Genomic DNA, 72,089 nt, shown 5'->3' with positions numbered 1-72,089 from the left:
CCAATTTCCTCATGTACTCCTCTTTGCTGCCTCTTTTTCCCTGAAACCTTTCTCTCTCCACCTCCTTTCCACACCCCAAGTCCTGCTCTCCTCTGTGCGGCTTCACAGCACTTCGCCCCTTCAGCCTCATCCCTTGCAGCTTTCTCATGACTGGGGAGAAATTCAAGGTGAATGAAATTTTTAAGAAACCTGCTTGAAATCTGTATTTCCTAAGAATTCTCTTGTTCACATTGCAATACTCATCTCCATTTCCATCCTCTATTGCAACCTGCTTAGTACCTGTTGCGATATCATTTACCTGATTTCCTTTTCAGTTATTGGTGGGAGAGAAGGCAGAGAAGGAAAAAAAAAAATCACTTTGTGAAGTGCTCTGCCAATTTACCATGCCGTAAAAGAGATATGCCATAGTTATTACTAAAGTCTAATTATGTAAATGACATAACTTAATAATGATTATTAAATCCCAGCAAGTTTTGTTTCTTTTCCTTATTGTTGATGGTTGTCCTTGATAGCAAATGTCACGGTGCATATCACGAAATTAATTTTTGTGGAGACTTCGCATCATTATAGGGGCGAGGAGGCCTTGCAGGCGAAGGCACGGGCTGCTCAGCAGACCTGTTATCTTTGCAAGAACAAATGTTGTCCACAAGGATAGCAGAGAGGGAAGAGAAAACTCACACAGCAGCAAATATTTAATTAAAAGAGCTGCTTGGGCTGACTAGTTGTGGCAGCAGCTGCTTAAACAGAGATCTGTCCTTTAAATAACTTCAGCTAAATAAAGGGAGAAAAAAAGAGTGAAGGGAAAGCTCAAAGGGCATGTGCTGTAATTGCAGAAGTCGTTTTCATTTTTGCATTGCAATGTCTTTAGTAGCCGTTAGCTACTCCTCTGCCTGTTTGGAAAATCAGGATGCTTCAAGCTCTGGGAGCTTTACATGGTTGCCAAAAAGTAGGGAGGGGAGTGTCATGGAAGTCAATACATCACCTGCCAGCTCCTGTTACCTGTATTTTAGGTGTACAAGGTCTACTGAGGAAGGCTCCCATTGGCTTTTCTGCCAAGTAGAATAAAACAGAATTTGGTAGGTACAAGGTTAGTTCTTTTCTAGTATTCAGTGGCTAAATTATAGATAAGCGTGTGGCTCCCCATTGCAGCAGGTTTGGCCTTGTGCCCTCATGCCAGAGCGCTGCCCCGGCTGTGGGCAGTTTTCTGCATTTATTATCAGACTCTCTGTGAGTTCCCTTTGCGCCTTATTGAGCTGTCACGCTGTGACATGGACCTCTAAAGGATTCATGCTATTCATTGAACATGAAATATTATTTATAATAATATAGTCACATTTTTCAGGTAATACCTAAGAGCATCCATCAGGCTTCCAGATGCAGTTCGGCTATATAATAAATGATGTTGTTCACCCCAAGGGGATGAATCTAATGGACACACCAATTGGGTTGGACAAGCAAGAAGAGCGTGGGGTGTCTGTGCATTTGTATGTGTTGGGGAGAGCTGTTTGAAATGCTGAAATCCATAAGGAGTGAAGCTGTGCAGCCAGTCTTACCTGTGCTCTGGGGACCTTTGTAGGCTCACAGCTGGCTGCAGGAAAGCATGAAGAAGCAGAAGTTAAGTTGGAGATATTTGAGAGTAAAGTGTATGACAGGTATTGTGCAGTTCTTGTCTTTTTCATAACTGACTCCTCTCTGTGGTTTTCTTAGCCATTTTCTGGTTAGTCTTTCTAAGGTGCATTATCAGTTATGTGAGATAATGATTAGAGGGCAATAAAGTGGATCTGTCCATGTGATGCGATACAAATGAGATGAAAAACAGTATGACCAACAGTATTTATGATTTCTCCATTTTTTCTTTTTTTTTTTTTTTAAGAAAAAGGTAGAACAACACCTGATGTTATAGAAGCTCTGTATGAAGTGTATAATACAGTTTTCACGTGTGTGACATGGAGAGTGCTTTTTCCCAATGTGCATGTAATTGATTAGTACAATACATCTGCAGATGCGCTGGCGAGCAAAAGTCACACTTGTTCTGAAGAACATCGTGTTATGGGCAGAATGGGTAATGAAGACCGTGGTTCTGCGTATTCAACATTCAACATTAAGATTCTCCTTACAGTTTTATGTAACTTTAACAGATTTTATACATTCAAGCAAAAGTTTTCCACTCCTGATATATGTTTGTTGTACTTCTAATTTAATTTTATTTACTTTAATTTCCAGCAAGGTGGACTTCAGTTTTTTCCAAAACTGGGATAGGGGAAAATATGGTGTGTTTGTGCTCAGTGTTCATACAATCACATCACGGGGAACCGGCAGCAGCTCCACCTTTTGGAACAAAGAGTTAAGATTTGGTGGTGTAGTTCAGGTGCATGTGTTTCACTGCTGCCATGGAAAGCAAACCACCCAAAGTAAAGAGAAATGAAACATAATGATGTAATTACACTTGTGTAGTTAGTAGACACTACCTCCAGGTTTTTTCTAAACCTACTTGTCTGGTCTTGAGAGATACTTTACTGAACTCCCATCGGCTAGCTGAGGGAGAATGGACTTAGTTTTGCCCAATTTCCTTCAACACATTTTTCTCCAGGTACTTAGTAAATAGGTGAGTAATCTTACATTTTTTAAGGCTTTTAGACTGTTTGCATAGTGTGTTTTACTACGTGTGTTGCTTCCTCATTGTTCTCTGCACAGGCACCTAGTTGGAGTCAAATTGCATCTCTAAAGATCAACTGTCCTTTAAAATATACCATGTGCATATGTAATCTGTCTAATGAAATAACTTCTGTGTGACCACCTGAAAATAATGCAGTCACAGACAGCTGCTTTTCTGCATCTTGCTGGTAGTGAAAGGGATGATGAGCGTAGATCCAGGGGAGAGAGAAATAGAATTACGAAGTCTTTTCCCTTTCTTTCACAGCTACAGTAGATATATTCAATATATTGTCAGCTAACTGTCTTCAGTGTAGATTGATGTTTTGATTCAGTGCCCTGAAAAAAGGCATTAATGGAGAGAAGCAACTATTGCAGCTAAAAATCATTTGGGTCTGGAGCGTTTTGAATGACGCTTTTCCCTTACAATGGTAAAACTACATAAGTGAGAGCAGAAAACTGCTGCTCATGCTCAGAAATAATCTTCACCTTATCAACAACTCAGTTCCCCTGAAAGCCTTGGTACAAAACATTTCCATTAACACAAGCTATTGAAATAAAATGGTGACCAGATAAATTGTAGCATTATGCTACTTAAAAGAATGTTTCAGGTACTTCCAGTAAGATTATAAACTCTTTCCTCCCTGGAGATCCAGCCAAAAACTTGTCCCCTCAGTTTCTCTCATGCCTCTGCTGGGATTGTAACAGCTCCTAAGGAATACAGGTGAGACAAGAGTCTCCCACATATATATGGGCTGGGTTTTTGCATGTGTGTTTTCCTTCAAGCTTATTGGGTTTTTTTTAGCTGTAAAATTGTTCATGGAAAAAGGAAATTACTGTGGATTTCAGCATCCAGTGTAAACACAAGAAGAGTAGGAAATGCAGAATCAGGATGAAATATCTCTTCCTCTTTTATGCTATCATGTTTGCTCGAGTGCTTAGACTTCCTAATGCATAAACTGGGCCAAATCCTGCGCTTATTGCCCTAAGTAAATGCCTCCTGTACTTCTTCCTTGGTAGACTGCAAATCCCACTGGTAAGTGTGGATCCTGCTGTAAAAGCTAACCAAGGTACCCAAACCGAGAGGAGGTGCTCCCTGTCCAGGCAGGGCGTGCCAGGATTTCAGAATTTGTCCTGCAGTGATGTGGGTGGTGTTTAACTTGTATCCTTAAACACTTTCATGCAATGTCTGTGGTTAAATCATTACATTTAACTTGATTTTTTTTTTTCTTAATATTTTTTTAAGGTAATCCCTTGAATCTCTAGTAATGTGGAAAATGTTGGAAGCTCAATGGCCTTGACTTATCGGGAAAAGCAAGCAGTGTGAGGTCCTCCATGAAGCTAGAAAAGCTAATCTCCTTTATTACACAGAAGGAGGAAAAATCAGAGCAAGGCAGAAAGTACACGAGACTGCTTGCCGTGAAACTCTTCATTGTCATGAGTCGCTGACTGCAATTTAAATTAGAAATGCACAGTGTCCCAATGACTTTCACTGTCTTGTTGTGCTATTGTGCTGAGATACAAGAATAACATTGATATAGAAGGAGATTTGCTTTGGTTTTGATGTTAGTTTTGCTTTGGTTTTAAGGTTTTGTGTGTGAAGCCTGCCAGGATTTTCCTCTCGGGATCTTGGGAACACGCTGAGCCTCCCCCGAGTCCGTGAGGCAGAGAAGTGCTGTGAGCGCACATCTTGCATGGCACAGGTGAAGCAGTGGGCTCAGATTTAGGATTTTTGATATTTGACAGTATTTGCTGGTGTTGTACGTTGGGATGCATCAGGAAAAAATGATCCCTAATGGGTCAAGAGGGAATAATAGCTGTTTTCTGCTGTTTATAGAAGTAATTCATTTGCAATTAAATACTTTTTTTTTCTTTCCCCTGTTCGTATTGTCACCTTGCTACTAGCACAGGGAACTCTCAAGTAAACACAAACCCATGCTGTGAAAATCACTAATGCAAAGTGGAAGCCTCACCGCTCTGCAGTGGTTTCTGTTGTTGTCAGATGATTTTCCTGGCACAGGGATTGCTCCCGCACCGCGAGCATGCCACGCTCTCAAATGAAGCCCATTAGGTGCTGGGTGCTGTAGATTTTTGCCCTCCTTTACTACCTGCTAGAGTGCAGAATTTCTCCTGTGGCAGACTTTCAAGGAGCCCGTACCTATGCGTTGGGGAGGGATAGATGCTGTTTTCACCAAGCTTTATGCTGAATGAGCAATCTCATTAGACTCCAGGCCTGCAAGGAGCTCTGCCTGGCAGATCCCCTGCCCGCATTTCCAATTCAATAGGGCTCTGCCTGGCTTTGTGGCTGCTGAACCATGTGCTGCGGAGTGGGAGCTGGAATGGCTAAAAGTAACCGTGGCAGGAGCTGGGTTTCAAGAGAGGTTTTCAAGGCAAGGCAGGATTTCTCCTAGGAGGTGTTGCTTTACTAGACCGCATTTGTTTGTTGTTATTAACACGAGAAAGCTCATGGTTCTGCTATTATTTTGCGCTTTGAAAGAGGGAGAATGAGCGTATGAGAGAAGAAAGCGCCTTTGCCACAAATTCGTTTTGAAATTCAGAAGAATTTGCATTGCCTCCATTGGAGGAGGCTGTCATTAGCAGTCTCATCTGAAAACAAACAGCAACCTGCTTTTATTTCCTTTGTGCTTGGCTGACATGCCGTCATTTCCAGTTATCCAGCCCAGTTGCTACTGTACTTTGTTTTATGCTTCATGCTTGACCTATGAGCTGAAATGCTAATCGCTGATGAAAATTTCAATTAACATAAAACTAGTTTTAGCAGGAAATGTGGTAAGCTCATTTAGGAGGTATAGAATCTCAAGGAAATATATAACTGTAAAAGCCTCAGACAATAGTTTAATTTTTAACCAGCTGGTGTGCTTTCAGATGTATCTGCAAAGCTCAGATCTGTGCTGTTTTGTTACCAGCAAGGGGAAGTGATTGTCATTGTGTATTTGTAGGTCTGTGAAAAAGCCATGCTCACAACATTCCTCTAATACAGTGTTATCTCCTTGTGCTGGAATAATTTCTCTGATTTCATTGGTTAACAAAAAATGAATGAATGTATGGCTATACCTTTAAGAAAAGGAGATACAACAGATACACATGGCAGGGATTAGACCGCTCTTACATGTGTAGATGTGCATATATATAAAGCCAGGAACCTTATTTTATGGACACTTGTACAAGTGTTATGCAAAGTACACTTTATAATGTAATGAAGAAATATAATCTAAATTTTCATTGTGGTATTTTTAAGTCAACTTTAGATACCTTAGAAACTTGCTAATTAAATAATTGTAGATTTCTCAGAAGTCTGCAAAATATTTACACACGAAATTTATGCTGCAGGATCGGATACATACAGCTCAAGTACACTGTCTTAAATCCAGATTTTCCCCTGAAAGAGAGGTTGGTGCCACAGTAGAAGAGAAAGCAGGCTAGAAGATGAATGTGAAGATATGGACTGGTTCCCACTTAAGGAAAGACTAAGTTTGTGTCAACAAACCTAAACTCATCTGTTAAAGGAGCTGCTGTAGTGGCCCAGTGCTCCCGTTGCTCAGAGTTGCTGCCCAGTTGACCCAGTCCGAAAATGAACTGGAGAAAAAACGATTTTACACGCAGTGAGGATGGCCAGAGAAGAAACATCTGAGACCAAACTGGCCAGCTAAGTTACCCCACCGCACGCACACGCTCTGGTTAAGCTGGTGCTCTGGGAGGGTTCAGTCCGGCAATGGGACTGCAAAGGGGGGATACAGGGAATTCCACGATCAGAAGTGATGCAGAGGAGGGGACCCGCAGAGAGTCGGGGAGAGCCGGTGAGACTATTAAGCAGCAAGTTTAACACCGTACTTATTGAGGGACTCGTTTTCTCAGGTGGTGGAGGTCAAAGTATATCATCAATTAAGAAAAAAGGAAAAGGTACTTAAATCTGTGGAAGAAAGGCCCCTTGGTGGCTATTATGGACAAAAGGTTAGATGCAGCATCTGGCTCAGAAAGTCCCCAAGCAGCTATAGGAGGTGGGGAGGATGTATTTACCGGGAGAGGATCCTCCTGCACTCCCTCTGCTGCTTACCTGCGCCTGCCCCGTCGGGAGGGCTGAGCCAGAGCCACTTCGCTGTGACCTGGTGTCCCGCTCGTCATTAAACACTGTTGTTCTCTTTAAATCAATACAGATGCTTGTATTTATTCACATATTTAAGAACATCCATAACAGTGGAATCTGGCTGCAGGGTATTCAGGTTTATGTGCTCCTAATGGTAGAAATAACCACATCAGTGGTTATCTCAATTTACTTGTAAGTGCCGTGTCAATAACGGTATAACTGAAGTTTAATGACGTATTCATCATAAACAATGTACCGTTCACAGTTAACATTTATTTCTTTGGTTACGAAAAAGCTAAACCAAGTATTGATTTCCACACTGGATTTTCTGTTGAGTCTCTATTACAAGTGCTGCTCAGAGGCATTTTGAGCTCACAGCAGAGCTGATCTGATGGGGCTGGCAAACCTGGTCCCCTGACCATCTTTGCAGGGCTGCTACTTTTTGAGTAGGTTTCCATTATGAATATCCACAGCTTCAAATGTGAACTTTGTTTTTGGCAGTTGTGTGATTTGTATGAAGTCAGTGGTTTTGTCAAACGTTCCAGGTCTTAAGCTTGCTCGCGCAAATTTTCACAGGAAGCAAATACAAAAAGTGGGGAATTCTATTTAAGATTGCTTGATTTAAAGTTTACAAACGATCCTCTGCTGGGCTAAATCAAATCCAGTTAAAGTTAGATGGGTTGAGCAGATAGACTAAAATGGGTACTGACTAATTATTTATTAAGCTTAAATATCATGTGTGTGGCATTCGTAACAATGTGTTGCCAGAAACATTGCTTAGTTCTGCCCTGTTTTTAAAAAACAAACTCTGAATTGAAAGGAGCCAGCCAATGGAGTGTGTTGGAAGGTGTAAGCAAAAAAAAAAACCCTCAAAAAAAAAAAAGTATTCAGATAATCTAGTTTGTATGACTCATATTGGTGAAATGACAATAGGGAATCCATTTATTTTTTCAGGAAAACCTGAAGACCTCACATCCTTTGGCAGCAAGCACCTCCAGATCCTACAAAGGTGGCTCACATCAGCAAATGTCAGCAGGGAGCTACCGACAAGCAGATCATTTGTACTGATTAGAAACCACGTTTCTTTAGTTTTCAGTCATTGTGTGTGTGTAAAAGACATGCAAAGCTTTAAGAAATATGGTGCTTGTACTCTGTGATTTAGTAGTACAGTGCTTCAGCTACTAAATGTATGAAACAAATTAAATCAAATCTGTCAGGTGCTGTACCATTATATGGGCAGAGTGATGACCAAGAGAAATCATTAACCATTTATAGCTAGCTTTTAAATGATTTGAGAGCATAGGATGTGATCTACTGAGACTTAAGGGGAATTGCATTTTAGAATTTTGTTGGGAACAGCTGGGAGTAGATAGGGAGTATTTGCAAAGATGGATAGCTGGTGCCGGCTGCCTTCTCCCAGGGCTGGGCACTTGGAAGGGAAGATGCTGGTACACCTCTTCAGCTTCCACTCAGCTCAGGGTGGATCTCAGACAGAAACAGCATAAATTGAGTTTCCACACAGTTTGCACAAACATCAAAGTGAGATGTCGGTCACAGCCGGGCGATGGCAGACCGCCGGCTCGGGGACTGGCACCAGCCATCACCGCGCTGTGTCTGCCTGGCTGGGGAGATGCCCTGCCCAGCCGGTGTCTGACTTCTCTTCCAGAAAACCAGGACTTGACAAGCTGGTCTCCCCAAATCCCTACTTATTTCTTAAAACCTTGTCCCAGGGAAATTAATTCTGATACTTACACTGTTTATCAAATTGAATGTTTTACTGCTGCTTGTGCTACAGTAAAACATTTCACAGCCTTGCGTACGTATTTCTTTATTATTTATATTCATTCTATCACATTTTTAGAGGGTTTTTTTGTGATTTGAGAAACTGGAAGCCTGACGGATTACAAAATTGGGAAGGCATAACAGTTACAATCGCATTTGAAACACATAAATTCTGTGAAATAATGTTGAAGTTTAACTGCACTGAAAACTTTTACTTTACATGTGCTGTCCAATAATGTTTCTAAAGTCCTTGGCAAGATAAATAATGCATAGACTTCTCTCACTAAACCTCCTGAGAGTGGAATTGCATCTAAAAAAAACCTTCATGCTGATGTGCTACAGTCTATTTGGAAATATTTTACCAAGGAAGGAAGAACGTCTTTCTGATTTGGATGATTATTTTAATCACCTCTAGCATATGCATCATGGGCTGCTTTTCTGAGAATTGGCAACATCCAAAAATAGGTGGTTGGGATAGAGTCAAGTGAAGGTTATTCTCTCCCTGGTACTAACACTGGGATGACAAAAAGCTTTTAGGGGAAAAGCTATGTATAACATTGACACCTGAAGTAAAACGATGGGTCCTTATGAATATTCCTTCTCATCTTTTCCAAACACATGAGTGACTCTGCATGTTGGGGGACATTCAGGGAAAAAAAAAAAAAAAAAAGAACTATAGCTGCATAAACTACAGCTGTTGCTATACCATTACATTTAAGGTTTCACTAGCATAAATCTCAACCTTTCTTAGCTAATTAGTGAAGTAGGGACGTATTCCTACCCGTAGCATGGAAAAGCGCAGAGGTGATTAATCCTGCGTGCCCCCCCAGGGCTCAGCCTGTACCCCAGGGGACCGTGGCCCCTCTTCTGGGAGCTGCTGGGGGACCAGTTTGCCCCACGCTGAACACACTTCCTTGCCTCGTGAGTTTTTTGTCACCTATTCGCTAGGGAGAAATGGGTATGGAGGCTCACTGGGGCAGAGATGAACACTTTCGGAATAGAAGCCCTCATCATTTTAGGTGTCACCTGCAGTGGCCCCTCAACCAGGGCGTGCAGCTTGGAGCAGCTCGGATGGAAACAGGCAGGTGGAGCATCCTCGCTGCCCTCCACTCTCAAATTCCTCAGCACCCGAGGTCGCTCCCTCTGATCCTCGATCGAGCCTCACCTTCTCCAGGTTTCACACAACCAGCCTCCCCAAAGAGGTCTTCAAAGGTGGTAGGGCTTCGGGAACCTTCCCTTCCGAGGGGTACGTGGGTGGGAGCTGCCTCCCCAGCCGATGGGTCTGGGCTGACCTCAGGCTCTGCAGGGCTGGAGGCAGAGGTGTCGGTTCTGGAGCATCGGTTCTGGAGCATCAGTGCTCACCGGGCTGAATCCTGACCGCGCCATCAGGACGCGGGCAGACGTGATGTGTTTCACGGCGCAACTGGCAGCCGGGGGTAAAACCCAGCTGTCGCCCTTGGCTGAGCAGGGACTGCTGGTGTTTTGGGATGGAGGACGTTTTGGCTGTGGATGGGATTTTTTTTTTTCTTCTTCTGTGATCGTAATCGAGAAAGAGTGAGAGTACTTCATTAAGCTCCTGTGCTATATAGTCACTTAACTTGCAACTTATGGTGTAATTAAATAACCAAATTTTTATTTCTCATACCAGGAGGCAATTTTTTTTTCCAGAGTTTTGTTCAATTATTATGTAACTGGGGCCACCCTGAAGGCTGTAATTTCTAATTACCAATGGCTTTTATTTAACAATCTTGTAACGTATATGTCACTGAGAAATTAAATCTGATTCTAGCTAATGAAAAGGTCAGCTCAGAAATGTACCAGTATTAAGCTATGGGAATCCAGTACTTACAGGAATATTTGTGCTGTACAGGACTTATACTGGGACTAAATCTTACATATTTTAAGAGGGAACCAAATAGCTGAGATTGATGCCATATTTAGTATTGCAATATAATTTCTCTTGGAAGCAGTAGACCAGTAATCTGGGAATTTTGGCTGTCATTGTGCTACTATTTATGAGCAATTTTAATGTCATAATTACATGTAGGGAAAATTGTTCACTAGGTTTATGAGATAAATGGAAATTTAAATTTTTTGTCCTTGTTTAGTTGTCCAATATTTTTATTACATGCTTCTGGAAGCAACGGTATACAAAAAAAGAATCTGGAACTGGGTTGCTCCTTGAAAGTACTGATATTTTGAAAGATTTGCTCACTGTAAGTTAAAGGCAGCTCATTAAACAAACAAATGAGCTGTCCTTAGAGCAATCAGTATTTACTATTAACTGAACAGCACAGTAAATAATGAATTGCAGGTAAGGAACTACAGATAAGTATTTGCAGTGAATTCAAATTACTTGACTTAAGCCTGAGGCGGAGAAAAGAGAACATTAAGATAGAAATGGAAGGGGAGGAGGGGGAAAAGGAAAAAGGAAGAGGAAGGATCATAAATGTAACATTTGTTGTAGCATCCATGTTCATTCATTGTGCCGAGGAAAGGTTTTCTTCGGTAATCTTTTGCCCCCCTCCCTGGTGCAAGGGACACTGCAGCCGATTCCGTGTGAGAACAAAGAGGGATGTGGAATTCCTGGGAAAAAGCAGGGGTCCACAGCAAGCTCTGGGCCCGATCCATCACACTGGCTCGGGGAGCAGGGCTGATGTTTTTACCAAGGTCAAGGTTTTGCCAGTTGCTCTCTGGCACTGACTAGACCCCAGAAGAGCGTTGTGTTTTGGCACCAGCGAGACCGAAACCTGCCCCTGGCTGCCAAGTGCTTGCGCAGCTACCTCATTTATTTCTCCAAATTACTTAAGCAGCTAAATTGTTCATTTGCGAGGAACTGGCACAAGACGAGAAATTTGGGGTTGGAGTTTAATCATCACAGCAGTGAAAGATCACGCTGCCTGAAGTTTGGGTACGCAGCTGCGTTTAAGACCGGGATGGATGGGGTGTCCCGAGGCAGTCTGATATTGCTCATTTAGGAAGGGGCTTCGGGTTGTTTGGGTGCTGGAGATGAGCAGGAAGGTCGGTGATTTAATCAGGGACTCTGCAGTTTCAGCTGAGCTGGGGGCCTGAGGCTTGGTCGGACAGCCAAACGTGTGACAGCCATACTAAACACCTAACGCCCAGCAGCCCTGTCTATACATCACCTTAAATAAGGTTAATCGCTTGACGCAGGTCTCCTTGCGGGGAAGACGTATGTCTCACCTGTCCGTCTGCTGAGGACCATCACTGTCCAGAACAGGGCACAGAGGAGCGACTGGTTAAGTGGGGCATACTGGGGAAGATGTGCATGAAGTGTTAGCCTTCCATAATAACTGCTGTCACAGCCAGCGTAACGCCTCCGCTGCTCTATTAGGGGTGATATATATAACGTACAAACAGGAGGCTTATCTTGCTGGATAGTTATCACTAGGTAAATACCTCTGCAAAGATACTGTTGCTTAATTCGTGTCACCCTGGGACTGTACCTTGTGGAAACAGCCACAGAGTAAAACAGCAGAGGTTAAATGCAGCTGCAGGGAGGTTTCCAAGTGGCCTTTGGAAGTAGCCGGTTGCTGTGCTCGAGTCCAGCACCGTCGGTCCCCAAGTGCTCGCTGCTTCCAAATGCTGGTGCTGTCGGCCCCCTGCATTAGTATTCAACACAGGGAAAAAGAGCAAGGCGCTAGACAGACCGACTAATTACAGCAGCCTGCAGAGGCAAGTCCTGCTGTACCACATGATAAAGGATATCTTTCTTATTTAGTACATTTCTTCTTTGCTCTCTGTCACTTTATTAAAAAAAAAAAGAAAAAAGAAAGTGTGAGCTAATAGGTTTGGTTAAGGAATCAAGCTGTTTCCCTGTTTTTTCTTGAATTTAATCTGAATCTATGCAATGCTTTGTAACATTCGTACAAAAAGAAACTTCCTGCTCCTCAGCCTGCAACCCTAGCAAGCTCCACACCTCCCATAATCTTAGCTCCCCTTCCTCCGGTTGGCATCCTGACACGGGCTGCTCTGGTCCCCAGAGCTGTCAGCAGATGCGGGGGGAGAAGAGGGCTTCGCTACCACTAATGTACCATCTGCAAGCGGCAACACCGGTCAGATTTTTATGAGCCTAAATTGCAATTGTGTGGCTAGAGGGTTTGCTGTCAGAGCATCTATTTTACCGTCGATGACACAGATAGATCTGGAACTGAGCGTCTGCCAGGACCAGGTAAGGCAGGGTGGGAGAGCCCGATCCTGCAGTGACAGAAGTTGTGCAGCCGTCAGGTAGCTGCTGGCTGGGGCTCGTGTGTACCCCCCCCAGGCTGTGATACTGCCCAGATTTTATTGGACTGAGGTTTGGAAAGGTCTGTTGCTCACAAATCAGAGCTGGGAGAAATCAAACTGAGGGAAATATCGACTGCCGCAAAACCGAACTTACTGGTGTTGCCTGATTCTGCCTGATTTGCCCCCAAACACAACCTGGGGGCTCAGCCAGCAGGTCCCCATCCCCGCCGGTGCCCTTCTGTGCTGTCCCCCTCTGCGAAGCGAGGCACTAAGCAGATTAGTCAGCTTCTTCCATCAGCGAACACTCGGTGCCTAAGATACTTATAAGACATCTGGTTTTTAGCCTCATTTCTAAACAAATGAGGCTTATGTGATTATAGTGTCTGTCTCTTGTCCCCTCGTTGGCCAGTTTCAATCTTCACCCAGGGATTTTGGTCTCAAAGATGTTAACTTCCAGGAAGTTTTCATGAACTGGTGACCGAGTGAACAGAAATTATCCTCCTAATGCCTCTGGAGAAAGGGCCACAGCACAACCTGTTGCTCATCTCCGAGAGCTGATGCGAGAGGGAGCACGCCGGGTAAAAGGGAAATCTCTGCTTTATGCCTGTGTTTTGTAGAGGTCCAGCAAACCAACCACCGGGAGCAAACCATCCTGGACCGGAGCGGGCTGGCTGCGTGGCTCAGCGCTGTCTCTGCTCCAGCTGCAGCCAGCTGTGCTGGGCAAGGGCGAGCATCCCCAACGCGCTGCCCAGGTCCCACCTCCTGCCTGCCCCCACATGCCAAAAGCTCTCGGTGACCCCGGGATTGCTTTTCTGATCCGTGGATTAACCGGGTGGTGTGTGCAAAGATACGAGAGCTGTGCGAGAGCCAGGCTTAGTCTGGAAATACGAAATACGTTGCCGTGGTCGTACAGCTCTGCTTGTGAACTCAGTGCCTTGAATCGGAGCTCGCTGTGCTGTGTGGGGCTGGGCTGCCGGCGGGTTGGTCCTTACCTCCAGAATAGTGGCCTTGCCTTGAAAATTGCTCTTGCAAAATTATCTTGACAGCTGAGGTCTAAATTCTCTTGAGACCGATGTCCCGTAAGTGCTACGTGTGAGAAGATGCACAGGTACAAAACATCTTACACCAGTGAATATTGCGCTGAGATATTGTGAATGATGCTGAGGACTGAAATCCTCCTTACACCCACATTTGTAGAATTGGCTCTCCTTTACACCTCTGTGAATTACACTTAAATGCTCATTAGAGCTGAATATGTCTCCTTTTGGCAGCCGCCTGACATTTTTGCCTTGTAACGCAGAACCTAAGGATGTATAATGGATTGTGTAAAACCTACGCGTAGCAGTTCTGGGATTATGGAGGAAAAGCAAGGGTTTCATGTTCTGGTCCTTATTAATGAACTCAGCTAGACTGTGTCCTTTTTTAAACATAAACGAAAGATAAAAGACATATGAGATTTATGAAGAAGGTCATTAGTGTACCAAATTTCTCTCATTAGATTTGTTACATTACTTTCCAACTTGCACAACTCTCATTAGAAAAATTTATGAACTGGAATGATTACAAGTATACCACATTTTAAACCATCCTTACTTTTAATTGCAAAACAAAAAATAATTATACTTCTGTGCTTTAATGAATTTGTTCTTTTGTGCATGTATTTTTATGCTAGAAATTTAACAGAGGACCTTCCTGAAGCCAGGGGGTGGGGGAAGAGGAGAGGAAATTGTGGCGCTTAGTGCAATTTGCAATTCAGCTGCAAATCCTGAAGCATTGCTTTAATTTAGTAACCTTGTTAGAACCAAGTTAATATTGCAAGCTAATATGGCTGTTTCTTCTCCTCGCAGGACTTTCAATTTCACGTCCTTACATCTGATTTGAAGTGACAGTGAGAGGAAGCATAAGGTGTCTCTCGTTCTGTTTGGACTCCTTGTTTACAGAAGAGTGATGGAGATGCTATTAAGCACAAAAGGGATCACCATATGCCTGTTTTTCTTTGTATTAAGTTTGGCAGCAGCTATTGAAATACCGTTATCAGGTGAGTTGTAGCTATTTACTGAACACTTTGGTGTTTTGTTTTGGTATCCCTTTTTTTTTTTACCTTTCCCCAAAGAAAAAAAAACCTAAATCCTGCTTTTCAGTTGTTCCATTTTGGATTTAATTCTGCCAGAACATGGCCTTTGGGAAATTCAGATGTGATAAAAATGTAAGCTACTTTGTTTGGACCTGTTTAAATGGAGCAGTAAACTTGTCTAATAACATATATCTGGTGTTTGTGATCCAACACGCCGCTTAGCTGTAAGGGTTTGGTTTTGTCCTTCACATAAATTCCTCATTTTGGCTCTGAATCTCCCTGAAGCTTGTTTGATGTGCATATACCCTCACTTACTTGTCTTGCAACCTGCCATTTCAGCCTGAGAAAGGAGCAGGTGTATGTCTCAGGGCATACATTAGTCCCCGGAGAAGTATTTGCTACGCCTCGCATACGGCCCTGGGGAGCACCTCCTTTCTCCCTCTCTGGCTGTGATGCATTCAAACTGCCTGTTTTACACGGTCGGTGGGGTTTCAGGACACGTGTAAAATATGGGATGAGGCTCATAGGGGACAATCCAATGAAAGCCAGTGGACCCCACTGCCTGGAGTACAGCCCAGACCTCCCAAGCTTGGCGTTTTTCGAACATAAATGGACCAGGAGAACTGCAAACTACAGTTTGTGGGGTTTTGGGGGGAGCGGAGGTGAACCAGCAAAGCAAAACTCAACAATATTGTTTTTTATGAATTATGGTGGGGGAAAATAAATAAACAAACTTAAGGAGAAAGAAATGTAGGCCGTTTGCAGGGGTTTGGGTGCTGTAGCCTCAGAGTAGGACACGGGCCAGTTTCAGGGCATCGTGTGGACCTGCCGTGAGCTGTTGGCACTCTGGAGTCTGCCAACAGCCCCGGCTGCAAAGGAGAAGGCAATCAAACAGGTTTATAGGATATTTTTCTAAAGCTATCCAAACTTGTTTAACAGCGTTTGGAAGCAGAAGGTTATTTTGGAGGAAGGTACCGCAGTGGCTCCTTGTGTTTAAATAAAGCAAAAGTGGAGCTGTGACCATAAAGTGCAGGACAAACTGCCTGGGCATCCATTGCTTTTACGTACCTACACGGGGGAACCATCTAGCTCTTAATTTGCTTTAATGAAGCATTTTATATTTTAATAAAAAGGAATTATGTCTGATCAGTGAAGCCGGTGGGCTTGGAAGTGTTCGGATTTGAGAGCACACAATATGGCAAGACACCACATTTTACTCCAGCTTTGAGCTTCCTGGACTTAAAAGAGAAACCCAAAAGCATGTTAATTTTCTTCCTGGCTGTTTATAACAATGTGATGATCCTATTATCCCCAGCTCCGCTGTGGGGAGCATTCTCCCTCGTGCGGCTCTGTTATACAGGCACTCACAACAGTTTAATTCCCTTAGAAAAAAAAAAAAAAGTTAGTAAAACATCATTGTGTGACTGTGTGACTGGTAACGGCTCTTCCCCTGCTGTACCCTGGAGGGGGTATTAAGTCATCTTTGCAGTCCATGGATTTTCTGGCAATTTTATCCAGGATGGTGATAGCAGTTTGCTACTTCGTGTGTGTGTGTGCCTGCCTCTGGATTAAAAAGCTAGTTATTGACTTCAGCGCTGAAAAAATTTACCAGTCCACACAACATTGCTTTGACTTTAGTTTTAGCATGGCCCCAGCTCTCCTTTGCCCTGGGTGGGTTGGTCATACATGGAAGCGTGCGCGGGTGATGCCCGAGAGCGGCTGGCCAAACGCAGTCCGTGCTGTCCAGCCTTCCTCCGCCTGCTGAGGCAATCACAGGGTTCGGTTTGGGGAGCAGAGAGTATTGGCAATGCCAGGAGGATGGTGATGATCACCCTTTTTTTAAGGCAAGCCTCACTTTTTGCAGGACTAAGGCAATCGTGACATTGTCCCTTTTGAAGAAAAGCCCTAAGCAGAGCACGGTTTTGCTCAAATGGTGTTTTAACCCAGCACCTCTTTGTGTTCAGTTGCGCAGCTTCCAACAATCACGGAGCAATCTCACGCCCAGGTTGCCTACCCTTTTGATGAGGACTTTACAATTAAATGTGAAGCAAGAGGAAACCCACAGCCCACGTGAGTACTGCTTTCACCGGGAGAAGCAAACAGAGATTGAGTTTGCTTTTAGCCTTTGCCAAACATTGTTCTGGTTTTGAGGAGGGGAGGAATAACTGAAGTACAGCAACCTGCTCGTCATCGTAAGGCGAGGTTGAGGTTTGGGTTTCCCTTTAGGCCATTCAGCTTTTGTTGCTCCATCACTTCAACTCACTCTGTGAATAGATATCAACATGCCTTTTTCTTGTTGGGAGTCGTTTCATTTCTCCAGCATGTGCTAAGTTCACCCCACGATTCAAAAGAGCTTGTCTGGGCTGTGCTGCAAAAGATAGGAGGTGTGTAATGGTAATCAAAGGGTCCCAGCTGTCCTTCTGCCTTTTCCACAGCAACCCTAAAAATACCAAGCACATTAAACCATGTATTCAGAGATCACATTTGCATTTTATCAGATACCTTGTCTGTACCTAACATCATCATGGCTGTGGTGATGTTACAAATATACACATAAGGAGTTATTCAAATAAATATCCAAAGATAAGCTTTATCTATTTTACACCAGTGTAAAAAGGAAAAAGATTTTTAATGAAAATGTGATTAACAAAAACGTAATAATAACAGAGTAAAAGCTCCTCCTGAGACTTTCGCCACTGCATGGTCCATGGGCTAAATTAATAGCTGGTTTGCATGTAATTTTTACTCTCTAATCCTTCCCTTCTTTCTCTGCAACACAATTTAAACTTGCTTTGAGAATTGTTATTTTATATCAAGATGATTTGATCATTTTTAATTGAGCTCTGAATGGAGATATGTAGCATGATAACAAATTTCCTTTTTTTCACTGTTTGTCAGTGGATCAATGAAAAGTTTTCTGGTATATTTAAATGTATGTGATAGTCTTGGTTAGGCGGTAGGAACCCATATTCCCCTCCATACTGTAGCAAGGCAGTTTTGCCAATACTAGTGAAGTGCCAAAACATACATTTCTGTTGACGTTGATTTACTCTCTTAAAACGTTGCAAAATATTGATAAAGGTACGTCTTCCACGAAACACATGTTATACTGTAATTTCCAACTGTCTCTGATTTTGAATCAGTTTAGCCCAATTTCAATCCATCTGAGACTTCCAGATACATAAACTATGGCCAATACATCAGCATACATCAAAATCACACCACAGTAACATCAAAACTACAAGTAATTCTATGTCAAGAATCAACTCAGTCATCTCAGTTTCTCCTGGGTTCAGCCATGGTATCTTCTGTAGATGGTGAGAACAGCTCCTGTCAATCCTTGCCAGTCAAAAGTCCCAACTCTCCTACAGACACAGCTTTTTTGCAAACCTCTAGTTCCTTTCACTGTGTGGCTCTTGCTTTCACAGATCGTCTCTCCCATTTATTGTCCTTGCCTTAGGCTTCGTATTCTTATGTCATGTCACAGTCAGTTATCCAAAAGTAAAGTGTTCGACAGGAGAGACATGCCCAATAGCTAACACAAGTTACAGTAGCACAGTGGTCATTTTACCATTCAAGTCCTCCTCTTACATGAAGTTTTTCCTTTTATTTTAATAGTACGCTATTGGACCCATATTTACCACTGGTTTTGTACCATAGCGCGCTCTGGTCTGTCGCCTGTCCTTTGTAACACTTGCATTATTTTTCAGCTTTAATTGGACTAAGGATGGAAAACCATTCGATTTATTATCTGACCCAAGGATAGTTCCATCTAACAACTCTGGAACGTTTGTGATTCAAAACCGTGGAATCATCACCAATTTTCAAGGGAAATATCGTTGCTTTGCATCCAATGTGCTGGGAACTGCCATGTCAGAAGAAATTGAGCTAATTGTTCCAAGTAAGGGCTTTTACTTTGCTTTTTGTTTGTTGTTTTGGTTTGTTTTTTTAAGATGAAAAGTGCATTTCCTCAAACTAAATGGGAAAGAACTAGTTACTAAGCTGGAGTATGGTACAATATGCACTGTTTGTTATTCAGTGAATATTGGAAGGAAAACCTCTGTGTGCTCCCTGGAATGATCTTATTTCATTCCTGGTTTTGAGGACAGAAACCAAATCTGAATGCAGGATTTCAGACAATACCACTGGACTATCAACTCCTTACAGGTTTCCCAGTGCTGATACTGACACTTCTTTGCAACTTGAATTAATACAAATGCAATTGGGTAGACTTTGTATATGTTTTCCCAGATATAATCATTTGGAAAACATTTATTATTTACTTTTGCTTTGTGAGTCTCGTCTGCCCCACATTGCATAAAAACTGTAAACTTTTTAATAGCCATCTCAGGAGAGCTGGATGTTCAATGTCAGAAAATTATTATTTGCTTTGACTTGACTATTTAAATGCTTTATAAAGCACTTGCTTTGCCTTTGCCATAAACCCCATAAGAATTCTTTTCTGATTTGTATTTGCTTAGAGCCACTTTTTGTTCTTGTGATGCTTCCACTTCTAATACTTTTCTCTTTCTGTAAAGAAGAAAGCATAAATATTGATGAGAGCTGTAGTCTGATAAATTCTCTACCTAATCGGGGCTGAGACAATTTGTTTGTGAGCTGATGCCGGCACATCATGAAAATACAGAAATTAAAATATTTGGAGAGATAAAACAAATAGCAGAAAAAATGGCAGAGTAGCTATCTTAACTGCAGTACAGTTATTGAAAGATATTAGCTGTTCATGAAAGAGAGAAATAATGGCATAGATCATGAAATAGTGTTAGAAAGACATTAAAAGTTAATAAGGTAGTGGGCAATAAAGGAATAGGAAGTCATTGTCAGAGAAAACAAAATTGGTTTGAGTCAAGTCACTTTGGGGAAGTGTTGTAAAAGACAATTTGTGAGTTTGGGGAAACTCCTGAGTTAAATTTGGAGTGATCTCTCTAATACTGGAGAAATTTATTTATAAAGAATTAGGAACTATGTGACGCCTTTGCTTTCCAAACTTTTCTTGGAAAGCAAATACTGTTAAGAGTCATAAGATTGTAATATTTTAGCTTGGCAACCGTGACTGAGTGCCCAGAAATTGGGAGGACAATATGGTCTCCATCTCAGAGCAAGGAACATGAAATCAGAAGCTGGGGGAAGGATGGGAGGAATAACAGTTTATTACTGCAAAGTAGCAACCGACGTAAATATTTGAAAGCTGAAGGGAAAGTGATCCAATCAACTGTGAGTTCATTAGTCTGATGTCAGTAGCATTCAGGGTTTGGTAGAAATACTTAGGGGGAGAATATGCAAGACTTGGAACTGAATGGAAAATGAGCTCAAAAATATAGTAGTCAAAATTACTGATCCTAGAAACTTGTCCCTCTGTCAGTAGCACCAAGGGAGGGCAGAGGAGGAAAGGGGTGATTTTAAGGGCCAGGTTTATAGAAGTGGGATGAAATTTACTGTTACAAAGCTCAAGGTCCTGATTAGGACAACCTTGATACAACCAGCTTTGTACCAATACATTTAAGCACTTGTAGTTTGGAAGTAACATAGGAAGATGAACACACAATTGGTCCTACATTCAGGATTGAAATATATGAAATTAGAAGAGGAAAAATTGAAGCAGAACCTTCCTAGTGGGAGTACGAAGGACAAGAAACTTCACTGGCTCTGCAATGGAGCAGGGTGAGAACATGAAGCAGATTGTACGATGTAGTTGAGTGGCATCAACAAAGAAGAGAATCAGCAGTGCAGTAGAATTCTTTTTCAGACGAGTTCCTGCATTTCCAAGTTCCTACAATATTTTGTTATCAAGCGATCTGAAAGCGCTCTGCACACGTGGAATCGGTGTGTCTACCTGTCTACAAAAACTACTTCTAGCAGGTCAATGCAGAGGAAATGGGCTTTGAGAAACGTGCATAACCATTTTTCTTGTGCCTTTTTCATAGGAAATAATCCTGAGAAGCATTCTAGGCATAGCCGGGGGTGGGAAAGTCATGGCACTGTGGCCGCGTTGAAAATAAGACACATTGCAGGGGCTGGGAGAGTTCCTGGGAGAGGTCTGCTAAGGATGCCATGTAAATGTATTTTTATGAGTGCTCCTCATGAAAGACATGATTTATTTTCCTTCCAGCCAGTTTTATGGATTTTTTTCCTTTGGAAATTTATTTCACGTTGCATCGTACTGCATAGTATTCCCTAATGCAGTAGCTTGGTGTTTGGTGAGGAATTACTGAGATTACATGTATTGCTATATGGTTTAGTCTCTACCAACTTGCAGTTGCTTTAGGGGAATAGCATCCCTGAGTAGAGGAGAACTGCACAAAGTTTGAGGACAGTAAATTGAAGTTTATTGAACTAATGATGTAAGTTGGCTCCACAGGTAGGACAGTGCAGCTGACGTCAGCTGGAGTTTCAGGCAGGAACAGGAGAGTGATGCAGTTACTCAGAGCTTTAGGCAGGACATAATTATTCACTTCGGAGTCTGGCCAGGGCAGTGGGGTTAATACGACTTCTCTTAAGCAAAGTGTCTCAGACTCATTAATTTTCAGAGGAGTTCAAGACCTCAGTGTCATGTTTCAGTGAAGGTATGTCACCTCCAGCAGCAGAATATTCTGATACTCCATTGCTACTGAGCTAAAAAAGATGCTTAAAAATGGAAAACAAGAACAAGTTGATGTCTGTATCTGGGATTACTGAATCTGTACTCAGAGCAGATAATTTTTGCTTTTAATGAAAAGTTGTCTATACTAGCTTGAGTAAATGTGAAATATACTGGGGGGGTAGTTAGCAACAAATTAACTGAGAAGTTACAAACATGGTTGTTATCAAACGTGAGAGGAATTTTAGTGCTAATACATGCAAAGTCCTAAATCCAGAAAATAAATAAATGGTACAGATAATGTATTAGAGGGATTTACCCGACTCCCACACCTTTTAATGCACATTTACTTTTATTCATACTCTTCTGCCATCTGTTCTTTCATTTAATGGTGCAATGTAGATGCGGCAAATTAAATCAGGATTCAGAGAGTAACAGAAGACACCTTTGATTTTCTAAAGTGCTGGATAGTCTACAACTGTGCTCAAGTGAAAGAGAGCTGCTGGTGCACAGATCTGCTGTAAATTAGGCAAATCACTGACACAGAAGAGTTTGGGATAAATTACCTCTATTCACCCACAAGTTCTGAAGGAGAGACTGGTACATGTGAGATCACTACATGCATTCATGATAATGATGCAGAGGTGGCAGTGCTTTGCCAGCTGTATTCAAGTATAATGTAAGCTACTTGGCAAGTCACTATGCCAATGAAGTGAAGAAAAGCCCAGCAAGTCAGACGAGGCCAGTTTTTTTCATAAATTACATTTACACTGCAGAAGTAGAATACTGGGTCTGTAAGGTTGCTGCTGAAAAGAAGAACAAAAGACTGTTTACTCACAGTAGTCATTCCAGGAAAGCAATAGAAATGTCAGCAGAAGTAATCATTAAATCTCACCTACATAATGAAAATACCACACCTCCCCTATATATGATGACATTAAGGAGAGTGGGGAAGAATGGGGTCTGAAGATCTCTATATGTTTGCATTGTTTACAAAGTCCAGATTGTCACAAGATACATGCAGCATGAAAATGAATTTAAATGGTGAGAACACAGACTTCAGCTACCCTCCTCCTGTATTTAGGGAATCTGTTGCCTGAACTACTGAGTAGGCCCAATGCCAGAGGAAGGAGAAGAACAGTTTAAACTTCTTTAATTAACTGTAGTGTAAAAGACTCTTCATGGTAGACTGCATTAAGATTTATGCTGAGTATTTCTAAAGCCTCTGCTCCAAAAGACCAAAGATCTGAGGATGGAAACATAGCCGAAACATAAAGTTGTCCAGTGGCAGGCTATGCTATGCCAATGATGTTAGTTCTAGAATTCCCAAAGAAAGCAAAACTTGTGTTAATATTCAAAAAAACAGATGTGAATATTGTGAAATCATTAAAAGATATTGAGCTGATACTAAAATAGGAGGTCTCAGTAACACGCTTCGTGAAGGTGTTCAGTATAGCCTTTTTGGAAGAGAAAACCAAAGAGAGTAACACACTGAGACTTTGCAGTAGATGGGAATAAATTGTAAACATCTTGGCTCCTAAACCAGTGTCTGATACCTTTGACAAACTTTCTGGCCACCTAAATCATTGGGATCACTGATTGTTGCCAGCAACCATCGTTTTGGAAAGGGCAATAGAGAGAGATTTACACAGAAAAAAAGACCGTCACTGATTCCATCGTAAAAGCTTCTTTGAGAGCTAGTGGACTGACAGCCATGGTCTTCCTGTGGAAAGCCAGACCTTCCTAACTTTTTCAATTTAATGCAGCAATTAAAAAAATCCATAAATAAGCAGGATCATATCTCATAAACAATTCAAAGGCTGCAATGAAAATGACAGATTTAACTACTGCTTATACTACTACATGGATCAGAATATCAATTGATGCACCGAGATGAGTACTGGAAGCTGCCCAAGCTGTATTCAGTACAACTTGTGCAATCGGTGACTGTAAGTCATGTTTAAGATTCTTTGATGTGTTGGGCTATTCACCGCACAAGATATAGATCTGTATAACAAATCACTCAGCTACTAATTAAAGTGTCTGAGAAGCTGGGAATTTCCAGGATATAGAAATTTCTTGACTATTTCCACTTTCCCTCACTCTTACATCCTTCAAGGATTTATTTGCATGGGAGAACTTCAGAATAGCCATGACAGGTCAGGCTAGAGCATCCATCTAGCCCAGGACACATCTCCAGCAGCATCCACAGGGAAGGTTATAAAAACAGACCTGTATAGTGATGTTTTCCTTCAAGAGTTTCCAAAATATTTGCTAATTGCTGATTTACCGTAATAAGTTGATTCCCATTTTACATCAGATACTGGTACAAACCAGACACAGAGGTCTCAAGGACTTCTACGGTTACCTGGAAAACCCCTTCTCCTTCAGTTCAATTTCTCAACACTTTACCCAGAAACCTGTAAAATATCAGATTGAATGGTCTCCATTCTCATATAAACTGGTATAAATTGCCATACTCGATACGGTTACAGTTGTGTGAAGTCACTGTAGTCAGCAGTAGGACAAAAACTACGCTGTAGGATGAATAGGTACCCAAGTAAATCTGAAGCAATCCTGCTGGGGGCTGAAGAACCCCAGCTCCAGTTGCTATATTTCTGTACCTATACTGCTAAACTCAAATTTAGATTTTATATTGCATTGTATTGGTCTGCCTCCTGTTTGCTTTTTGTTGAGATACTGCATTTTCTGATAGATAAGAAGCAGAAGGGAGTGACCCAGCCTCCTTTCTGAAATTTCTCTCAGCCAACCTAATTTGCCAGTGGTATTTCAGCCTAATCTCAAGTACAGTTCAGTCGTTAAACTTTCAGTCACCCCAGGGATTAAACAGAGCCTGGTTCTTTGCACAAATGACTCTGGGCACTGATAATCTTCCATTTCCATGGTTTACACACTGTCAAAGCACTGTAATTCTGGTTTTTGGGAGCTGTACAGCATTCACAGTACAGCCTTGTCAGGAAATAATACTTGGGCAGCGAAGCCTTTCCCAAGACTGTTTTGAGAGCTTTATATGTCACGGTGGGCTTTTAGAAGATGTTTCCATAACAGAAGCCAGGTGTGCAGTTTTTCATCTTCCCTATGGCTGTTTCATCCATGCCACTTGATTGCTTGTGTCGTGAGAGCCATCCTGCTGGCACTTCAGCAAGCCTTTCTCAGAGTCATTAAATAATGTTCTCCCCTGTGTTATGGATATGTGAGAGGTAGCACTTGGAGCTATGCTGGATTCTCTGTCCCCTCTCATTATATCTGTGTGTGGGGAATTGCATGAAAGATTGACATGACAGTTTTAATGGTATCGCTGCAAAGAGATCAATTGGATGTGAATTTTACAGGGTCCATGTGCTGCATTGATAACTCCATACAGTATTAAACACTTTCATGACACAATTAATCTTGTATGATACTTTCGAGCTTAATTCAGCTGTGATAGTTTCTGTGATCAGCTACAAATCAGTAGTGATTGATTCTGGAATATCCACTAATTAAAACAGAGGAACACTGCAAAAAAAAAAAAATATTGCCTACATATACGTACTGAAGACAAATGTGCGAGAGCCGAAATCTAATGTGATCTTAGCTTCTTAGTTTTAATAAATCTCCTCAAGCAGAATTCAGAAGCACTTATTTTTCTAGTCTTTGAGACCGGTGGGACCCCAGCAAGAAAATATGCTTGTCAGAAGGTTTGGCTTGGAATTTCTCATGGAAATTGAGTTTTCCTCTCTTGCAAAACCCTTCAAGGGTTCAAAACACTCGATGTTATTCATTGAGGGGAAAAACAAAGTTTTCCAATGTTTTGCACTATGAACAAAGTGAAACAAAACAGCATGGAAGAACCCAGAAGCCCCGACCACCTGCGGTTCAAGGACTTATTCAAGGTGGAGGACATTTGGGTTCAAATTGCCGCTTCCCCCAGTGAAGTGCAGAGGCAGACATCTGGGCCGCGCATTGGAGATGAACGTCTGCGCTGTCAGCTAATGACACCGAGACCATGATTTTTCACTGTCTCCTAGTGGGACTTATATTTTTGTATAATTCTGTAATTATTGGCTACAGAAATTGACTGAGAAGACCAGTGGTTATGGCACCCAACTGGGATATTGGAGACCCAGATTTAGTTGTGCCAAATGAGGCAAAAAATGGGTTTGAACAAGAGTTTCCAATGTCCTAGATGAGTGATTACACTATTAGTCTCTTTGCTGGTCTCTTTGGTTTAATCGGAAATCCCTTCTCCTTCACCTGATCGAGCTTTCTTAAAGTTTTGTTGAGAGTGATGTGCTTTTAGGAAGTAAGCTTTAGATCCAGAAATTGGCTTTTTACAGATATATTTTTCCAGGGCTTGAAGACTATAGGTTATTGAGCGCACTGGATTTGAATATACAGTTCCCTTTATTATCTGAAATTTCACCTACAGAGTGGGTAATGCTCATTAGCTCTGTTTTGCCTCTCCTAAGAACTCGTAACATATTAATAATCCTCCTGGAGATAAAATCTATGCACAATCTGCATTCAGGCAGTATCAGCATTACAGTGATTGCTTCTTTTTATCTTTACTAATCCTACAATGTATAAAGTCTCCTCAGAGTCCTGGCCCTGCATTTCTTACCCTCCTCCTTCGGTTTGACACCTGCAATGTGACACTGCAGATATCCTGCGGAGCCGCTGGACCACTGACGTTTCAAATTGTTTATTCGCTATCAGAGTTCCCTGTCCTGACTTGAACACCAGGATGGCAATATTTGCTGTGCCAGTTCGACTCTGCACAGCCAGGATGCTTTCATCCATTTGCTGTTTAATTGCTGTTAATTTTGCTGTTTAATGCAGTTGCCTGAACTGAAACTTTTGCTAGTTTGAACTTGCCTGAAACGAAAGCAGAAGACAACGTCCTCCCTGAAACCGTCTTAGCTAAATTCGTTTAAGGAGTGGTTACATTTTGCAGACTAATTTCTTTGCAATAATCTCTGAGCTGCAGCCTCCCAGTGCCTGGTTTGGTGTGGGCTCTGGCCCAGCTCAGCTTCCCTTCTTCTTGGATGCACTCCGGTTGCATTTTGGGCTGCTGAGACTGCCCAGGTTGCCCAGGTTTGCCAAGCGTGGTTCAGGCTTTGAACAGTCTGCTGGCATCAGTGCTGATGCTCTGGGTGATTAGAAAAGTCCTTGATCCATTATTTATTTAACCTATTTTTATTCCGCAATAGCGCAACCCCATGTATTCTTTTGTGCAAAGCCTGTCTCTGCATCCTGAAAGAGAAGCTTGCTGAGAAAGCCTGCAGGTCTGCACAGAAGAGTTTTTACACCTGAGGGGATGAGGAGGCAATATTATCTTTAAACCAGACTTCTGCTTCATCTGATTCTGGAGATGGATAAGAATTGGGACAACTCCAGGCACAAGGTGGAATAGCTGCCTGATGTCTGTCCTCACGTGCATTGACTTGCAGTGGCTTCTTGGGAACCACTTTTTAGCCAAGACTTCCCAGAACATACTGCACTCCCAGACTGGTTTCCGATCCCCCAGGAGCAGCCTGGGACCTGTCAGTGCACAGTCCTCTATGCCAACCTTAGCCTCAGGCTTTGGTTCTGTCTGACTTTGAGTTGTCCCTTCCAGACAGTACAAACAAAGGAGCTATAGAAAGTGTTTGAAAATAAATGCATTAAAATGACGCCTGGGCAAAGCTCATGGACATCACAGACAAGTGTTAGACACCACCATTCAGTTGACTGGCTTTCAATACTATGGTCTGTGCACTTTGTGAATGGAGAATGCTAGCAGAGATTTCTTACTCTTAGTAAAATGCATCGTTACTCTGTAGCACTTTGTAAATAATAGTAGTAACTAAAGGCAGAGAATGCAAAGGATGATGTTAAGGTAAATATTTTATTAAGAACTCTATTAAGGGGGATGTAAAGGGCAAAATTTCAAAAGATAACAATGTAAGAGAAACTTCTTTGCTTTTGTACAGGTGTACCAAAATTCCCAAAAGAAAAAATTGAGCCTCTTGATGTGGAGCATGGTGATTCTGTGATTTTGCACTGTAACCCCCCAAAAGGCATCCCACCTTTGCATATCTATTGGATGAATATTGGTAAGTAAACAATTTGTACACAATTCATATCAGGAGACTCAAAACATTTGTCTTCCAGAGCAGTTTCATTACAGATTCATAATAGATGGGAATGGTAATTGTGCAAGTGCTTAGGAAAAAAGATATGGATATTGAAAAACAAAGTTGAGGAATGGAGAATGGAGATATGTTTTTACATAACACAAAGTGAAATTGTAGAGTGCATTGACACAACATATTATTAAATATGAGGTATCAGAAAGCTTACATTTCAGTAAAGGAGTCTACCAGTAATGAGGCCTACTACTTTTGCAGTAGAGAGGGTAGAATATGTCAATATATTATTTCTATCATTACTGTTTTCCTCTTTTCATAAACTAATGGTTGAGTTATGATATTAAGGAAAAACTAAATCTGTCAGGTATGTACAATTAGTTCCTTGTGGGTTTCTGTCACATTGTTCTTCAGCATTTGTGTTCTGCAAGAATTTCTGGCTCTTGGGAGGCAAAGTAACTCGGATTGCCTCCATGACATGAAGGGTTTGTTTCTGATGCTGACCAAGTACTTGCAGAGACAGCGTGCCAGATTAAACCTCTGATCTTATAAGGCAGCCTCTCTACTCCTGACATACGTATTTAGCACAGCCCTGCATTTGGTTGGATCAGCAATGAGACAGTACAGCAACCTTAGTTCGTACTAACACTCCCCTGCAGTAATCTGTAGTTACAGAAGAGCAAAGTGCTTGGGGGACTGGCAGTGGGGGGCAGCTGTAAACGGTGACCTCCATATCATCATTACAGGCCTTTGCACCAGGGAGAGGTGCTGGAAATTTCCTTGCACCTGAGCAGGAACTTTGTACTGAGTATTTTTTTATTATCAATTATTCATTATCAATTAGTTTTAAATATATTATAATTTATATTTAAAATGCATTACTATATTTAAAATATTTATAATCAATTGTATGTTGAATATTGATAAATGACCCATTGGTTATGCTGGGTCTTCTGCCTCTTTTGCGTCGAAGTTGCATTCTGTATCTGGAAGCAAACATATGACAGGAGAGCATTAGTAGTCATATTGGTGAAACAGCTCAGTATCATTACCATATCATAATTATTTTTTCTTGCTAGATTTGCAGCACATTCCGCAAGATGAAAGGGTCTCCATGAGCCTTAAGGGAGATCTCTACTTTGCAAATGTGGAAGAAAATGACAGTCGAAGTGATTATTGTTGCTTTGCCGCATTTCCAAGACTGAGGACAATTGTACAGAAAATGCCAATGACACTGAAGGTTTCCCGTTGTAAGTCTGTGGATGAGTAGTTTCTTGTTTTCTGTTGGTTTTACTTTTTTAAACTCCCCAGGCATCAGCGAATGCAGGTGTGCGCCCTGTGTCTCTGATGCGATTCTCTCTGAAGAAAATCCATGTTACTGTGCTTATTCCTGCATTATTAACCTTACTCTAAGGGCTAAATTCAACCGATAAAAGCTTTTTGCAGCTGTTCGCCCCCAAAAGTGCCCCGTTTTTTCCTCCTGTTCTTCCCCCAGTGAAGGCCAGTGATGCATTAGGGAAATCTGCTTCTCCAGTGGGTCACCGATGGATGGGACTTCACTGGCTCTTGAGGATTTTATGTGGCCGCCTCCCCCCTGGGTGCTGGCCTGCTTTGGTCCGGGTGCAGCAAAGTGGTTGGGAAGGACGATGCTTTCCAGGTCTTTGCAGGCTGCCTTGAGCATCAATAGTGCCACATGAGGCATTTTCCGTTTCCTTAATGAAATGTTGCATAGGGTACATCGCATTTTTATTCTTTCTTTATTATAACATCTCTGTATTCCTGTAGGCTCCGAGGGTCTTATACAAAAAGATGGTTTCAGGTACTGCCCCTGCCCCTGAGTCGCACCGGGATATGTGGGATTTGCCGGCCCATCATCAGACATGTGCATTTGTTCGGTGTACACCTACCTGCTGCCCTATCAAACTGCTAATTCAAGCTGCGTAAAGCCACTGGATATATGGGGTGTACAACTATAAGTGTTAGAAACACAGGAAAAGAATACAAATACCCAAGCCAGAAAAAAAAAAAGCAGCCTTTTAGGGCACGCTCTTAGCTGCATTAAATCAGCAAAGCCCAAGAAAAGCCGGTGGAACTAAGGCAGCTTATACCAGCTGGAGACCCATCCCACTTTGCCTGAATCTCTTGTGGCTGTAATATTTTCTGGTATCACTTGTACCACTTGCTGAGGCTGCCTGTGCCCTTAATATCAGTCTTCTGTTTCACTAATACTTCTGACCTTTTGGGCTTATGCAGCCCAGAAAGCCAAGGAGATTTTTCTTCATGAATGAAAGCCTAATATTTAATATATGATTTTGAGAGTTTTCTTGTTGGGATAAAAAGATAAAGGATTAATAGTGGCTTTGTATATCTTAATACTTGCTTAAACCATATCTTGGGATAATAATTGTGAGAAAAATATCAAAATGAAATGTTGCTCTCCGTAGCTTTTCTAATGGGTCCTTTCCCACACACGTGAACACACAGATTACAGAAAAATGAGATGGGGTTTGACTGTGGGGCTGCTGATAGCCCTGGCAGTTGCCCAGCAAAACACTTCAGCACGTGCACCTTGCTGTCAAAGCCACGAGACCGGGTGCAGGCAAAAAAGGGAGGCATATACTTAAAGGGTTTTGTAAACTCAGCTTGAGACTGCCCACTCCACTCTGTGCCCAGTCCCTGTTGAGGCACAGTATTAAAAAAAATACATAGAAAACAAGGTAAGCAATAAGAAAAAAGAGACTGGATAAATTTTACAAAATTTCTTTATAGTGGATACTTAGGTGTTAGTGATTATTTTTATTCTACTAGGTAGCTAGGATGAAATGATGACCCATAAAGTACATTGCAGAATAATACATATCTTCGAAGAATTTTCTTTGTATTTTCAGATATTTGTTGTTCATCTGTTGTTTTGCTTTACATTTTTCTTTGTTTCATTCTTTTATGGCAGAAATTGGGGGGGTATGTTTTTGTTTTGGTTGATTTATTGTTTCTTTTGATTCTATATCAACTATGCATGTTTGTGTTTGGTTGTCATTTTTATTTATTTCAGTTAAGCATGCTAATGACTCAGGCTCACCTAACGCTGCGGTTACTAAGGGTGAGTTGAATGCATCTGTTATTTAGCCTTTAAACTGAGAATCTACCAGCTGAGATGAAATGGGAGCTGCTGCTCAGGAAAAAAGAAAAAAAAAATTAAAAAACCACAAAAGCCTTTTTATTGCAGTGGGATGGATTTAAGTGGTCCATAGAGTACAATTTGCTCATCTTGTACTTTTTGACAGAAATCTGAAGGGTTTTTAACAAAGAGATAGTTTTCGTACTTGAGAAAAGAACATTCACGTTTCATAATGTGATGTAAGTAAGGAGGCTGACGTCCTGGGTTTCTTGTGTTATCAGTTCAGAGCAGGAGCCAGAGCTGGATTCTCCGGATCTTCCTCTGGCAGTTAAGAAGATGCTGGCGTTAGGTACCCACTGTTTAAACCCGTGAATTCAAGTCTAAAGGGTCACCCTGGGGCTGCATTACACGAGGGTGAGCTTAAGGTGTGGATTTAGAGAGCTTTAGGTGCTCTGTGTTACCTGTCCCCAGCTAAGAGCCGTACCTGGTGGGAGGTGGGAGGTGGTTCTCTTTGGCCGTCTATTGCCCTGTCTGATACTCACCACAGGTAAGCACTGCAACGAAGCTCTTCTTATCCTCGCTTTGTGTTCCCCTCTTTGTGGAGCAGTATCCTGAAAATATTCTGCTGAGGTTTATGCAGGCAATGTGGGTAAGTCAGAAGGCAGGCAGTAGCTGTTCTTGCAATTGTCCACCCAGTTAATTTTGTTTAAAATACGTAAAGATGAGAGTCTTGGGTTTTGGATGTAGCTCTTGACACTGATTTATTTGGTTAAATTGCTTTTGAGAGTCTCTGTTTTTTGAAATGCCCAACGTGAAACTCCTGAAAGACCTTGTTTTGCTGGACGAGCACTGAGGTTTTTGAAAAGGGTTTCTCCTCGAGCGTTTGGGACTGGATAACTCAAAGCACTGATCAGTCCTCAAGCCTTGGCCTACGGAGGCTAAGCCTTGTAAGCAGAACAAGCAGGGCTTGTACAGAGTGACAGACACTCAAAACCTGATTTTTCCCTCAGAGAGATGTCTGAACTCCTGTCACCGGTTGGGAAGGGGGACCGTCTGCCTTTGGCAGCAGGACGTGGAGGGCAGATGGAAAATGAGCAAGCGTATCCAGAGGCACCAAAGTGTTTTGCTGCAGCTCTGAGCACTTGTGACACAGATTTGTAGAGATACAAAGCAAGAGGAGGAAAAAAAATCAGAAAATGGTTCAGAGAGATACATGTAGTCTTTTACCAAATCATCCGTAACTGACTATTTTTGAAGAACTAGTACCATTTGGGGACTTATTCATTACTGTGCTAATTGTTATTATAGTGATAACTGGATAGCCATTTAACTGTATGCATATTTCATCATGAAACCATTGTTTGGCAGGCTGGAACAAATGGTCCGTTGAAATCAAATGCAGGTCAATCTTGTTTTATTATTTTAACAGTCTTCCTTACAAATTGTATCTCCATTACTGTAGATTTAATAATTGTTGCAAGAAGGACGATTCTGTAGGATATTCAAGTCAGGAAAGATGGGTTTTCATTTGAGATTTAAAAGATGATGGAGTCAATGCAGAAGAAAGGTGCTAAGAAAGATGGTGTAGACCCGAAGATCGGCAATTGAGAAGACGAGTGGACCAAGACTGGCTGAGGTGTATGAAAGAAAGGGCCAGGGCTTGGAAAGCAGGACATGAAACTGTAGGAAAAGGGGCTTCACTAGTGCTGCTGCCTGTTGTTATTACTGTAGCGTCTTCTGACTGTTATCAGGAGAAATAGGAGAGTCCTGGATTAGTCTCAAACCATATAAAGAAGATTTACAAATGACGTCCAAAACCTTCTGACAGAAGTAATGTTTGTGGCATTATTGAAGGATAAGCCAAGGCTCTAAGATTTCATATCTAACTTTTATTTTATTTTATTTTTTAGCAAATTTTATCAAGGAAAGAAAACCCAAACTGCTGATCCCTCCTGAATCTGCTGGCAGTAGCTCATCAGTCACTGTCATCAAGGGAGGTGTCCTGCTACTCGAATGTATTGCTGAAGGGCTGTGAGTAATGCACAATACTGCACAAACTTAATCACCTTTTGAAATAGAATTGAGCAAAGAAAAAGCTATATTAAGAATTATACAACTACAAATGAAAATACCTACTTGCCTATACAGTTTTAAATTGAACCTCTATGTTGAGTTTTTCTGAAGTATGCATACTCCTTGTAAAGCAGCACAGAGCTAGCATGCAACATTCATGTATTTGGTATTGCTATAGCTTATGAACAAGTAATTAAAATGATATCATGGTAAGTATTGATTTTTTTTAAATGTTATATTAAAAAAACCCTATTATGGAACTTTTTTTCAGTAGTACTACTTTTGAGATGTTGAGAAACTAAATAACATCGGAATTCAGCTTCTGTGGTTTGGCTCACAACCTATAATGTTTCTATTCTAGTTTTGCCAATTCAGTTTTGGTTCAATGCTCAAAAACTATTCAGCATTTTTCCAGGTGTCAAATCACAGGTCACAGGCGACAGAATGTTGAGAAACAAAGTCCACAACTATGTAAAAATACAGTGAACTGGAGTCAGCTGTATTGGTTTGATCCTGCTAAAACTAACAGTAATGGGCTAACTTCAGATTTAGTTCCAGTCCCATGTTTTCTGCTTGGGCCCATTCCCATGCATGCCTCTGGTGCTTTGTGCTGCACAGATATCTCAAGCTTGTTATTGCTATCAGCATTTATGTTAGAGCACTACTTATGCTCTAGTTGTAGATCTGGCTGCACTAAGCATGGCAGAGTATCTCAATGAGGAGTTGTTCGCTGTAAAAGTATAGGAAAGGGTTAAAGTAGATGGTATGTGATGGGAAAGCAGGACAATTTTGTTCCTTATTGTAAATAACACAGGACAAAATAGGGGTAAGTAAGGAAAGGGAATGGCTAAATAAATGTTAAGTGCAGTCCTCACAAAGAAGCTGTGAATACCCCTCTCAGACCTTGTTCTGCTGCAGTAACTCAGACAGACATAAGCTCCGCTTTGCCCTCAGTCCGCTTTTCCAATGTTTACTGTGTGCTCGTAGATGCAATAATTTGCCCCAGAAGAGGTGCCACCAGAGAAAAAGGTAAAGCGAAAATCTCTCCAACCGCTAAACCCACAACGAAAGCACAGTCGCTTCTGGTTTGTTTGTGATAGAGCTTTTTGTTGAATGGAGGCTTAAATCATCGTCTTCTCGTGCGGTATGCAGGTCTGTGAACGCAGACTGTGGTTAGCAGATAGGTAATTCATATTAAAGGCTGTGCAATTATATTCCCTCCATAAAATTCCAAAATCAGGATCTTTATCTGCCTGAACAAACATGTTTAGGGTATTTTGTTTTTCCATGTGGGCTTGAAAGGGCATTGCTCATTTAAGCTGGCAAGATTATGCCTCTGCAGTTGGTTGCCATTTCTGAGAGAAGGTGAATTACTTGTCTCTATTGGATTCACTCCAAGTATCTGCAGTGAGTTTTAGTTCCCTGTTGCAACACTTCCTTGTCTAGTTCACTACCCATCAAGCTAATTTGCAGGCCCACAAACCTTCACAAGTCCACAGCTATGAGTTTGTAGTGTTTTCAAGGTACTTAATAAGCAAATCACCTTGGAAATACAGAAATCTGAATTTTCATGTGCAAGAATTAATATCACGTAGAAGAAGAGAAAGCCAGAAAAGGCTTTCTGTTTATCTGGAAAAAAGTAAAGAAATGAAATATTTTCCAGGAAACTTTTTTTGAAATTATTTTTCAAATAAAACCTTCTTTTTATTTTTCCCCCAAAGGAAGACAAAGTACTTCTTTGTCTCATCACCAAACAAATATTTTTTAATTGAAAGCCTTCAAAAATGCAACATTTAGACCAAATTAAACGATATTTTTATTTGCTAAAATTCCCATTTTCAGCAGGAAAATGATCAGCTTTGCCTATATCTCTGCCAATCCATCCCACCAAATGTCCACAAACCACAGAAGTGGGTAGACTCAGCCAGATTTCAAGTAACTAAGATCAGGGGCAGCCAACTGCAAAATAAGGAAATAAGTACATTTGCAATCTGTCATTTTTGAAGACTTGTATTCTGAGTAATGACAGTGTCAGGAGGGCATTGCCTCAATACAACACCAAGGCAAAGCAGAGCCTGACTTTGGTACAGGACAAGGACTCTGGCAGGAAATAACAGGATATTTGCACGGTCGTGCTCACTGCTCGTGGAAAACCGTAATTTCTTGGTACCTGGGGCTTTAAGTAGCTTGTGCCCGGGCATTTTGCCACAATAACAGATGGACACAAGAGTAATCAGATATGACACTGTGTATGTACGTTGTGTACGGTGTCGGGGTCGCGAAGCCCAGCTGGGAATGTGCAGACAACAGTCTGTCCTGGATTTCTGTGTCGCTGCCATTTACTTTCTAAAAACGTAAAGAGCATTTTCAGCCATCTCCAATGGTTGGCCACCTTTCTAACCAGGCAGGGCACCGAGTGAAGTCACTGTAATGAAGTCTTTACCTCCTTGTCTGTCCTCAAGTGCCCTTTTTTAGTAGGACGAAATGAGCTCCGCTCCCTCTCCCGCAGCCCATGCCAATACGTGTGCAAGGAATGCAGCCTCATGCCGTGACCTGGTGTTGGCTGTGAAGAACCTATTCTTAGGGGCCCTTCAAATTAAGAAGCAGTATGGACTAGTTGTACTCTATAGTATAACTCTTAGTATAGCCCCAGTGTTTTAAAAGGGCTCAAAAGACTCTGAAAACTTCACCTTGCAAACCGTATGCATGGAGTCCAGCAGCTCTGCACACACGAAGCATTGCAGCATTCAATTAGTACTCAACTCAAAATCTTTCTTTTTTTTCTTTGCTCTTAGCCCAACTCCTCACCTAAGCTGGGTCAAGGTCACTGGAAACTTACCCAAGGATGAACCAGAAACAGAAAATTTTGGGAAGATATTGAAGATAGACCAAGTGACTGCAGCCGATGAAGGAACGTACCAGTGCACGGCAAGCAACCCCATGGGGAGAGCGAAGCACGAGTTCCACGTTCACGTGGAAGGTGCTGAGTACACTTTACTAAGCTTATTGATTTTGAACAGAGAGGTGGTCAGAGGGAAGTGAATAAGGACCTCTGCTAATGTCACTCAGTGTAATGCATAAATTCAACCAAGTCTATCAGTTTATGCTAGCCAAGGACCCGCCTTACAGTTTTGGGAAGCTTGCAGAAAGTAGCACCTTTTTAAAAAAAAAAAAAAAAAAAAAAATATATATATATATAATGCATTTTTTTTCCTGAACCATGAAGGCTCTACAAAGTGATGAACAGGAGTACAAATACGTGAGCAGATCCAACACTCTAAAGATGCTAGTCAAGCAGAGATATTGATGAAATGTCTTGTATTAATCTGAATGTCAGACCAAAAGATCTAATTATTCTACTTGCTCTTAAAGAATGTGAAAAAGGCTATGCTGGGCCAGATCAGAGGTACATTTAGCTCAATTTCCTTTCTTTGGCTTCCACCAAAAGTGAGTGCCTAGGGAGGATGGAAAAATGCAGTGACCAAACATGGTACCACCCCTCTCTTCCCCTCCTTCACGTGCTCCCTTGCTGTCATTTCTATACAGGGATGACCTGAGCTAAGAGTGGTTTCCATATCCCCTAAAAAAAAAATCATAAAAACTTAGGAAACAAAGTAAAAAAAAAGACTTTCTACTAATTTTTAACAGTTAAAAAAAATAGAAATATGACCCTTTTTGTCATCCCATTGAGTATCCAAGGCCCGTTCTTACCCTAGCCTGAGTGCTTGGAAGGGTGACCAATATATTAGCAGCAATTAATAAATAGTCTTAAGGCTTACACACATGCATATCATACTCTGTGCATAGGGTGGTGCATCCCTGTGCATGAGCATATACACAGGTCTGGGGGCTGAACTGGGTGAGTGCTGGCTGCTGGCACTGGGCTAGCAAAACGGAGAACCTGGTATGTTTGTGCATCTGTTTGGTCGTCATTTATTTATGTTGCTGCTAGAAGAAGGCAGATTAATGAAGCCAGCCAAGAGACCTCCATAACAGGCATCTTGCAGAGTGCAGATAGAAGTGCACGGCGCCTGCTCTCCCTCCATCCTCCTTTCTCCCTTCTTCTACTCCCCAAACCCTGAAGGCGTGAGCCCTTCACGTGAGGCAGGTGCAGATGCTCTTTTCCAGGAGCAAAGCAGAGCTCCAATGAGACTTAACAGACAAGCGAGCCCTGCAGAAGTATCACTGCCACTGCAACTCTTTCAGCAGTGCTGCCCATAAATAGCTACAAAATGAGAATCCTGAAGCACAGCTGAAAACGTTTTCTCTTTACTGAAGAAAAATGCTCCAGCCTCTGCTCTGCAGAGTTAAAAAAAATAAAAAAACCCCACAGACAGTATTAAACTGTCGGGGTCTGCCAACGGCTTCATTTTAATCTGTGCTTCTTCTCACTCCGTGGTCACGAGGAGTCCTGACGGGAGGAAAGGCACTTTCAGCTACCTGCTCTGTATTTACTCGTCAGCTGAGGAAAAGCCTTTTCTCCCAGTATGTGATGAATCATTCCCATTCACTTGACACAACCTTGTGTCTTACAGTCTCCTTTCCTGGAAGTGTAGCAGAGAGGGATACCAGGACATGGCAAGTTTTCAGCTGCGATGGAGGGGAAGTGCTGACTCCTAGAAATCATTCCAGATGGTTTGGAGCATCTCTGCTGTAGCTGAATATTTTAACAATCTGGCTATGATTTTCTCGGCTGTAAAAATTGAAACCTTCAAAGAAATTGCAGGAGCTGCAAAAACCAAAATACCAGGGAAATAACATTAATTAAGCAGTTCAGAATATTGACCACCTTCTCCTCCAGTCTCTAGAGGGAAAGAAGCTTTCAGGCAAATTGTTGTTCCTGCTTATTAACAAAAAAGTACTTAAAAAAAAAAAGAAAAGAAGGAAATAATCTCACTCTAGCCATTGCAATGTAAAAAATGCTTTTGCAATTGCTATTAAGTTCATTTTCCATATGTGTAACTAATGTTGGCTGCTGTCACTAGCAGCAATTCCTCCTATTAGGAGTCATCTCATATGCAGGGTATCAAGGTAAAATTGAGCCCAAACACTGTTGTCTTCCAGAGTTTCTAACCAGAAAATGTCACTACCATTAATCAGAGATGGGCACGTTCATCATTCTTGCAGCAACTCTTGTGTGCACACTCAAGGGCAGGTCTTGAGTTGGTGGAAGTGAGCATTAATTTCAGCTGGTTTCAGGGAAGTTATGCTGACGTAGGGCTTCCTCACACCTGACAGGCTCTTCTCAAAGGATGCATGCAGGGAGAAGAGAATTAAACATGGAAGAAAAATTATCATCTCAGTTATTAATCGCCAACCCTTCTCAGTCTAGTGCTGGTGTGTAAATCAGGATTTTGCTATCATTTCTGCACTATGTCACATGTTCTGTTCTTCTTTCCAGTATTTGAGGATCTCAGACAAATACCCCAGCCTTCTAAATAACAGTCTTTAATTAATGATATTTGCATGCAGCCCACTTACTAATCCTACAGGAGTCTGAGGGCAAAGATTCAGGCAATTATTACCAAGCATATGAAAATATTCAGCTAGCAAATTGCTTGACTGTTTGAGCATTTTAATCTCTTTTTGTAAGTAAAGATGTAGCCTGAAACTTTGGAACAGGCACAAAACTCCCACTGTTGTTCTTAGAATGAGAGAGAATTATTAAAAAAAAACAACAAAACAAACCAAAGAAAGCCCACAAATTGTCTTGACTTCAAATGTTTGTTTATTTGGTTATTGTATATAATCTGCCAAGCTCAATATAAAATGTACATATAACCTCAAAATCTTGTCACTATCACAGTGCCTGATCTAGTGGTACCTTGATCTTGACTGAAGCTCTTAGGCTGTGTTTAATAGAAATAATTATTACAATATAATGATTAATTATAGTAATGATATAATAGCTAAGGGCCTTTGCAGTTATGTCTCGTAATACTTTCATTACTCAGCTAAGGAAAAATAAAATAGATGAAACTAATGTGAGGCAGAACCATGGCTGGTTGTTTTAATCAGGCTCAAACTGTAGTTCTGTGCTTCACTGGAAAACTGCTTCAACAGGGATGCAGACCCCAAGGTGGTAACTGCATCTGAAGCTGCAGACGATACCCCCAAAGTGGGATGGATTGCCAGCCCTTGGGAAGACGTGAGGAGAATTTGCAATGATCTTGACAAATTGGGAAAATGGTCTGGAATGAAAAGGATGAGCTTCAGTAAGCACAAATGCAAAGCAATTCTGATCAGGCAGCGCTAATTGGCTTCATAAGCACAGGATGGAAAATGTCTGCTTAGACTAGTCTGGAGGATATACTGGATCGCAAGCTGAACACAACCTGGAAATATTAGTCTTGCAGAAAAACCAAAAATCATCCTGGAAAGTATAAAGAAAAGTGTTGTTGAAAGAGAGACTACTGAGAACTGATAAGGCCTCAGGTAGTGCAACCAAGTTTTACATCAAGCACTTCATCAAGGCTGGAGCTGACTCAAAACAGTTCAGGAGACAGCAGCAAGGGTAGTCACAGAGCTCAAAAACATGCATTTGAGAAAAAAAATGATAGATATGTTTAATTTAGGAAAGAATGAATCTGAGGAACGCATAGCAGCCTTTAGATGCACCAAAGTTTCTTCACAAATTGTTCTCCTTGTTCCTTGGGGACAATGCAAGATACGATAGACTTAAGTTGCAGCAAGGCAGAAGTTGGTTAGACATTAAAGATTTGTTCTAGTTTTAAACAGCACAGGAAGCTGTGAAGGTTTGGATCCCTTGGGGGTGGTTTAGGTGTGGATGGTCTTGCTTTGCTGCAGAAGGATGGACTAGATGCCCATTTTAGATCCCTTCTATTTTTGGACCTGTCATTGTGTGTCTTTTTATACATATAAATCTCTTGATCAGGAGCCCCACATTTATAACTTTTACCAAGAAGAATATATTATGCAGTGAAATATTTGCCATACCATATTGCTTATGCAGATTAACTATTTGACTGTCCAACCACTAGTTTTTGTAGTTGCTAAAAAATACATGTATATTTTGTTATTCTTATACTTTGTATACTTATGAGTAGAATAACATATCTGCCACACAAAAAAGAGGTTCTTCAGCCTTTCTGTGAAATTACATTTCATACTTGACAAAACCTCATTGCCTATGGCTTCGTAGCTGCATCGCTTTCTTGGGGCAACCACAGCAATCCCCATGCTGAGAAAGGAAAGCTGTGGCATAATATATCTGCAGCTCGCTTCCAGAGTGTATGCACAGATGAAAATAGGAAAGGATCCATCAGGTGGTTTGTATTCAGTCTGTGCTTGGTGTCTCACCTCCTCCAAAACAAGGAAATACCCTGTCTCAAGCACCCTGTTTGTGGCAGACCTAGTGGGGAAAAAAAAGTTCATCAGAGCTGTTACAAACCTTTACACCTCCATGCCTTTGACCTGTCTTTTCCTGGTGAAAGCATAATGTATATGAGAGAGAGAGAAGGATAAACAACTGCAAAACCAAAATGTTCTGCTGCTTGCAGAGGTTTTTTCCTAGAGCCAGATACAAGGACGTGTAACAAGTGTGGTCACGTCACACGTTGCATTATGGGAGGGCAACCAGTGTTGCATGAGGAAGGTGGTAGAAGAAATCTGCTGTGTGAAGGAAATGCAAAGATGTTATAATTTCAGATAAGCTTTGGTGTCTTGTATTTTACTTCAGTCTTTAGCTGTTGCTTAACAGTGTCTCTTCATGGGTGCTCTACTGTGGAAATGGTGGACTCTGTGTAGAAGCTCTTGTGTATCACACTTCAGGGGTGTTTTTTTAATATATCTGTGTGAATATGAGCAATGACGCTTTGTTTTTAGTGTATCACACTGATAACATCTGGAGATGTATTACCAGGCAACAGCTCTGTTAATCTTCAAAGCGCTTTATAAGCATTAACTAATGAATCCTCATGTTTCCCATACATTAGCTCATCTTTTTCAAATAGGGAAAGCGGCCCAGTGACCTGCCCAGCACATGCAGAAGAGGTAATATCAGGTCTGGAATTAAAATTTGGAAGTTTGTTGCTTCTCAGGGAGAGATAATGATGAATTCAAGGCTCTATTTTGGGTTGAGGCTGCCCACTGAAGGGTAGGCAGGCTCAGGGATCTGCATTCAGTCTGTAGAGAACAAAGCATTCATCAGATTAATGCTTCTCCCTCCACCCCCTCAGTTCCCCTCCCTCCCTTATGGTTGTGTTTTTCCAACGAGGTTTGGGTACCTGATGCTCAGGGGCTGGTCTGCAGAGAAAGAAACATATAGTAAGATGCAAAAAAAAAAAAAGATAATTCAAAAGCAGAAATCAAAGAAGGAGCAGGAAGCAGCTCAGATAAAACTGCTGGTAACAGATTTAGCAACCTGTCTACTTCAGAAGGAAGCTCTTGTGCTCTCAACAGCAGAGATCAAAATAAGCATCGCACCTCGGGACATAGGGCAGAGCAGCTCCCCAGAGCTACCCTAGTTTAGCTGGCAATGCTGGGACAGAGGAGAGCCCAGGGAATGCAGCAGCACACTGCTGCTCCTCTACCACCACCCTGTGGGCAACCTTTCTGGACCACTCCTCAGGATGGTGCTTCTCTCATCCCCAGTGGGGAACGGTTCATCATTCCTAAATACCTTACGGACAAGCCTCTCGTCTGAATACATGGTGGAAAACCAGCATCTCGAAGACCACCATGCATTTCCCCAGTCCACGTAGGGGAGCAGAAGGAGGTGCCGCATCCTGTTGCAGAGCTCCGCACCGCTGAGCTCTGCTCCTGGGTGGGTGGGTGGAAGCCTCTTGCTTGTGCCTCGTGTGGGGGATTTGAGCTGGATGGATATCTGCACCTTGTCTGAGTTGCTGAAATAGTCTCACTTCATTTCACAGACCACAATCTCATGTCTGAGGGTCCTTGGGAAAACGCTGACCCGTTCAGGTTTACCTCCTTCCCCAGCCTCTCACCTCCCATTTGCATTTGTTTTCCACTTGGATAAACACTGCCCGTTTCCTACACTCTCTCCCTGACACTCACATTTCACAGGGTCTGAAGGACAGAAATTGATGTGTGCTGATGCCAATTTTACCTTTTGTAACATCGGTTTGCAAGAAATGCAATACAGCTGCGCATTAGGCTGCTAGGAGCTGCCTGGGAACTGTTGGCAGCGTTTGCCATCTCCTGGAGGACCAGAGCAATAGCAGAGTTAGACTTATCTCTCTGTGGCACCTGATACCCGCTATGTTCTCTCTTTACAGAGCCTCCTCGGTGGATAAAGGAGCCCGAAGGTGGAGTTTACAGCGTAGGAACAAACCTGGTGCTGCTGTGCGAAGCTATTGGCAACCCAGAGCCAACCATCCAGTGGAAACTTAATGGGATGCCCATCGATAGTAAGTGCGAGGTCCAGCGTCCTCCTTTAGGCGGTGGCCGGGTGGGATGCGCCTGCGTTGTGTCCAGTTAGAGGGGACGCGCAAATCCTAATGCACTGAATGACGTCTGGTTTGACATCTATTTAGATGTGAATTAATATTTATTTACTTAATAAAGCTAATTTTCCAAATGTTTGAATGTGATCTTGAAAAGAGTAGGCGTGAAAGCTGTAGGGTGTTGGAGTGGTGCTACCCATGGGTTACTGCCTCTGCCTCACCCTGTAACACTCCCATCTTTTGGGGATCTGGCATAGCTCATGTTCACTGAGGGCTCTTGGTCTTTCTTTGTGCTTCTGAATAAGCACAAGTGACTGTGGGGCTGGGGAGCCCTGGGGAGCCCTGCTCCTTGGCGTAGCAGTATTATTACTACCATTTTTAAAAGTCTATGTGGGGTTTTTACTGCAAACTGGTGCTGTAGAGCACTTTCTTTAGGCCACAGGACTGCTGGCAAAGGCAGTGCTCTGCAACTTGCTCTCTAGCTGTTGGGCAAGGTCCTGGTTTGATCCTGAAGATGTGCTTTGCCTTTGACTTTCCAGCAGTGAGGAGAGACTGTAAACTCCACAGTCGCGGTGTTTTCTCCATCTTCTGACACAGTTTGGGTCTTTCCAGGTAGGACCTTCAGAGGGAGAATCTCTGCCAGAGAGATCAGCCTCACTAACCTCCAGCTGCAGGACAGTGCCGTGTACCAGTGCGAGGCCAGCAACAAGCACGGCACCATCCTTGCCAGCGCCAACGTGAACGTCCTCAGTGAGTGCCCTCCCGGCCTTTCCCGTTGCCGAGAGAAGGTCGAACTGAAGTGTCCCATTCTGCTGACTGAATGCTTCAGAACAGCTTGGGGATTGTAACCATGTCATTTTCTTTTGCATTGGCCCCAGATTTTAAGAAATACGTTGTCCAAACTAATGTAACAAGCCTTATCACGGGCAATGTTATATGCTTAGCATAAGTGTTCATGAGCTTTGATATATCCTTCATTCTTAAAACATGGTTGTGGTTGGGCACAAAACCTTTTGAATTCAAATGGACTAAAACCACTGGGGGCTGAATTTTGACCACAACTCTGTTTTTGAATTATTAAGTGTATTGTTAATCTTTAATTTCAGTTGTGATGCTCAGACTGTTCTTTGAAGAAAGGGAGTGATGGGAATTTATTTAATAAAAGACGTCTCTAGATGAATTGGAACCAGGTCTGTTTTCTCTCCTGGAGCACAATGATGTTCCATGTTCTGACATGCCCAGCAGTCAACCACCGTTATCTTTGTCAGTGAAGGTTATGAGAGCTCAGGTCCTCAGTGCAACCGGTTCCAAAAGGCAGTGAAATTCCCATCAAGTGGCTAAGCCTTTGGCCTTTGCTGGAAAAGGGGATGATACAGGAACAGTATTTATATTGCCAGTTCTGAAATGCAGTGCTGCTTATTTTGCATTTTCTTCTGCAGATATTGCTCCCTTAATACTGACCTCAGATGGTGAAAACTATGCTACAGTTGTGGGTTACAGTGCCTTCCTGCACTGTGAAATCTTTGCCTCGCCTGCAGCAGATATTAGATGGTAAGCCACTGAGAACTGATGTTTTCACGTGAGACAAGTTCATACAGGCTCCCAAACATTGGAAAATGTGCTAGTTATTATTTCTATGGAGTTAAAATTAGAAATTTGTAACAAAACTGTATGTAAGTATTCTGTGTTTAAAGGCACTTTCAAGAATCCCGAAGAACTGCTTTATAAAAAAAGGTTAATGAAAGTCCTCAACACCAGCGTAAGACAAGAGCTGGGATATTCATTAAACCAAGCCATGCTGTGTATAGCCAAATCCTGCTACAACTTCATCAGCCTTAGTTTAATGTTGGCAACTTTTTAAATTTGGACACATTATTGAGGTGGAAACCTGATGACTTACAGAGCATATTTACCTGGAAATGGTTCTATGCGGTTGGAAATCACAGGATTGTCAGAGCACTTGACAGGTGCAATAAAATTGCAGGTGACAGCTATGGACGAAAGACTCAGCCAAACTAGTTTAAAGGCCTTGCTAGATGCTGTCAGTGTGTTTTTTGGTTTGCAGAAAGCCTATATCCCTTTATGATTTACCTGCACATGGGTAAAGTGCCTTGCTAATCTTGACTTGGTCGCTCAGTGGCAGACCTGAGACCAGCTCTCAAAATTCCTGTGTCCCCTGCAATATCTGCTAACCATGAAATAACAGTTCCTGCAGCCATAGAAATAACCCATAAATATTGTTATCATCTTTAGGACTAAGGATGATAGCATAGAGCCACTTTCAACATTACGCTATGAGTTAAATAAGAACGGCACCCTAGAGATCAAAGAAACAAAGAAAGAGGACTCAGGATCGTACGCTTGCTGGGCCGCAAACTCTGTTGGAAAAAGAGCGATCACTGCTAATCTGGATATAAGAGGTAGTATCTCACTTAAGCAGAAAGACCTTTGACATCTGCTAAGGTTTTCTATTTACAAACTTTAAGTAAACAAGTAATTAGTAAATATTTAGTCCAAGATACAGATTTATTGTGTGAGGCTGTAAATCCTCTGTATACTAAGACCTGAAATTGTCTCCATTTTCCCGTGTGATTTCTCCATCCTCATATCTTCTTGACCTTCGCAGAAGCTGCACAAGCCACCAAAAACTTGCAGTTTACTTCCCAGATCCGTTAATGTTATTGAAAGGATTTTCTCTCCTCCTTGCCATCAGCCCTGTTACACTCAGAGCAGGTTCTTGGCTGACCCTGGGGAGCCCAGAGCCCTCGCTGTGCTCGTGGGTTGGTGGGGTCCTCGCTGAGCCAGACGGGGTCCCTGCATCTCCCTCAGCCGTGGGCTTCCTCCTTTTCTAAATCTACTTCCCATCTGGTGATCAGAAGGTACATCCCAAACTAAATTAACTTCTACGGTGAACACCTTGCAGCAGGATGAGTTAAGGGGTGCAGCTGGTTTAAGGGCTTTGCATTGGGCTTTTGCCTGATTATCAACTTGACAAATATTTGTAAATAGAGGGGGGGAAAATTACTGAAATGTGTTTACTTATAAATTTCAGATACATATCTTGTGCTCCAATTCTGTTTTAAGGGATTTATGTGGTTGGTTGGGCAGGAGGGGTTTTCCCCTGGAGGCTGTGATGGCAGTGGACGGCTTCTGTTGATCACACAGGTTAAATTTAGTGGGTCGCATACAAATTTACTTAGGATTTAGGGCTTGCCAATTTAAAAAACCCTTAAACACTCAATTAGCAAAGTCCTCAGAACTCTCAGATGCAGGTTTTCTGTAACAAACTTGAGGAAAAGCACACTCTTTTTGTGTTCTATTTCTACCCACTCCCTTTGCTTTGTAAATTTTACAGTGATAATAAACATGAAAATGTACAATGAAATTCTCACAGAGCAACATTTCACTGTAAAAATAAATTCAGCCAAGTGCTTTCTTTTTACTTATTCATCTGTTTCTGCATTCAGATTAGAGTCAATTAAAAGAACAAACTTGATTGCAATAATTTTTTCTCACTTGACTTTAATAAGCTTGTAATTTTTCCTGGATCATTGCCAAAGCCTATTTCATATGGCAATTGGACATAAAAATCATATTCAAGCCTTTTTTTTTATCATCCATTTCATGACAGTCTGCTAACAAGGATTTTCACCTGTGACATTTTTGTGGGTTTTTTTCTGGAGCTCTTTGGTTTGGAGTGAACTAAAAAAGATTTTTTTGAGCTAGAAAATGAAATCCTGGCAAATATCTATTTCAAAACCAACTATCCTTCACTTGAAATGTTTGTATATATAACAAAAAAGACATGATCATTGCTCCTAAGGTTGATTTTTATGTATGAAGTGCTTGGTGAAAATTTGATGTAATAGTCTCTCTCTCCTAATCAAAGTGTTTTTCTGTGATCAATCAGATGCTACAAAACTTGTTGTTACTCCGAAGAACCCCCGAGTGTTGAAATCGCATTCAATTTTATTGAAATGTCAGTCTGAGTATGATTCACACTTGAAACACAGTTTTAAATTATCCTGGAGGAAAGATGGAGATGAGCTGCCAGTCAACAGCACGGAAGGTGGCAGGTAAGCAGGGAAGGAACAAGAATTTTCTTGATCTCAGCTGAATAATGCTATATGGTACTGGAGCACGAGTTTCAATAAACATGAGACTTAATAGCTTGAAATGCAAATTTATGTCTGCAAGAATTCTTCACGTGATATGTGAATAGATCTGCATTTTATACACATATAAATATAAATACAAGTGCATCTCTATGAGTTCTGAGCCATGGCTGGCAAATTATTTTGGATTTTATTAACTCTCTCACCATCACGGCAGAATATTGCATAAATGTTGGTTTAACCCCAAAATAAAACCCTAGCCCCAGTGCACTCAGCTGCAGTTTTGTTTCTCCACTTCAGTGGAACCAGTATTTTCCTGTGTTTTCTACCTGTTCAGCTAAAGCAAAGTTCTCGTAACATTGAAGTGAATGGAAAACAGGTCTCTGGGATTCTGCCTAAAATCATACACATTAAAAGCAATGAGTTTTTCCTGCATGTGAGTTTAGGACTTACAAGTGCAGGCTGAATTTTGCCTTACTCTTTTGTTTCCATTGACCTTGAGGGGATGGAGCTCAGCCTTTATTCCATATGAAGGGTTCCACAGTGGGCAATTAGATGTCTTTATTAATTACCACAGAAGAGAGATGGTTTCCCAAACACTGCAGTGCTGGAGAGGTTGAAGATCCTGCTGAGGGCACGTAGTGTGGGGAGATAGTGCCAAGCAAATGCCATGTCTGCAAGAGAGCCCATGTGCCTGGGTTAATGCCAACTTCCCCTGGTGCATTGGACATTACACAAGTGGGTTGGGAATGCTCGGTTTTACTCAACCCTTTCAAAAATTCAGACAGAAAGCCCATGTATTTGCCTCATTAATGATGTGCCAAAATCCTATGTTCCAGACACTCAGCCGATGCATATCAATGTGGCTCTTTTCAGACCAAGAGAGACATGCCAACTTCCAACCATGGAGGCTAAATTGCTGCAAAATACAAATAATAGTCTACAGCACCGTGTATAATACAATTACAGTTATGTTTTAAAGTAATAGGCCTAACGTGCAATTATGTTATTCAAAATGTCCTGTTACCAAGTTTTTTTACGAACAGTTTTTCAGTGTCTGTCTGTCATGGTTATCTTACAGATTTTTCTCTTCCTTATTTGTATGTACCTCTTTTTTTGCCCCATAGGGTAATTCTGGACAGGGATACACTGTTCATATCAAGTGTGACACTGGAGGATCAAGGAGTTTACACGTGTGTGGCTAGCACTTCTCTGGACAGAGTCACAGCTGAATCGCTGTTAATTGTTCTTGGTAAGAGAATATTTTCCTGGTGTGTAAACAGCTCCATGCAGTACATAATGCCACTGCAGCACTTTTGCTTATTGGCTTCTTTTGCCCAATTCAGTTACAGAGCCACAATAACCCAATTTCATAGACGTGCAATGTACCTCTCACTTGTTAACCTCAGCTGTGCTATCCTTGAATCTCCTGGAATGGGGATGCTGACGCCAACTTTTCATTTATATTTAATCTTTGTTATACCTCAGACGAGGCAACCTTTTTTCCCAGTTCAGGAGTCACCCACAGTGGCTGTAGGAGCTTGCCCAGGCTGGAAGGCATAATAGCATATTAAGAATGGCTCTGCTTCTGCTTTGAAGTCCTTGGTCAGTCCTTCACCCCACTTTACTAGAGATTCGCAATGAATTACCACCCACTTGAACTAAATTTTGAAGAAGAAAGACATAAGGTCGGTATTTAGATGCCCAAGTCCTCTGGTGATCAGTGAAAGTTAAGCACCTCAAAGGATTAACTATCTTTGTGAACCTGAGCATGAATTATTGTGCAGTGGCAAACAGCAAGTTCACAGCAGAGAAAAACCTTGACCCACAGAGTGGGAAGCTTGACCTTGTGTGAGCATCCTTACGGCTCCCTTCCTGAAAGACTGCTTGAAATTAAGGGGAGGAACTTGTGGAGTGACGTGCAGTCCTTTGCGCATGTACCTAAGGGCGTCAGCCAATAGCTAAGATGCTATTTTACTGACAGTTTTGCATCATTTTTATTTCATTAAATTTTGCTCCGTTTTACATCTTTATTTATTTCTGGCAGTGATTGCAACATGAGCTAAGACAATCTGACCTTCAAGATGTTTTTACACTTTAGATGAATGGTATTTTTCAGTAAATAGTAAATTAAGAAAATGCTATGCACATTATTTATGGTACTGTGTTTTTTAGTGCTGTATAATTCAAAATGTTTGTAGACTATTTGTTACATTACTTATGAAAATTTCATGAAGCACTTTATTCCCTTTTAAAAAGGTGATTTGCAGAAGAGGAAAAACAGTCTTGTGCTCTTTTCCCCTTGTTTATTGTGTATAAGGAGGGTCTTGGTGGATTAACAATATCCGTTATTTTCCAAATGAAAAATTCAGGCTTCTTTTGCAATGAAAGACTTGTGAGATGACTAAAGAACTAAATATGGCACAGATGGAGACATCAGAACATGGGCAACTAAGAGCAAAAGAAATATTCTGTTAGAATTCTTCTAAGTATTTGTTCTATGGTTAATGAACAGATAGAAGGATGAGTGTGTTTGAGATACACCATTGCCATCTTTAAATTAATATAATATACTTAATTATAAAAAAAAAAACCATAAAAAAACCCCCAAACCCAAGCATAACCTTTTCAACTTTGTGATGTAACCTGAGATATACAAGAAAACTCAACATTGTTATTTAAAAAAATCGGTAGAGACACAATTAATTTCTTTCACAATGACAGAGACAGACTTGGTGGCTGAGGTAGCTGTTTTTCCTGTAAGAAACGACATTGTCAGCCAAAAATGTAGTTGGGACACTGGGGCAGGAGGAGGTCAAAGACCCGAAGTTGTGCAATCTCTTTTCCTTGATCTGTACATTTTTTAGATTTTGAAACGCCAGCCCTATGTTTAGGGAGGGGGGTGTGTGTGTGTGTGACTTTGGAAGGATGAAGGCTTACCATCAGCCCCCAGCAGTGAGAAATTAGTCTTTTACATCAGGCCCTATACATTTCAGTTACCAAACTAAGACTGCAAATTGTGAAAGCAAGCCATAAGGAAGATAAGCATCTGTCAGCCTGAAACCGCTAAATTTGAAAGTGTTCATTCCACTACAGGCAATTTGGCAACCGACCCATGCCACAGATCACCTCTTCTGCCCCTGATGCTGTTGAGAAACCAGGTCGGGTTGCAGACGTGTGCCCCCACTTGCCGTCTCCCAGGACCGTGAAGGGGAGAAGCCCATTTCAGTGGTGCTGGTAACCTCAGCCCCGGTTAAGACCACGTCCCTGAAAAGCGAGCTCTGACACCAACAGGGTTGTCCTGAGCTCGGGGCTCGTATAGCCCCACTTTTGTCCCCAGGAGGTGCAGTGCAGTTATCATACCAACCACCGCCAACTCTGATTCTGATATATTCTCTGGGCAGCATTAGTTGAGCTGGCAGGTAATTAATTTTCTTGTTTCCTTTTAATATAGATCCCCGTGGCTGGGATAATGAATGTTGTCCTTTCACTCATACTCTAAAAGGCCAAGTTCAATAACTGTCAGAGCTGAGTCACCTTCTACCGCTCTGGTTTGCACCAGAGTAAATCCAAGTGATGCTAATATAACTTTCTGCTAAGAGCAGTGTCAATATCTATTAATGATTAAATAGATCTTAGTGTTGATTTGAAAAGAAAAATCTGTTGCTGGAAGCACAGTAACAAGAGTAGATGGAAATGAACTTGAGAAGAGATATTGTGTTTATAAGGGAGAAAACAGGACCAGAAGATTCAGACTGTTTTTCTGTAATAAAAAGGATCTTTAAAAGCAATTCCCACTTTCCTAATTTTGTCCATTTTGAAATCAAAAGACATTTTACCACCATCTTGACTGAACTTGCTGTTTCCTTCGGAAAATGCCAAGACAAACAGAAATAGCTTGCTGTGCTCTTGACACTTCTTCATTATTTCTCAGATGTTCCTGATCCTCCAGAAGACCTTCAGCTCTCAGAAAATCAAAACCGAAGTGTTCGACTATCTTGGAAAGCTGGGGGCAATCACAACAGCCCTATTAATGGTATGAAGGATTTTAGTAGCATCATCTTGCACTGTTTAGTGTTACGGCATGTCATGGCTGTTAGAAGAAACAAACCATGCTCACAGCCATACTTAATCGGTTTTACTATGACAGTTAATTTGTTGTAAGTTCATTTCCATCCTTGCTATTTATAAGCCATTTATACAGGCTTTGCCTTTTTTTCTTTTGTTTTGTTTCTTTTCTGCCTCAGAGTCGATTATAGAGTTTGAAGAGAACCGGTGGGAGCCAGGGAGGTGGCAGGAGCTAACCCGAACCCCGGGGAATGACACCACAACCCTTTTGTCACTGGCCCCGTATATGAATTACCAGTTTCGTGTCGTATCTGTGAACGCCGTCGGAAGGAGCCAGCCTAGCAAACCATCACTGCGCTATGCGACACCTCCGGCTGGTAAATGCTGCCATCAAGTTTTCTGAATATCTGTATTTTTAGTGTTTTGCTGGGAATATCAGTGTCCCCCTGTGCTTCTGAGGGGTGTAAAGAAATCAGGGGGACTTGTGCTGCTCTCGCTGCTCAGTGGCAGCCCAGGGATGCCAAAGGAAGGGGTCTAGGCTGCTGTGGTTAGAAGGCTGGTTCCTACCAGGGTAAGTCTGACACGCCGCTTTCCAGAGCTCTGCTGATTTTGCACCTTTAAAGCCCGTTGCAGCTCTTGGTGGACAAGCAGTTGCTGGAGAAGATCAGGGTTTATGGGGAGCCCTTCAGCAGCGCTAACCTTGTCAAAAATCTCCATTCGCAGTGCATTTCTCACTGTGACAGAAAATGTTGTGTCCCTGAAAGTCATTTCAGAGGCCAACTGTTCAGTACGGTATTTGCATTCCTTGGCATTTTTCTTTCGTTTTTTTCCCCTTTACTTCAATTTCAGGTCCTTCTTCAGCTTTTCAGCTCTGTGCGTCCCACTAATGATACACCTTCTGTTTACTATCCCCATAGGGAGAGAAATCTCTTCCTCATAATCCCCCTACATCTGGTGCTTTGAAATCCAAAAGTCACAGTTTCATGTTAGCTGGTGGCTCCAACCAGCAAGGGCACTTAGGAATCAAAACTGCATAAACAATGTGTTTTGGTCACAGCAGCTTTGCTGATCCAAGTAATTAATCTCATGAACGTTTTTTGTTTAGGTGTCTTCCACTCTCAGTAATACAGAAATAAGAAAAGTTTTTTGCATCTTTTTTTTGCATTTAAATAATAAATGCAAATAAAACCCAGGATATGTGAGCTAACCTTATCACCTGTGTGGTTCCAGCTCCAGACAAGAACCCAGAAAACATCCGAGTTGAAGCTTCTGAACCAAATGAAATGGTGATGAAATGGGAGGTAAGGCAAACGTGTCTGTCAGTGCTACAATATCGGAAACAGGTTCTCCTTTCAAGCAGCAGTTTCTAAAGCAGCATGGAATTTATCAGGATGTCGTTTTAATATAATTACATTAAAAAAGAAATAACGGATCCCTTGACTTTATATCCCCTTCCCCTATACCCTGTTTTTTAGGAAATATTAGCAAATTCCATAGGTAGGATCCTTGATGCTCCTGAAATCAAAGGTAAAGTTGTTATTGACTTAAATGCGTTCCGGATTTCCTCTCTTAGTTTCATTTTTTTTTCAAAAGAGAATTTTTTACATCTAACTTGGAGGGTTTTTAAGAAATACGAAAGTCCTGTAAAGCACAGTAAGACTTCCGCAGAGTATGCTCTTCTGCTATGCATCTTGCATACAAGAAAGTGCTTAAAATAATTGTGGTCTTACCCTGCCCCGCAGGGGAGCAGTCAGCTCCAGGCAGGGGATGGGTTACGCAGAGCTTCTGCCCTTCCAGCCCGGAACTTTAAAAATGATGCAAATCACTTGGCCAAGAGAACATGAGCTTGAATTTTTACATCAAGAACTAAAGGAGTGTAGATAAAGCTCCTAAGCATGTGTGTCAAAGTCTTGAGGATGGTTTCCAGTCTTCAAATTCCCTGGCTTTTAAGCTTATAGCTTCTGTACCAACAGCTGAGAGAGATATATATTCCATCATTTAACACAAATTTCAACAACTGTGGAAGGAAGCATAATTTTTTTGTGGCTGGAATTAAACACAATTTACATGAGATTTACTTCTCAATCTGCCGCTTGCAGCAAAGAACAATAAATGTTTCCCCAGCGTGAATTCATGGTTTAGGCTATAATTACACCAAAAGGAGATGGCCCTCTAGGTCTATTGGCTTGGACTTGAACGGGGATTTTTGCTGTACGACATAGCCCAGGGTCAGGGAAGACCATCCTGCCTCTCAGAAGAAATGGAGAGTGGTAGTAACCAGCAGGGCTGGGAAATGCTCCTATGACCAACGCTTTGTTGAACAGAGAATGAGCACTTCTCCTCGCCGGGAAGCCTGTAATCCACTGCTCAGACAGGGCAAAAGTAGAAGTGAAAACTGAGACTGAAGGGAGAGAATGGGATGGACAGGCTTTGTTAAATCTTGTTGAATCATTTAAATGTCGTAAACAGGATATTCATTTATTTATGGTGTTTCCTATATGCTTTTCAGAGGAAATGCTAGGCACTGAACATGCTATTTCTGGCAGACAAAGGCTGCAAAATGATGTTAATCTGCCTACTTTGGATTAAGAAAGCAGATGAGCATTAGCAACTAGCTTTTCAGCCAAGGATTTGCAGCATTAAGGGAGATCAAAATAAGTCAAGCAGTGCTGCAATTTAACTCAAAACGAGAAGTTATTTTTTAGTAGGAATTTTTTACTTCTTCAGCTTCTCTCGCAAATCCCGTTCCCCGGGACCTTTGCCATGGAGGTGATTCTCCCTGCAGTGCCTGTTAGAAAGCTGCCCAGTCTACCGGCTCCTTCACCCCAGTCATCCCAAAGGTCCTCATACGCTCAGAGCAGATAAGTGGGAATTTTTGCAGATCCCCCAGTCCTAGGTCCCCCCGTGCATGAGGAGCATCAATGGGGCATCGCTTTCTGCTGGCACTTGCAAGTCAATGCTGTTTCATTTCAGACCTCTGTGTGCAGTTTGGATACCTATCAGTTATTATATATTTAATATGTACAATATATAATTTAAATATTACGAAAAGTAGTCTATGTGGTGGGAAATACCCACAGCTGTTTCAGTGGACTGAAATAACCTTCATCATTTTTAGTAGTACAGGTAACCAGTTAACTTTATTAATTTAAGAAGTACATTTTCAGAGAAATAAACTCATCTGGAGAATGTCTCATGACAAGCCATTGCTTTACATCTTCTAATATTTTATAAATTAATGTTACTTAGATGGGAACCATGTTGTGATGAATTCTTTAGCTGATCAGAAAGAAAGAATAGCGCAGCAGTTGCACATTAAATGTCCAGGCATAGTTTCAAGCATTTGCTGCGTACTTAGAACAAAACTAAATTTTAATGACCCAACTTGCTGTGCTACATAAAATTCTAAGGTAAAACGCAGATTTTAGCTGTACTAAAAAGCACACACAGCCTTATGCCAAAATATGCATTTTAGTTGTGCTAAAAGGCATGCGGTTTTACATCACACAAGAAAACAAAGAAAACCTGTGGCAAAACAAAACCTGATGTATGTAGTATGCAGAAATACGTTTACTAGCAATTAATCTATTTTTAATCCAGCTGTTTCTCTGCCTTTCACCCACCTTTCTCTTGAAGTCATGACCTTTTTCTTCCAGTAGTCTTAAAATTAACACAAGACTGAAAAGCTAAACCTTAATTTTTTCCCCCTTTCGCTCCCAATGTTGTAACACGCCCTCCAAAATTATTCCCCCCTCCCCTCAGCTGCTGTTTCATGATTACTGCAACAAAGGCAGACAAGATCTCTTTTAACTTCTTCCGCAGCCATTGAAACCTGTGGAGAGGAACGGGCCGGGGCTGGAGTACAAAGTCAGCTGGCGGCAGCGGGGAGTCGAGGCGGACTGGAACGAGGAGATGGTGAAGAAGCATTCACTGACCCTGCGAAATACTCCCACCTTTGTGCCTTACGAGATCAAAGTCCAAGCGGTAAATAATTTAGGATCTGGTCCTGAACCAAACGTTACCATCGGATATTCAGGAGAGGACGGTAAGTAGCAGAAACCTCCATGTAAAAATACGCTGCGTGGGGAATTATTGCGATGCAAAACGATCGGATGTGGAGTGATGGATTAGGCAGCCCATGGCCAAAACTGCTGAAATGCCAGTGCTTGGCCTGACGGGCTACATGAGCTGCAGATACGACTGATGCTGGGTGCTGTCGATGCCAACTTGCTGGAATTTGAGGGTTTTTTTGAAAAGGTCACTTGTGCTTTCATTAACCTCAGTTGCTGGCTTAATCTGGATACTTGTTTGACAGCCACAGTCCATAAGAAGTCTATGAAGTGTAGCAGTCATGGTGGTGTGCTTGGTGGGAAAAAAAAAATCTTTAGCTTGTCTGGGGCTTGATTCAGCATTTTAACACTGTCAGAAGTGAAGCACTCCGGCAATTAAGTACAATCAGGCACTGGGCGTTATAAGTGAATTTATAGATGATGCCACATTCCCATGTATTCTGGGTGCTACCTTGTCTGTTGAGTCCTTGAAGAACAGGTCCTCTTCTCCAGCCTGGGTTCCTGTCCAGTAGCTTTCTGTGGCTCCCGGGTGGCACAGCCGCCTCTCAGACCTCCCTGTGTCTCTGGAGAAGTCTTCCCCCACTGTAAGGCTTTGCTTTGGATCTACTCCTGCTCCAAGCCCCCTCTCCGGGTCTTAGCGCTTGCCCATATCTGATTTTGGACTCTGCCTGGCCCACAGTGCATCCTCCAGGCCAGATCAAAGAGGCTTTCTCCCCTTGCCACCCATTTTCACAAAATACGTGCCCTGGGCCGCTCTGAAATCACAGCAACTGGATATGATACCACCCTTTGCACATGCTCTTCGAGCTCCAGCTTCATGGTGGGCTTTAATAATCATGTCCCGTTAGGAGAGGTGAACATGCAGGAGGATTGCCCTGCAAATAGAATTAATGCCGGTGCCATGCAGGATGTGGCAGCCCTGCTATGTCCATGGGACACTGGATAATGTCTGAGGTCACACACTGCTGAGGTCACCCCAACATCTCTGAACAGCAGCCTGCCCCTTTTGGTGTTTACCGCACGACTAGAGATGATATTTGGAGGACTGGAAATATATCCAGTTGCAGTAAAGAAATGCCAAGCCTCACATTAGGAAGCAACCCAGTTAATCACTACCACCACCACAAAAAAAAAGAATCTTTTTTGTAGGAATTAAGGATTTAAATCAGCAAGGGAGTAAACAGCATGGTGGCCAGCTAGCGTGGGGTGCCAAGCTTCCCTGATCCCAAGTACAAATGCTTATTGCATTTGCAAACGCTTAGCAGCAGGGGCTGGGAGCTGTTGGCAAAGAGGGGCCAGGAGGGCCAGCGAAAGGTCCGTGTTTCAGATCTGCAGATTAATTTTATTAGTTACAGTCAGGCAGTTTTCATCCCATGCAGAATCTGAAGTCTTTAAGTTGTTTTCGTAAGAATGAGACGAACTGACAGTTTGAATGGCAGTTGAAAAGTCTATAGTGGATTAGCCAACTAAGACAAGCATGTGTTTTGCTGCTTATTAAAAGGACCAGCCAGCCATGCCCTTGATTTAACCCACCACGTCCCGCAGGAGCCTTTCCCCAGCAGCAGTAGTATAGGTGCTGCTGCTCCCACCTCTCCACTTGCTGCAGCTTCTCGCAGAAGATCGTATCCTGACCCATGGTAGGTATTATGGGACCATCAGTAAAGTTGCTGTGATAACCACAGACGTTACCAGCCTTACAGAGGGACACTAATCCTAAGGTAGGCTCTCTGGAGTACTCCTCTTGTTGAGTGAGTGCACCGAGATCTGCGTTATCAACCTGCAATGGACCAGTTGGATGTTTACAACCTACTGAGTTCTTCCTGGCGTTTCACCGCATCAGGTGTCAGTGCTGGGAATGGTCTTGGAGCCGTTCGGGTGGGAGAATCCCCACTGCGCACCCAGAGGTGGGCAACGGGAAGGTTTGGTCATGCACCTTCTCTCCCCTGTGGAGTGTATGGCAGAAGCGGTGGTGAATAGTGAGAACAGAAAGAAAGAAACCCCGCAGCGTGTTTATTTTCTTTGTGTGTTTGTGATGGATATAATTTTATATCTATCAGTGGAAAATCCTCCTTGCAATTCAGTTGTCAATGGATCAAGGCCTCTTTTTTTCAGGCACTATAACAGCTCTCTGTATTGTGTGGTGATTAAAATCCTACTGTTTAATGAGCTTAGTTGTAAAATGAAATTGATTATAAAAAAAAAACTTTATTATTGCCTTCTTGAGTGCTGTGCTAATCTTTTTTTTTTTTATTCTTCTCACTGCTGTAAGCATTACTTGAAACAGGAAATCATAAATACTGATGTAGAAATTCATATGTCCCAGTGCACCTGTATTCCAGCCCCAGCAGAAAGCCCTGATATGGCAAAATAATGTTTATTGGCCCATTTCACCCACTGGATGCAGGTGGAATGGCTTTTTTCTTCCCTGCAGTAAGACTGCATGAACTGCCACAGCTTGAGCTGGAAAGCCAAGCCCTGTAGCTGTGAATGGCATGAAACCGAGCCTTTGTAAGTATCTTTAATATGCAGCACTTTTGTTTTTACAGTTCCAGATGCCGCTCCTTCCGGCGTATCGGTGGATATTGTGAACAGCACGCTGGTCAAAGTCTTCTGGTTTGGAATACCAAGGGACAGAGTTCGTGGACATTTAAGAGGCTATAAGGTTACAAATTTCTCTTTAAATATTTGTATATAGTTGAATAAACTACTAAATGAATCCCAGATCAAGGATAGATTGCAATCTCCCATTTCTGGGAAGATGACAGAAATCAATATCGCGTTCAGCCCCATACAACATAATTTGCTATAGAAATACCGATCTCGATGCAGGTCAGTTGGTGGAAAACAAAAAGCATGCTGGATGGAAAAAGGCATCACCCAGAGAAACACTTCCTAACATTTGTAGGAGACAGAAACTATGGGATGATTCCTGGTCTAGAGCCCTTCAGTGAATTCCGCTTAACTGTTTTGGCTTACAACGCCAAAGGAGATGGCCCGGAAAGCTCCCCTGTTGTGTTTGAAACTCCAGAAGGAGGTAAGACAAAATGAGCATATGGGGTGGAGGGGCATAAATAGAAATTGTCCATGTAACAAGGTGAGTTGATTTCCTTATTTAAAGTGATTGTAAAATCTACAATATTCATAAAACTCTTCACTAGAAATGGGAACTGTAGGTGTTGAGCTAAACTATATCCTCATTTAACAAGTATATGTCGAGACAGACCTGTTCAATCTTCTTCTCTAAAAGCTAATCCCTGTATCTTGCAGTTCCCGAACAACCACGTTTTCTAAGGATCCTGAACTTTGACAAGGACTCAGTCACTCTGTCGTGGGGACTTCCCAAGAAAGCAAATGGCCACCTTACTGGCTACATTTTGCAATACCAGATAAGTATGTGCTTGTTTTACTTCGATTTTAGAATTTAAGCATTATTAGTTAAAAAGAAAAAAAGAAAAACAAAACAAAAAAAAGGGTTTATATGTGCAGTTCTTTAAAACAGAGGCTGATGAGAAGGGCTGTTTCTGAGATCCCTGTAACAACCATAGCGTCAGAACGGTGTGTTTTGATCTGCGATGTGTGCACAGCCTGCTAGAGGGCAGGCTAAAGTCATCTTCCAGAGCAAAAAGTTTCCCATACAGTTTTCTGATGTAAGCTCACATTGCTGCCAGGCCCTATTCCACATTTATAGACTAATTCAATTATTTCATATTTGCAAATTATACCTAACGTAGTGGTTAAGAAGACCCATAAATTGTAGGTGCATTTTCCTGAAGTGAAAGTCATTCAATGCAAAATAATTTGTAATGAGAGAACTTTAGCCACATTTGTTCAGATCTCCACTTTATGTCAGTGAGCACCTCCTCCCTGTAGAATGCCTCAGCAGAAATGCAGACAACTACCACCTGAGTCATGTTATTGAGCAATCACACTGAGAAACAACTAAATACCAGGGCTATTTCTTTCTTTCTTGTCTGTGAAAGAACTGAGTAGCTGGGAACAGACTTTGAGCAGATAACCTCAGGCAAGATCCAGTATTGGTCCCAGACTACCACAACACCAGCTGTGAGGCATGGTGACAATTCAGGGTATTTTATATGTACTTTGAGGATGGAACAGGATTAGACTGTGCCCTATTTACAAAAAACATCCCATGTAATTTTCACTTATCTCTGTGTTGTGGTTTAACCCCAGCCAGCAACTAAGCACCACTCACTTCCCCTGACCCAGTGGGATGGGGGAGAGAATCAGGAGGAAAAAGGTAAAACTCGTGGGTTGAGATAAGAACAGTTTAATAGAACAGAAAGGAAGAAACTAATAATGATAACAATAACAATAATAAAATGACAATACTAATAAAAGGTTTGGAACATACAAAACAAGTGATGCACAATGCAATTGCTCACCACTTGCCGACCAATGCCCAGTCAGTTCCCAAGCAGCGATCCCTCCCAGGCCAACTCCTGCCCTGGTTTATATACTGGACATGACATCACATGGTATGGAATACCCCTTTGGCCAGTTTGGGTCAGCTGCCCTGGCTGTGTCCCCTCCCAACTTCTTGTGCCCCTCCAGCCTTCTTGCTGCCTGGGCATGAGAAGCTGAAAAATCCTTGACTTGGTATAAACACTACTTGGCCACAAGTGAAAACATCCGTGTGTTATCAACATTCTTCTCATACTGAACCCAAAACTGTACCAGCTATCAGGAAGAAAGTTAACTCTATCCTAGCTGAAACCAGGCCACGCTGCTGATAACAGAACTGCCCGGTTGCCTTTGCAATCAGGGGCTGGGGGCTGAATCTTCCCTTTGGTTTTGGTGCCTATGGGCAGAGAGTGGATCTACCTATTTAGGTGGTTTGTGAGTGGCAACCCCTCCTTCAGCTGCCAGCTCTGCCAAGGCAGAGGGGAGCAAAGCAGGACAACCATCTGTTAACTTGCTTGCAAAAGTTTGCAGATGTTTGGAAGCAAAGCAAGAAGCAATTTATATATATTTAATGATCTAGGAGACAGTAATTTTTACCTCCCACTCAGTACATGCATATCTAGAATCAGAGAGCTTTTTAAGAACAGTAATAGCTCACTGAGTAATTGGGAGATTGACATGGACGAGATAAATCCCATTTAAATACTTGGCAGGGAGGTGAGATACGTTTATTCAGGCTTCATCCTTCCTACTTACTGCAGAGTGTCTCCTTTGCAGGAGCCTTCATGACACGTTTCATGTTCGTAGCCTTTAGCTGCTGGATCTGATTCAACTGCCTTTTCTCTTTCAGTAAACGAAACGCATGAAATCGGACCTCTGAACGATGTCAGCGTAACCAACCGCTCCACGCTCAGCTGGAGGCTTTCAGGTCTCAGCTCCAGTACCAAGTACAAATTCTATGTGAAGGCTTGTACAGTCAAAGGCTGTGGGAAGCCGGTCACAGAAGAAGGACTAACGATGGCTCAAGGGAGTAAGTTAATAGGCAATATGTTTTTATGCGGAGAAGCTCTAACAATAATGGAAAAATCTATTGAGAATATTCCAGGCTTGACATTTCCTTTGTAATTAGAAGAAATAAATTTGTTTTTCTTTCCATGAGAACAATCAATGAACTTTTTAATGTAGCCATGCAGCTCTTCAGAAAAGTAGCGCTTATCTGTTTCATTTTGCTGTACAGCACTGTTTCTATTCCCACCTATCAACTCTTTAAGCCGTACTAGAATAAGTGAATTGCATTTAGTCATGAAGAAAAAAATTGAAGATCTAGATAATCTGTCCTCAGTAATATTATAAAAACAAATTTTGTCCTTGCATGAAGACGCGGGACTGCCAGAAACATTAGGGGCAGGTATTTGACACGGAAAATCCAGATGAACATAAAGTTGACTGCAGTGCATTTGATCCATTATTTTATTATTATTTTATCAGAGACTGGAAGTGAGCATTTGTGTGCCACTTATACCCTATCCTAAACCACTGATGTTCAGTGATGTTCAGTGATTTAAAGGAAAATTGCAAGCACTATATGGTAGCTCATCTTTCACATTCAGCTGAAATGAAATAAAATGTACTGTGCTCAGCAAGTCTGAAAACTCCACAATACTGAGGAACAAGTCCTTGCTATTAATCAGAAACCATTGCTGTGCGCTTACCACAGGGAAGGAGAAGGAGAATGTGATAAGCAAAAGAGTCCTGGCTTCATCATTTTTAGCGATGATAACAGTCTGGAACAATGTTGATATAAAAGAGAAAAATGGTCCTTGTTGCACAACATCCTATTGGACTTCTAAGTTGCAGAATCTCTTCAGTTACTGGTAAAACAAGTAAAAAGTACTTTAAACTCATCATGTCCCAGTTCAGGATCCAGCCATGAACTATCATCCGCTTTCTCAAGTAGGGACACTCCTTCTCAACTGCCTTGTAGCTTCCAGTCTCACTGTAGTATACGGGTACTCACGTAGTAGTAACTATGAATCTATCAGCAGGGTTTAAAATTTATTCTTCATTAAGGAAAGTAAAAGATCCTTTATTTTTTTCTTTCCCTGAGCTAAAAAATACACAATATCACCTCATTAGTTACCTTTTCTGGCCTTCATTGGGCAGGGAGAATAATGTGTTTTGGCCACTTGAAAGTCTGTAACTTCTTTGAATAACCTTGTCAGGTTTTTTGAAATGCTTCCCTGCCTGATATGCTTAAATGGATGATAATCTTGCCATTCATTTTGTTCTCATTCTCTTCTTTCCTAAGATTTTGTTTCAGCAGAGGCAACAACTGATTCTTGTGAAATGCTTGTAGAACAGAGTAGTATAATTAATAAAAGCCGCAAGGGTCCTGTTCTGCAATTAATGTGTGCTCCTTGCTGGTTCTCAAGCCACCCCAAATTAGGACACTGCATCTGTCACTGAGATGCCGCTAGAGTTTTGTGTCATTATTTGCTGGCTAAATTGTTCGGATATTTTTCAACTAAACATGATAGGCTGAAAAAAAATGACTCTCTTCAGTGACTTTCTTGGGGTTTTAAGCTGTGGTATAGAAAGCAAGGCTATTGCTCAAAATTAAAACAATCTCTCTTTTTGAAGAAAGGGAGTGATTTTGAAAGTCAAAGTTTGTAATTTAAAATGACCCACATAAATGACAGATATAAAACATGGTGCCCCCTGAAATGAAACTCCGTGATAGAGCGCTCCAACTTTCTTTGGGTTTTGATTCAGTGATTCTATATCCACTATGTTCTGGTTTTAGTAATAAAAACATAAAGCTCTCATTGTTCATTTTAAGACTTTGAATAGCTTCCACTGCTGTAATATAGCCTTTGCAGGCTGTGCCATGGGTATTTCAGAATTTCACAATACTTTCTGCCAGGGAAGTGGAGATGTTAAGGTGGAAGCTATGGATTCATTCACATTTAATCATTGATATACTCAATCTGCATCACTGCTATTGCTTTCATTTATTTGCAGTTCTCCCTGCTACTATAGTCTGGAATCAGAAAGAAAAGTCATTCTCTTTTTTTAATATGTACATATACGAGTATGCATGTATCACCACTAAAACCAAGTCTGTGTAGGGAAAATTGTTGTGCTTTAAATGATAACTTTGCCAGCCTGCAATTTATGTGCAACCCATTTCCTGAAGATGTGTTTGCAGTGGCATGAATGACTGAATTTAGTAAAAAAGTTTCTCTCAATTAAATGAATATAACTCCCTGGATAGATAAATGGGGAGATCATACACTTTCTCTACAACCGCAACATCTTCCTCTGTGAATGAACCGTTCAGATTCAGATTTTTATCAGGAGTAACACATTGCTTTGAGTTAGCGACACTTTACCAAAAGGTCAATGAGCGGATACTGATAGGAAAAGACCATCGCACGCTCGCGTCTGGATTTCTTCATTCTCCGGCGGAGCAGTGCCACTCTCTGTGCTTGTCTGGCAGTGGTGGAGACCGAGCTCTCTGCTCTGCTCTGCAGCACTGCCTCTCTCAGAAGGGGCTGGTGCTATATAATTGCTTAACAGAGGAAAACCACACTTTAATATTTGTCTCTAAGATTAAACGCAGGCCCACTGGAATTAGTGAGAAATAGCAGTAGGCGATATAAAATCTTTTGTTTATAGAATCTTTGCTGCGTGACCCAACACCACTGCCACTGGCAGCTAATACAAAGTCAATGAAATGAAAGGCCTCTTTCTTATGAAAGATCTTAAACATAGCCAAAATAACACAGGTATGAAACGCTGATCGACAACTAAAGATTTTTTATCTGTTGTTGATAAAATACTGTGGACAATCGTGAAAAACCTGGGCAAAAGTATATTGGCATTGTACTGCAAAATAAATAATAGTTTCATTTTTGTGGCTTCATCTTGGTTTCATTCCACAGAAGAAGGTATGCTGTCTTTGGAGAATGAGTTTTATCTCCAATTTTTCATTTTCAGGCAGTATTTCTTAAATGACCTACAAACTAATTAATTTTCCCCTTGACAATGTCAATTTCCCAATGATCATTAACCTCAGAAATGTAACACAAAATAATGTTCTCACATAAGTGAAAAAAATTAATTTAATGTAGCAGTCCTTTTTTAACACAAAGCCTCTTTTCATCTAGTTACCAGTGTTTCTCGAGGATTACTAAACATGTATTACATGTTGAGAATGATTACTGTGTGTCCAGAAATTCAAGCCTTAATGAAAAATTCATCCAGAGGAAGCCGTACAACTGTAGTTTTATTTTCCAGAGAAGCCAGAGAACAGAAGTTCACTACATTTCATTACATTTCAATGGCAATTGGCACATAACTCCCACAGGCTTTTTGAAAATCTTAGCCAGAGGGTACTAACCTTCATGACATGCCATAAGATGAGGAGACTAACCATTTGTTACAAAATATATGGGTTTAGTTCTCTTTTGCCACAGGCACAGTGAAAAAGGAAAAATACAGCTGCCTTAGCCATATGTAACCACTGGTATCGTTACCAGCCCCCCCCCCCCCCCCCAAATATGCCCTGTTTGCTCACAATCAAAAGAATCTGATGAAATCTTGATGAAAAAGTTCTTTTTCTGTCATTTATGCCACTCCATTCTGCTGCTTTTTCTTTGGCCGGGGGTCCCATGGCCCATCAAACCCTGTTGCTAATGATGGGCAATGAACCGTTCTGCCAGCCCTGGTGCTGCACACAGGCTGGACCAGGAAAAGGAATATGTGATATATCGCTGTTTCAAACCCCTATCATTTTGAGCAAGAAAAATAGGCGTGTTAAATATAATATGCTAAATATATCAGTCTTGGAGTACTTGAAGCAGATTTGTGATTAACGGTTTATCTTTGCTATTTTTTTTTTGCTTTTTCCTCTTCTACCAGCCTGCCCCAGTGTAGCCAACACAGAGAGCTTAGAAGAGGCAGCAAGAGATGAAGTAAACTATAACCTGTCTTCTTGTCCGAGCTCAGATTTCTCATACAAATGACAATCAGTACAAATAGATGATCACTAATTCACCTATGAATTCTTCTCAATAGACTTTACATACAACAGGCTTACTAATCTCTATAGCTTAAATTATTCCCAATTAAGCACGAATTACCTCCCGGACTAAAAAAGCCCAGAAGATGAGGGATACTTGTGATGCATATTTATACACTTTTAATAGCCAAGCAGCAGGGGAAAATTAATGAAAGTTCAACTTTCCATTTATTGGAGCAGATGTATTTAGACAGGTATGGCTGTAAATTAAGATGTTGCCCACAATTAGTATTTAGCTATTAGACTGCCAGCTTTTTTATATAAGTATGTTTTATAACAGATGTGCTAACTTTTGGAGAACTAGCACTCTTGTAAGTCTTTGGGGGCAGGTTATGTTGTTTTTCCCTTTATACCATAAGCTTCTATAAAAAATGTGTGTTCTGTTGTTCTCATAAATCTTGAAGCCCAGTAGGAATATTGTAAAATTGCAGTTCAGTGTTTAATGTTCATGCGAGTCCCATGGTATGGCTGATAAATAGTGGGGGAAGATGAGAAGTGCTGGTGATATGCCTTTATTACTAATGCTTCTTCTCCCTTATTGTAGATTAAAAACCTAACCCAACTGCTTTCAATTTTCTGAAGCTAATTTCTGCAGCTCACTGACCTTTCAGTCTGTTGAGCTTTTCCTTATCTGTATATCTTTGCTTTTATTTTTCAGGATGCTACACTGCTTTTTCTATTCCAACCACCAAACTTGCCCCACTTAGCAATGCTTTCTCCTCTGTAGACACTATATTGAGTGTGTAACACAGACCAGAAAGAAATCGCGTGGAAAGAAACCTCATAATCACCCATCACTGGACACCTGTACCGAGCTTTAAAGAAAAAAATTTGTTTAGTGTTTTGGGATAGGTGATGTTAAAGAGCCTGGAGAGCCAGTGGTAAATCCCCAGTCCCAGGTCAGGTTGGGCTCAAACCCTCAGTCCAGGACGCGCGTCCCAGCCCCGCGCTGCCCGCTGTGGGGCCGGAGGGGCTGATACAGCTGAGCAGTAACCTGGCAGAAAAGGGTTGTTTTTCAGCCATATCAGTTCCCCCTTTCTGCTTCTGTAAAGAGCCGTCCGTTCAAAAAGAAGAGGCTGGCACGAGCTGGAAATAAATAGGTGGTAGGTACGGACCGGTTACGTTGGTTTAAGGAGATGCACAACGGACCGCAGCCGTGGGCTACCACTGGGCTCAGGGTTAAGCATTTTGCTTACCAGGAATTCAGCAGAAATGCTTCCTAAGGAGACTTGCGTTTTGTACAAATTGGACCACGTGGTTATTGTGTCATGCATAAGTGTTATACGGTATTTAATACACAACAGGTTGAAGGTTCACATTCATACTTGTTACTTTATGGATAGTGTTTCCATTAAATACGGTTTTCTGATGTCTTGATTTTAGAACATGTAATTAAAATATACCTGTGGTATCCTGTTGCTTAATTTGCAGTTTGATTAAGAATTAGAACTCAGTTTCACATACTTCATTTAGCAAAAACTACTGATAGACGGATTAATTTATGCTAATAAGCTGTGCTTCATTATCAGCAACATTTCAGCTGTATGTGCTCTCTCTGGGTCCCAATGGTCTACTTATTTAACTGCTTATTGTAATACATGTATAGTTGCCTTGGAAAACTTATCTTGAACTGCTGCTTTGATTGTGCTTGGATTCATCCTAATCTTTTTTTTTTTTCCTTCAGCTGTCAACTAAGCCTTAATCTCTGAAAGCTTCTTGCTTTGCTTGTTTACTAGTTTAAGTATTAACGAGCATTGTTTTACTGTCAGTGCTAATTGGTCAAGTAGTTTTCAAATTATACTGTGTGCTCAATCCTTAGTTTAGACGACTTTGCATAAAGCAGGCAAATTAGGCAACTGAACACAATTAAAGAGTTGTATTTATTACGTGCAGCCGCCAAAATCTCTCTCCTGCCACCGAGGGCAGGCACGCTCCCGAGTTGTGCCCACTGGGTGACTAAAGAGATCCCCCAGGGCACATGCAGTTCTGCATTTGCTCCTGCGAACGGGCTTTTCGTGTTCAGGCAGTGATTGCTAAGTTCTGTAGATGTCCTTTTTATTGTGATCCACAAATGCTGTTTTAAAAAAGCTTTAATACCCTGCAATCTTAACACAGACAGAAATTAGAGTAGGTGTTTTGCAAATGAAAAGGCTCTAAAACTAGGGCTACTGGAACTTCTCTTCTACCTCTTAATCAAATATTAAGCTCATCAGGAACATTTAAATGCCTGAATATCAATTTAAAAGCAAACTTCAGCTATATCTAAAACAGTGCTTTGTGCAGGCATTGTGGTATTTAAAAGGACATGGAAAATCACTGTCAGGAGAGAAATGAGTACAAATCCCAATGTTAATTTTTTCTGAGAGACATATAAGAATCCATTTCCACATAACAAGCTGTCTGTGCTTCCCTGCTGACTTCAGTTCAATGGGAGAAGCATCAAACCCCAGATTATCTATACAAAGCAAGCCCATTTTCAAGTTGTAATTTTTTTAAGCACGCATTAGTTAAAGCAGATTCATAATCCCCCATCAATATTAACTTTCATCCTGGGAAATGTACCAACCCCTTCATAAACATCAGGATTACTTCAGTCTGCTGTTTATTTTATCTGATGGAATATTAAAAATCAAATAGGGGGAATGTTTTTTACTTTACTGCCTGCTTTTGAAAATCAGATTACCTGATGACAAATGTTAAAAATCCTTGTATGTCATATTTGTGTGTTATTTACATTATTTGTAACTGTGCATTTCACAGGCCTTTTGTTCAATGAATACCATTAATTAATATGACTTGAATATGTACATTCCATAGGTAAAGGGATCGGCAAGATTTCAGAAGCAGTAAAGCCCACCCAAAAGTTTCACCCCATTGAGGCACTTGAGCCTGGAACTGAATATACAGTTCGTCTAGTGACTAAGAATTGGGTTGATAACAATAGCATTTTTGAAGATGTAATTGAGACAAGGGGGAGAGGTGAGACATGAAACCCTTCAAGGTGATAAAGATTTATTTTGAATGTAAATAAATGTTGAGGTTACATCTTACGTTGTGCAGTGAAAGTGTACCAAAGTCATTATTTTGTTCTGTGATTTTGAAGTTGACCCTTGCAGTTGAATCCCATGGGAGCATAAACGCATCCGTGGTTCTTGGCTGAGTCCTGTGCTTTACTTGATGCACAATAGCCCGGAACAATGACAAACCTTTACAAAACAGTTTTCCCTCCTATGCGATTTTGAAAGGGTAGTGCTGTGATATAATCCATTTTAAGTGTGCCAGTCCAGCGGTTTGCATGTATCAGGTGCACTTTTAACTCTATTTCTTTCGCAAAACTGCTTTTGCATGAGAGGCTTAACAATTCTCTGTTCGGCTTTCCTATTTGGCATTAATCCTTTGAGTCAACTACTCGCTCAGAATTACCTTTCCAAAATGTCTGTACTGTGCCTTGTAGACTGCGCATTGCCCTTAAGTCTAAAAATGTCATGCTCTGGACATAGTTTTGTCTTGCAGTTCTTTAAGTTGAACACAGTAAGTAGTGATAGACCGATTCAGTTAGGATCCAGTGAAGAACGTGTTATGTATGCATGTTATAGTAGGGTGATGACCCTTTCCTCTGATTAATTTTCTTCTCTTTTACTCCTCTTCTGTTTCGCAAAGCCTATGCTGGCATTTACGATGGAATTTCCACCCAGGGGTGGTTTATTGGACTGATGTGTGCCATCGCTTTGCTCACCCTACTGCTGCTAACTATTTGCTTTGTCAGAAGAAATAAAGGAGGAAAATATTCAGGTAAATGGATTTATTGTCCTTTCGCTATGTTCACGTGTTAATAACAAGCATCCTTCAGACTTTTATCTCTGGAGGCTGCAAAGCCACAAGCAGAAACATCCAATTAGGATTTGTAGCTTTTGAGAAATATCCGCAGAATGGATTCTAATGAATATAAGTGAAGCTGTGCTCTCTGGGTGAGATAGTGCTGCGTGCTGGTCAGAGATCTTGCTAAGGCCTTTGATAGTGCTCGGTGAATCTTCCAGTATTTAATCCAGATGTAGAGTCGAGGTCCTTACCAGCTGCACCTCTGAGCTGCCGTTGGCCAGGCTACCTGCTCACTTTCCACCTGATAACTGCTACTGGACATACTAACTGACGTTAACTTCCATGGGTGGCCAAACTGCTTAACAATAGAATAGTTTGCTGAAAGTAATTCTGTCATTTTCAAAGCAGTGAGTAAGGACTGAAGTATAAATATTGAAGTATAAACTTGGTTGCCCAGGGAGGTGGCAGATGCCCCATCCCTGGAAACATTCAAGGTCAGGTTGGATGGGGCTCCAAGCAACCTGGTCGAGTTGAAGATGTCCCTGCCCATGGCAGGGGGGGGGGACTTGGATGATCTTCCAAGGTCCCTTCCAACCCAAACCATTCTATGATTCTATAAACACTTGCTAGCTTTCTTAAAAATTAGGGAACGGCCCCAAAGCCTTGATGGAAACCTGCTGGTTGTGTCCAGCCAGATGTGCAGGGCGAGCTGCTGCCTTTCAGGTTAGGCTGGAGGTGACCACAAGGCAGTTTTCCCGTTGCACCTGCAAAAAGAAAAATCCACGGCGGAACACGGCATACAGATCTGTGCTTTATTTTATTTGTACAGTGAAAGAAAAAGAAGATTTGCATCCAGATCCCGAAGCTCAATCAATAAAAGATGAAATCTTTGGGGAATATAGGTAAATAGGACCTGCTTTAACAAGCGTTTGTGTTTGTTGGGGTTTTGTTTGTTTCCAGATGTCATCATTATTTAGGACATTTTTATAGCATGCAATTAAACGCTATTTTTCATTTTCAAGGCAAACCTCACAGGAGTGGATAATAGTAGGAATATAAAGGTATATCCAGTATACTGAAATCCATCCAGGTTGGGATATAAGTAAATGTTGATGTATCAGTGGTTATTTTTCACTTGTTTTGTTTTTTTTTTTTTAATTAGCATTGTATGAATAATGTAAATATATATGATAATTTGGGTTCCTGCTGTAATGTCCATTGAAGTCAATAGAAAGACTTTTATGTCTTCGGTGGGTCTCTGAAACCCAGTCAGGCCCAAATCGTGTAATATGGGGAATATTTGTTTTGTGGAAGAAAACAAAGAGAAGTTTTAAATACAGTAAGAGATGGCAGAAACCCCAACCAGCCTCACTACAGAAGTTTCTGTAGGAGAACTGAAATAACCACTTTGGCTGCTTTAAAATAACTAAAGCTTACGATATTATGTAACTGTGGTATGAAGAAAAATACATCATTATAAGAACCATGCTGGAAAACTGATGTCACTGGCCTTAAGGGCATAAAATTTCTGTTGAAATCCCTCTTATATATACTACATTATTTGTACTGGAATAGGGTTTTTTTTCTGCATAATTTCATCTTTATTTAATTTTTAATGCTTTCTAATGGGACAAATATTTAGAAAGGTAAGAAAGTCCTGAGGTTAATAACTTTGACCCCCTCCTTTCCCCCCAAACTCCAAACTTGTCTTTTTTTATAAATAGAAATGCCATGTGTAGAAAAGTAGCAAATATTTTTACCGTATTGATTATACACGTTAATGATCATATGCTGAAGAGGTAAGATTCAGGTGCATTTCTCTGTCCTTCCCTAGATAATGTTACCAAAGCTTTGACACTGACTTGGCATCAGCAAGGGCCACAACTGAGTAATTACGTACCTAGTTCAGAGGCCTAATTTGGGGGTTTTTTTTGTAATATTTTAATCTATGTTCCCAATCCCCCCACATGTTATATTCAGTTAGGAGAAGTCAGACTGCTTTGGTTCTTCTTCTGTGGTGCCCTTAGGAGGAATGGCCAGTGGAATTTCCCTTTTTTCCTGAATTTTGGTGGTGGGCCTGTCCTTTTTCATGAAATTGCCATTGAGCATAGTCTGCATATGAGCAGATATAGACACTCTGATTCTGCTTTCGTTTTTCCCTGTTCCTCCCCTTCAGCAGAGGGAAACTCTATCAGTTACAGCAAGATAAGATAATAGCAGAACAAATGAAAAAAAGGAAAAAAGCCCCTTTGTTAGTCATCTAAAATGAAAGAAATGCTCACAAAGCAGTGAGATAAAACCTACAGCTGATGCCTCATTCCACAACTTTACATCAGTTCACCCACCCACCTCGAAAGAAAAATGAACTAAATAGGCCCTGAACATTGCCCACTGTTTTGTAAAATGAAAATGTCTTTTTCTGTAAGGTGCCGAAGACTTGACAACAGCACCGATCGCTGGAACGGATCCCTCAAATCCTTTCCAGCATTTCCTTTGCTTTCCCTTTCCCTCTCTGTCCATTCTGCTGTCTGTCCAAGGCAAAAAGGGAAAAAGCAAAACACATGTGTAGTTTTCATTGATGTTTACCTTTTTAACCAATTCCGTTGTTGTCATAATCCCAAAATCAGGTATGTGGGGAATTCAGGTCGGTGTGCATGACCCGTTTGAGGTGCACCAGACCCAGCAGGACTCACGGGGTCGGATCATTCTCCATGTACAACCCCCACAGAAATGTTTCCCTCGCTCTTCCCTCCTGCTGCTTGCTCTCACAATAAAAGAGCAGTTTCCATGCTTGTAATTAAAAGCTAGATTTTTGGAAAGGCGTTTCTTTGTTTTGTAGTGACAGCGATGAAAAGCCGCTGAAAGGCAGCCTCCAGTCAATTAACGGGGACATTAAAGCCACTGAAAGTGCTGATAGTCTGGTAGATTATGGAGAAGGGGAGCATGGGATGTTCAATGAAGATGGTTCATTTATTGGAGCTTATTCTGGATCTAAGGAAAAAGGATCAGTGGAAAGCACTGGGAGTTCTACAGCAACTTTTCCTCTCCACGCCTAAACTATGAGCAAGAATGATTCGTGTTTAATTGTGATATTTATCTTGATTAGTACTCCGCAGTTGCCACATGTGATTGGAAGCAGGTTGCCAATTGAGCCAGTCAGGGACCTGACAGCCAGGTAATACAAAAATAAGTCACTGCCACTAAAAGATGATTTTCCATCCTAATTTCTAGGTGTTTTCTTCTAATTAAAACAAAACAAATAATTTTTTCCTATACAAAACATCTTACTCGGTCTTACCAAAACAGAATTTCTCAGTGTTACATCTGTATACTTAACTGCTACTGCATGTGTTTCTTAGGTTTGGAATATGTTTCTCTGTACAGTATTTTTTTTTCCTCTATGGCTGTTGTCACTTTGTACGTACATTTATATGTAGTATTCCCTCACGTACCGTGGCCTCGGCATTGTAGAGGTTATAACACAACAAGAATATCAAACAAAACCAACAGGTTACTCTGCAGAGTGACACGATGCATCCTACTGAGAAAAATGAGAATAAAAATACTGGAGAAATATATTCTATATATTGTATAATTTTTCATAAAGAAATAAACTCCTTTGCTTATGACACTCTAAAATTATTTTAGTGGTTACAGCTGACTGCAATTACCAATACTTAGAGATGCAACTTTATCCACAGAAAAATTGCTCTTAAAAGACAAAGCTCTGGCCTTGTGGATGAATCTTCTGACCAGTAGCTGGCACTATTTCCTTAAATAAGTTAAGCTGCAGTATCTTTCCTGTGGCAAGGCAAAACAGGGTTCCCATCCACCATCATTAGAAAATATTTTGTTTTCCTGAGTCTCTGCAAGCTGCATTTCTAAGCAAAATGCTTGTTGTCTGTCTCATATCTGTATATTTGTGCGCTAGCATACATTTCATGGAGACGTTGTACATATGATATTAATATTGACACAAGTAAAAATCAGCCTTGTTTTATTTTGAAATGAGACATGTTGCTAGCATGAGTCTGTATAGCTGTGTAGGAATGAATAGAATTGCTTCTCAATATGAGTTTGGACCAGCAAAACTAGTTTTCAGAAGGAGTTGTGTGCATACCAGTCATATACATCTTCCTAGTATCACATGAAATAGACCTACCTGACTTTCAAGAGATCATTTATTTTCAAGCTATTCATTGTTAAATAAACAAAAGCAAAAGCAAAGAGAAAATATTATGGTATAGTTTCTTTTATATTTTCTTTACTGAACACTGGTTTAAATCTGGTCCTTTTCTTTGCCTCTCCA

The 72,089-nt window shown here is 41.4% G+C and overlaps 1 protein-coding gene across 3 annotated transcripts; it reads left to right on the top strand.

The window, feature by feature from the left end:
- Positions 1-14,652: 14,652 nt before the first annotated feature.
- On the top strand, positions 14,653-71,223 carry CHL1 (cell adhesion molecule L1-like). 3 transcript variants are annotated; one of them, XM_010570504.1, is made up of 26 exons: positions 14,653-14,825; positions 16,826-16,931; positions 18,572-18,762; positions 27,432-27,554; positions 28,667-28,837; positions 30,640-30,687; positions 32,616-32,736; positions 35,574-35,758; positions 42,036-42,167; positions 42,816-42,953; positions 43,643-43,754; positions 44,457-44,623; positions 46,114-46,279; positions 47,446-47,570; positions 50,253-50,354; positions 50,566-50,763; positions 51,617-51,687; positions 54,209-54,431; positions 57,003-57,118; positions 57,286-57,490; positions 57,724-57,846; positions 59,729-59,908; positions 66,779-66,940; positions 67,622-67,753; positions 68,610-68,682; positions 70,620-71,223. In XM_010570504.1, the coding sequence occupies exons 1-26, from the start codon at positions 14,735-14,737 to the stop codon at positions 70,834-70,836; spliced, it is 3,678 nt and encodes a 1,225-aa protein (XP_010568806.1). In that variant the 5' UTR covers positions 14,653-14,734; the 3' UTR covers positions 70,837-71,223. The 3 variants fall into 3 exon arrangements, with proteins under 3 accessions (XP_010568806.1, XP_010568815.1, XP_010568825.1); XM_010570513.1 differs by lacking the exon at positions 30,640-30,687; XM_010570523.1 differs by lacking the exon at positions 66,779-66,940.
- Positions 71,224-72,089: the final 866 nt, after the last annotated feature.

The sequence above is a fragment of the Haliaeetus leucocephalus genome, unplaced genomic scaffold (genome assembly GCF_000737465.1).
Source record: "Haliaeetus leucocephalus isolate CR32 unplaced genomic scaffold, Haliaeetus_leucocephalus-4.0 Scaffold2, whole genome shotgun sequence".
NCBI lineage: Eukaryota > Metazoa > Chordata > Aves > Accipitriformes > Accipitridae > Haliaeetus > Haliaeetus leucocephalus.
Note: the sequence above shows the minus strand (reverse complement) of the source record. Positions and strands in the feature narration are given on the sequence as shown.

Bases quoted from the DNA above. Each gene is read 5' to 3' on its own strand.
- CHL1 (XM_010570504.1), top strand. From the start codon at position 14,735: ATGGAGATGCTATTAAGCACAAAAGGGATCACCATATGCCTGTTTTTC. The intron at 14,826-16,825 runs GTGAGTTGTAGC...CTTTGTGTTCAG, and splicing joins TATTGAAATACCGTTATCAG to TTGCGCAGCTTCCAACAATC. The intron at 68,683-70,619 runs GTAAATAGGACC...TTTGTTTTGTAG, and splicing joins GAAATCTTTGGGGAATATAG to TGACAGCGATGAAAAGCCGC.